Source organism: Ambystoma mexicanum, chromosome 14 (genome assembly GCF_040938575.1).
Source record: "Ambystoma mexicanum isolate Mex_15411 chromosome 14, UKY_AmexF1_1, whole genome shotgun sequence".
Lineage (NCBI taxonomy): Eukaryota > Metazoa > Chordata > Amphibia > Caudata > Ambystomatidae > Ambystoma > Ambystoma mexicanum.
The window spans coordinates 228,425,119-228,497,207 of NC_090940.1; positions in this window are offsets into that span (position 1 = coordinate 228,425,119).

Genomic DNA, 72,089 nt, shown 5'->3' on the forward strand with positions numbered 1-72,089 from the left:
GTAGTAAGGCGGTAGGGGTTTACCGGTACCGGTGCCCTTACTGGTACCGGTAAACCCCTACCGCCTACCGTGTAATGAGGCCCAATATCTTTTGTTGCAATTCAAGTAATGCAAACATAGTTTGAAACATCCTAAGTTTGTACCAAAACATAAATTTGATCTTGAAGTCCTACAGCGAAAAAGAACAATGTGGCACAAATTAAGAAAGCTAGCAGGATCCAACAATGCTATTGTTCATGACCTCAAAAGAGTGATCAAACAAAACTATAAGAACTGGACAAAAGCACATGTGGCCGTCATGTTACAAAACGACTCTGAGCTCATGCTGTCAAAAATGGAAAATAAAACTCCTCTGAGTACTGGAGATTGATAAACAACAAATTGGCATCTCAACACGCCTTACAGACTAAATTGGTCCCAGCAGTAGTGTTGGCTTTGTTCTACAAAAACTTGTTCTGTAAAGATTCAGTGATCGATGAATGGAAACCTCCCATCCTAAATCACTGGGACCTGGTGTTTGAAAGAGACAATATTCTACACGCAATTAACAACGTGCGTGCATTGAGAGCATCTGGTCCAAATCGGCTGACAAATTATACCATCAAACGTAACCGAAGCTGTGGACAGACTTCTGTGTAATTCTCTTTGAAAGAATCATCAAGAGACGGGCCACCCCGAATCCTGGAAGAGTGCTGTTGTTGTCCCAATTTTAAAAAAGGAGACAGAACTAATCTGAAAAATGATAGACCGATAACGCTTCTCGATGTTTTGGGGAAAATCTACGCCACCCTCCTTCAACAGAAACCCCTGAAATGGTCCACAGAAACTAATCACGTGGACCAGAGACAAGCAGGGTTTGTAAAGGGAGTTGGATGTGGCCTAAATCTGCTATTGCTGAATTTGCTAAAGATGGGAGCATAAGAACTAACACCAAGGTCTATTTAGCACTCATAGGGCCTCATTCCGACTTTGGAGGTAACCACGCCGCTATTTGCAGCATGGCTGCCTCCAAAATCGTTCCGACTCTGCCCTGGTGAATGGAGTAATTACCGGTCCATTGCAAGGTTGGAGGGACCGGTAATTCCCCATTCACCAGGGCCCTTCCCCATTCCCATTTGAGCCCCCATAGGGCTCAATGGGAATGGGGAAGGCGCTAATAACGGTACCGTATATTACGGTACGGTTATTAGCACTAAAGTTCCTTTGCGGGTCCCGTCCTTAACGCCTGCTAAAAGCAGGCGTTAAGGAAGGACCCACAAAGGGAACTCGTAGTAGGGCGGTATGGGTTTAACGGCACTGGTCTCGTTACCGGTGACCGTTAACCCTTACCGCCCTACTCGGAATGAGGCCCATAGACTTTTCCCATGCCTTTGACAGTATCAATCGAGATCTGATGTGGAAAAAATTAAGCATGTGGAACTGTCCTCCCAGTCTATTGGACGCGATCAGAGAACTACATACTGACACTTCGATTAAGATAAGATTAGACTCTAAAAGCATGTTATTGGCTCCAATCTGTATATTTAAAGGCGTCAAACAAGGCTGCCCTTTGGTGACCATCATTTTCAATCTGTTTCTATCTGATGTTAATGATGTCTTCAATGGAGCTGATACGTTTCCACCAAAAATCCATGGATCTCCCATTGATTACCTTGGGCCTCATTACACGGTAGGCGGAGGACCAAGGTGCTATTAGCACCTTGGTCCATGCCGGTAAAATACCGGCACCGCCTTGGAGGAAAGGGGAATTACCGCCCTATTCCAAGGTTGGCGGGGCGGTAATTCCCTCTTCCCCCATTGCCCTTCCCCATTCCCATTTTTGCCCCATAGGGCTCTATGGGAATGGGGAAGGCGCTAATTACGGTGCCGCAAATTGCGGTACCGTAATTAGCACCCTGGTCCCTTTGCGGGTTGGTTTTTAACGCCTGCTAAACAGCAGGCGTTAAAGTACCAACCCGCAAAGGGACCTCGTAGTAAGGCGGTAAGGGTTTACCGGTACTGGTGCCCTTACCGGTACCGGTAAACCCTTACCGCACTACGTGTAATGAGGCCCCTTGTCTACGTGGATGATCTCATTCTATTAGATTTGACTCCTATAGGACTTCAGCGTAAACTTGGCATCCTCAAAACCTATGTAACAACAAATGGCCTATGTATCAACAAACAAAAATGTGAAATTCTGGTGTTTGAATAATTGACAGGAAATGGCGGGAGAAGTAAAACATTTAAATGGCACATTGAAAAAGAAATTTGGAAGATCGTAAAAAACACTACCTACTTAGGTATGAGGATCCGTGCTAACAGAAATGATGCTCCATGGGCCGAAGTCGCGAAGAGTAAGTGTCGACAGCTGGCATGCCAAGCTTCCATGATCAACAAGCAATATGGAAAATGTTCATTGAAGCCAACTGTCACCTTTTTGCAACAAAAAGTAGTGCCGGCTCGGATCTATGGTGCAGAAAATGCCTTTGGTTGTTCATACGAACTGTGGAATGCACTTGAAATCATCTTTTGGGTCAGAGTGCTACAATTGCCTCAACGGTATGCATACGTTATGAACTGGGTCTCATCTCAATCCAGGCAAGAGTATGCTGGAACTTGTTAACCTTATTTAGGAAAACGATGTTAATGGTGCCAGTGTCTCAAGTAAAAATAGTGCATAAACCAGATACGGATAAAGGGTATACTATCCTTTCAATGTGGAATGGACAATGTCTTGAAGCGATGAAAAAACACGATATCACCATAAAAGCACTTATTGAAAATCCGGATTTGGCTAAAAAGAAGCTATGGAGATCTGACTGGCGCAATACATGTGATTTAAGGTCTAAATCTAAACTGATGAATGAGGTCCCGGGCGAAGCTAGAGCATATGGCCAGCTGCAACTCTATTTAGCTCGCTTTCCAGATCACAAAGCAATATCCTTGTATATGAAATTTAGACTTAGGGCCTCATTACACGGTAGGCGGTAAGGGTTAACGGTCACCGGTAATGGTACCGGTGACCGTTAACCCTTACCGCCTTACTACGAGGTCCCTTAGCGGGTTGGTACTTTAACGCCTGCTTTTAGCAGGTTTTACAAACCAACCCGCTAAGGGACCTTGTTGCTAATTACGGCACCCCAAATTTGCGGTACCGTAATTAGCACCTTCCCCATTCCCATTATGCCCTATGGGGCAAAAATGGGAATGGGGAAGGGCAATGGTGGAAGGGGGAATTACCGCCCCGCCAACCTTGGAATAGGGCGGTAATTCCCCTTTACACCAAGACAGTGCAGGTATTTTACCGGCATGGACCAAGGTGCTATTAGCACCTTGGTCCACCGCCTACCGTGTAATGAGGCCCTTAATGTGTTGGCAACCAAAGAACTAAGCACCTGGACTCGGTTTGCTGAACAAGATCTTATATGCTGTTTCTGCAGAGCAAACAAGAAGATATTGAAGCATTTAACGTTATGCCCTGCGCTTCGAAACCAAAGAACCAACATTTTGGGCCCTGTGATTAACAAATACCAAACATTGAGTGCTGACGATTGGTGGAAAGAAATGTTCGACGGGTCAAATAGATCAGCCTTGTTTGCTTTAACTACTTTCTTGCAAGTCATAAAAGAATGTCTCGATGTGGAGCGAGTAAATCTTGAGCTTGGTCACCAAGAGAAAGTTCCACGAACTCTGAAATGTCAAATAAACTGCGATAAACTAACAGATGACAGAGATTTGTGTGATGCATAAGAGTGTACTCTTTCTGTAGCTTTTTAAAGGTTTGACTAAACCAAATAAAAATTATTTTTAAAAAAATTTAAAAAAAGATACTCGGTTACTCTTACCAGACACTCATATTTTGTGGCACGTTGCCCTGTTTGGCATTTTCACAGCAATAAACGGCCATGTCCAGGCATGGAAAAGTATCCGGAATAGTGTTAAAGGTGACATATTTTGTGAACTAGAAGGCTCGTAAAGAGAAAGCGGCATCTGCAGTGGACATCCCAGGCCGCCATGTTGGTAAATGTTGAACCTTGTTTAGTTTAAAATGAGTAATTGGTTGTGCACTGAATTTACTCATACAGTGCAGGGGCGGACGGACTAACAAACCAAACGGGTGTTTGTCTGGTGAGCCAATAGTATCAAAGACTTTAGTGCTGATCCTTTGATGGATTAAGGCAAACTCCCTGCATGTGAGCAACACCCTCCCCTCTTCTCTCTTAAGGCAGGGGCTACCTCAACACAGACAAAACCATTCCAACACGCAGTAAAATAACTGAAGGGAGAAGAAGAGGGAAAAAGGGAAGCAGCCCAAGATAAAAGCAGCCTCCCGTGGGCCACTGCCTCTAGTGCCCCCAAAGTCCTGAGAGGTGTCAGATCACCAGGCCACGTATGTCAGGAACAGGCCAGCAAGAAGGGAAGGCTCAGGCTTGGTACCCAGAGCAGCCTGGATGAAGACGAGGCCTGGGAGGGAGCTGGCCCACGCAAAGGCAATTTGTGGCAGGCTCTGTGCCTTGTGCCGGGCAGAAGAAGCGGCTTTAGGGTATGCAGGCCTACTCCTGGGCCAATTGGGGTGGGCCCAGAAGATTCCTGAGCCATGGGCCATGTCAGTCGTGAGGCCCAGGTAAAGGTCTCCATGCATTTCCTGTGATGGAAGAGAATGCGGCTTGCAGAGCTCTGCCCACCCGGGACTCAGGCAGAGCAGCCCAGTGAGATGTCTTGTCTCAGGCCGCGTTGGTGGCACTGCAGCCCAGGTGAAGAAGAAGGCGCCGGGGAAAGAAGGGGGCGCACCAGGACTTGGATGCAACGTGACTCTGGGAGATGGGGGCAGGCCCATTCTCAGTGCTGTATAGGCACATAACACAGTGTGAGTTCTGCCACATGCCCTGGATGTTCTTGCCAGATCATGGCAGAGGGCGGTGCCTACCTTGGTGGCTTTGGGCTTCACTGAAAAAACATTATCCCAGGCCCATCAGGCAACCACAATGGAGAAAACAATGCTAGGCCAATGGCGAGGACAGCATCGCCCCCTTGAGTCATGTGAATGAGAGAACACCTTGGGCAGTGGCTGTGAGTTAGATACAGGTCAGAAGTTTGGGAGGCAGGCGTGTGCTGGCCCGTGGGGCCATTATAGGAATAAGGTGGAAAGTGCACTGCATGGTTAAAGACTGGACAGCTGACCTGGAGGAGTTTGAAGCCTGTAGATAGAGAACTGGCATGCTATCTTCAGCAGCCATGTTTACATAGTTAAATTGAGAGTGTTTTTTTTGTGTTTCAATCTGTTTAAGCCCGGCGACCTGTTTCCTTGTATTCTAGTTGGGTGGTGTCGCATGTGTGAGAAACATGGAGGTCATGCAAACCCTACCTCCAAACAGTACATTGTAGTTGGGTTCTCACCAGAAAAATACGCCGCAAGAGAGTTAAGGTGAAAAAACCTTTTAATGCAATCAAAGCAAAACAAGAAACTCCTAATTTAGGAGCGGCCCTTTAGATGATAGTGTTTCGGCTGGTAGTCCCTTTTTCAAATCTAGGGCATATGTTACATAATAGTATGTCTGATATGAGATTCCACTTTATGTAGATGTGTATAATAGGCACTAATCCCATCGAACATCAGGTCGTATTGTCCCGCGCATCAGGTCGTATTGTCCCGCTTTCCTTGCTTTGATTGCATTAAAAGGTTTTTTCACCTTAACTGCCTCTTCCTGTCCAGCTCGTCTGGGGGGTGGAGTGCAGCTGCAGTGCTCCCTTCCTGGTATGTGGTTCAAATAACACTAGGACTACAGTGAGCATAGCTAGGGTAGGCTAGGCGGGTGGTCAGATGGTAGAATGAGTAGGGATATTTGAGACATGTGGGGGGAGGTGGTGGGATAAATGTACTTCCTAATGGCTAGTTGTAACATTGAAACACAAGTGGATAGTGTAAACAAGATCAAAGGTTACCCGCGGAACGGTCCCCTGACCTGCGCTCCCAATCTTCTGGTCCACCATAACCCAAGCACCCAAAGGATTCCCCTCACCTTCTTGTCAATGTGCTTAATGCTACCTAGATCAGGAGGACACTATGGCAGGTCCCCAACACTGAGGATGTGTGCTGCCCTGGAACTTGAGGATGGGACATAAGTCAGTCAATAACTTTAGGAAATAAGTCAGTCAATAACTTTATTTCGGCCAGCGGCCATAAAAGTACATCAGTGACACATACAAACAATAATAAAATAAGCTTTTCAACCAAAATCACATTTAGAACAGTGACAGCAGCCTCAGTACATGGCAATAAATCGAGCAGCAGTAATGTGCCTATCCTAAAATGAATACAAGTTCATCAGCAGATATCAAACACCGCCAGTGGCGGCTGGTGAATTTCTTACTTGGAGGGGCGTACATTTTTGTCTCATATATGATAGTGCAACCGAGCATAGCGAGGGAGCCCATACCACTAAATGAGGATTCGGGGGCGCTCTCCTCCCGAAAATATTTTTTAAATAATGCATGAAAATTGTGCTTTTTAGACCACACTTTTAAATTTTCTTTCTAAAAAACAGTTTACGATTGGGTTTTGTAGGGTAACTCATAATAAATCCAATAGATACAAGTCACCAACAATGCACAGGAGCATTTCTCCAACACATTTTCATGATGCCGATGTATGAGGAGCAAATAAACCAACAGAGAGCAGCACCAGGGCTTTGCCCAGTGCCCATCAGAAGAGTAATACCTGCTGAAGTGCCAATAACCAGACAACCATGGGCAGCACGGTACCCATTGAGACAACCGTACCAGCAGCTGACACGAAATGAAGACTACTTACAAACTGTCCCCCGAAGAGACCCAAAGGGCCTAATTGAGGCGAATGGTGACGACACAAGGGCCCGGACAGACGTACAGATGAACATAGACGACAATCGAAAGATGACATGCAAAGACGAAATGTAAAGAATAATGATGTAATGGACTTAGAAGAAGAAACGATGTTGACATATAAAGAAACGTAACCATGAAGTAAGATGAAAATATGCAACTAGCTAAAGGCCTGTAAATAGGCTTGGAATGCAAGAAGCTAAGAAAACGGTACGGCTTGCTATGCTAAGTAGAAGAATAGAGCGGCAATCACCAATTATATATCCACCTCAATGAAGCACATTATACAAGTGTGACTCCATTTTATGAAAAGCCGAATTAAGCCCAGGATAGTAGGGGTCAAACAGTTCAAGATTCATATTCCAGCTAAGCTAGAAATAACAGCGGAATCGAAACTTAGCAAAATGCAGCTCATGCCTGGGAATTCGTGGTCAACTCCAGGAAGGGAGGAGAGCGGCATCTTCGAAGAAACGAAACTCAAGAGCATAGCAGCCTGCCCCGTGAAGGTCGAGATAAGGGGCCCAGGCAGGTGGCGAGGCCAAAGAGAGAATCAAATACACAAATAGAGGGAAAATGAAGCAGATTCACGGTGTACTAACATGTGACCAGCCATGCGCAAAGAGGTATCAACGTCTGATGTCACCCAAACCAGAGGATGCCATAACTTTTCCTGATAAGAAGCTACAGTTTCGAGGCCAACCCCAGCCAAATAATTGACACATAGCCCTAAAGTACTGATTGATAGAAGGGAGGCAGGGTAAATAGTGGGGCACACTGCATCTGGGTGAACATTCTGCATGCTGCTAATTAAAGTGAAGATTTATGCCTAGGGGTGTAACCGACCCAATCACAATGGACCAAGTAATCTAGGGTCCTACAGCTAGTAGAACCAATGAGACGTCGTACTTGTAGTGACATCTAGCACAAGTGATGTAGAGGGATGGGTGTAGACACCCACCCGATAAGAGTTATCCAATCCTAACACTCTGTTAACATATACAGATATAGCACCTATACTTAGGTTTTCTTTTTAACCAATAGAATTGTATGACAAACTTTCGAGTGTTACACGTCAATGATGATGAGAATTTACTATAACTATTGCTGTCTGAATGAAGATTTTGGGGAGTTGCAGCGAGACGGACTTCGCACCACTGTTGATTTCCATGTTTCCCCGTTTTTTGTACTTGTCATTAAACAGACTCCCTTTGCCAAACCATTGAGTTGTCCTTTTTGATTGGTGTTGGAGTAAGAGAATCCCGCACCCCATCCACCTCAAGGTGCAGCTATCTCGTCTAAAAGTACTCAAGGGTGAGCTCTGATCCCATGGGCCCGTCACAGGTCGCTCTGCCCTCCTATACACTTGGTAGCGGAGAGGATGGTTGTTGCCATCGATTATTGATTATTGATTATTTTGATAAGACACCTATTGACCGTCAACACGAAGTAACTCTAGGTCTTCGGAAATATCACAAGTTCTTTGCCATTTGGCCGAGTAGACTGTGAAGCTTCCCGTGGACAATGATAGTTTAAATTGATTCAAAACCTGCAGTGGGCCTGAAGGGACCCGTTTTAAAAAACATAACCCCTTCCATTTGTACGGATCAGACAAAAGACTGAAAGAGGCGGTAACGGAGGCGGTGATCCCAAGGATCCAGAGAGGAACGATGCGAGCGGTGAGTGAAACAAAAATGTAATGCTTTGGCAAATGTCATAGGCATTAGAACAAGTAAGGGAAAAGGTAACGGAGGGAGGTAGGAAAAAACAAAATAATCAGAAGTAGAGAAGACTGTATATATATAAGGGGATAATGACTCGAGAATAATTGAGAAAACAGAGGTTACCGGGGTAGACAACCGAAAAAACAGAGGTAACCGGGGTAGACACCTGAGAAAACAGAGATTACCGGGGTAGACACCCAAGAAAACAGAGATTACCAGGGCAGACACCTGAGAAGAGAGATGATACCAGGGCGGACACCTGAGAAGAGAGAGGATACACCTTATTCCTGCTCTTTAATATAGCGGTCAGAAGAAACGTGAACTCACAGCCCACATAATAGGGGACGACTAGGCTTCTACCACGTTTTAAGACGTCGTAAAAGGGGTTTGTTTAAACCCCATGTCGGGGTACAAATTCGAGGCAGAGATATTTGTGTCCAGCTGGTGTCTGTCTAGTCTATCAAGTGTCTATTGTGCGTGTTCTGTTGTATGTCACATGTAAGGAATTTTATCTCCTTGTTGTTTGAAATCAAGTAGAGTTTTTACGTGATTCTATAGTTAAGAGGGAATCGCACATGAATTGATGTTCTTGAAGTAAATTGGTGATACAAAAGTTCTGGTGGGAAAAGATTGGATTGGAGCTTGTGGTATTTGGTGCTCGCTCATATTTTTGGGAGTGTTGAAGTTGCATGAAAGTATTGATAGAAACAGATTTAAGCATGGAAGACATTACTCCATTGGCACACTTATGTAAACAACTGACAAAAATGGTTCCATGTAATAATGTCGCCACAAAAATCTCGCCATGCAAAAATATCACCGAAAAATTGATGTTTTTTGTGGCGACATTATTGCATGGTACATGCGGGGGACACCCCCGCAACCCCCAAACTTTTTTTTCTTTTTTGAATTTTTGTTTTCCTTCCCCCGTTCCTCATATATATGGTCACCCATATAATATCGCCGTGACCTTTTCCCGGCGATATTATTTACAGCAACCATATATATGGGGATAATATTACTTGATACCACGAAAATGCACCCAAGCTTAAGAAATACATAGCACTGAGTGGGTTAAGGGTACCGCCCACAAGATGTTTATGCCGTGGCCACAAAATGGGTCCTTATCTAAAGCCGTCTTACAACATATGATGACTTATTTGCATGCCACATATTCAGGCAAGAAATTAGAGAAACGCCTTGCTGTTCTAGAACTTTGGAAAATGTTCGAAGAGTCGAAAGAGGAAGAGCCACCTGCAGACTGGATATTAAACGTATGCACGGAGGGGGGTGAGACACCTACCGCGTCACCTGCCCCACCTGAAACAGAAACCGAGGGAAGTAAGCCTGAGGGACTTTACCCATTAAGGGAGCTTAAGGCAACCACGGGGTATAGCAACCCCGCATATGAGTCGCCTACGTACAGTAGTGATGAAAATAAGGGGAAGGATCAAGACAAGAATCTCACCTCCGCAATCCCGAGGGACAAGGAGAGACGCGATGATGAGTGGAAGGACCAGCCACAGATTAGTGCATCTCTCGATAAAGAGAGAGAGGAAAAGAAATGGAAAGGAAGTGGAAGCAGAACTGATGAGATAACAGTTGCAAAAGACAAATGGATGGGAGGACAGATATTGTTGAAACTCGATGGAAAAGGAAGTGATGATGTGAGACCGGGAGAGAAGTCAGATGAGGCACAGAGAAGGGAGAAGGAGAAGGAAAAGGAGTTAATTTTTTATTTTCAAATTTGTTTATTGGCATTTTCGTTATAGTTACATATTTCAAGGTGACCGATTGGTCAGCGACATTCAGCCTTTGTGGTCAAACAACAAACTTTACATAACATGAACATAAACAATAGAAACATTAACTATCTCCGATTCAAGGGTGGGTGATGACTGATGAGGTTGTAAGCGGGGAGGAAGCGGCCGGGCAACATGGGCACGGGTATGGGCTTTCCGAGAATGTTAATGCTGGAGGGGCTTGGTTTCGAATGTCTTAGGCAATCATTCAGGTCCTGTGCTAGGGCCGGTAGGTGGTTCAGGGGGGCTTATCATCCGAGGAGTGAAACAGTCTAGACATGGTGTCTTTCCAAGCAGCAAGGGCCATGCTTGACTCGTCCGTAGATCTAGCCACGCTGTCCTCCCAGGGGAAAAGGAGTTAAGGGACAAAAGGATAAGAAGGAAAGATAGGCTGAGGAGAGAACAGCTATATCGCGAGGAGCAAGAAAAGCAGCTTGATCGCAAACACAAAGCAGCCTATGACCAGTACAGACAGAAACAGATAAGGTTGGAAGAAGAGCAAAGGGTACGTGAAAAAAGGATAAGGAGACGAAAAGATGAGGAAGTTCGAAGGGAAGATGAACATTGAAATGAAAGGAGAAGGGAAGAAGATAAGGTCAGAGAAGATGATGATATTGAACGTAAGCGTAGACAGAGGGCACGCAATCCCGAATATCTGGAGCGGGAAGTTAAAAAACCCAATCCTGTTGTAGAATGGGAAGACATCGAAGAATTATTTCCTGCGTACGACTCAGTACCAGGCACGATTGGGGCAATTATTGAAGATGACTTTGACACCAGAAGCATCGGGGAAATGATTGATAAAATATATGATGAAATGGGCTAGAACAAATATCCCAAGGGGAAAAGGAAGACGAGCGCTTGGAAAGCACTCAGCTGTATGACACTGAGGATGTCACCCGAAGTAGTGGGAGCAGGAGACTGTCCCTGGACAGACTAGAAATCGGTAAAAACGATGATGACACAAGGAGTTGCGTGAATTGGGAACAATCAATGTCCGACTCCGGAGAGGAGACGGAGTGCGAGACAAATGAAGAAGGGAGACGGCAGGGAAAAGCAGCTTCCAAGAGACAAAGGGGTACGATGGTCAGACACTAGCAAGTCCGCACCGAGGACATCAGAGTCTGCCACACAGTCTGACCGGCATGAAGGAACACCGCATGGTCCGAGGGGGGTGTCAGCGCTCGCCTATGTAGACAAGTTGAGGACATTGTCAGGCAGATGGTGATGTGGGAATGTTACCCCAACGGTAGACAGGAGAGCTATGGGGGAAGAGAAAGAAGGCTGCGCATTCCAATTTCCGCTATTAGAAAAGGGGGGAGCAAGACTGCAATATATTCCATGGTCACACATGGATCGAGAGAAACTGAAAAACAAGCTTCCAATGCTGACATCGGGAGCCGGGAAGTGGATACATGAGTTAGAAAAAATGACAGGGGGTGTCACGTTAGCTATAGAGGACATTAAAGGTCTCCTTATCGCCATACTTGGTGAGAGAGCAGACGGTGTGTGGACACGGGCAGGGTACCCTGGTGTAACCATAATTAACATTGCACAAGATGGAGCACCATTTAATAATTGCAGAGCAGCAGTATGGAAAGTGCTACGAGTGCTTTACCCAGACAGTTCCGATATGGGAGCTATAATGACTCGAAAGATGAAGGAGTCAGAAGATCCATTGATTTATATCCAGAATTTCCAAGACGCGTGGGTGCTCGAAACGCATGAATCTTGGACGAAATCTATACTGGTGTTTTACCACATAATCTGCCAAGGTTTGCCAGAACCAGTGCAGAAACAGCTTAAGAAATTGGTATGGGTTGAGGCTAAGCCTTGGGCTGAAATGCAATTAACTATTGCAGATTGTTGCAAGAAAAGAATCGAAAAAATGAGGCAACTCGAAAGGGTGAGGAAGCGAAGCTGGTGCAAAAGAAATTATCAAAGTATGCTCTTGATGGAGCCGTGCTAACTAACCCAGCTGAACAGAGCTTACAACAGGTGGCTATCCCACAGCAGAATAACCAAGGTAACGTAGGACAGTACCAAAGAGGAAGAGGATTTCGAGGAAGAGGATGGCAGAGTAATCAAGGAGGGTTCCAAGGCAATCAAGGAGGCTTTCAAAACGTGCAAATGGGCAGCCCAGATATGTCAAACGGACAAATAATCCGACCACCGCCAGTATGTTGGCTGTGTGGAATGACGGGGCACTTAGCGCGCATGTGCAGAAGTCAAGGCGCATGGCAAAATGGCCAAGGAATGGGAGCAGGCATGGCAAATCCACCCGCAGTGTCACAACAGGGCAGTGCACAGAATCACACAGTGCAGCAGGAAGCACCAGGCATGCAGCAGGGTGCACAACAAGGGGTTCGACCGCCGATCATGGGGAAATTGCCACAAGGGCAATTTCAACAGGCACTACCGCAAATGTCTCAGGGCACAAACTGCGTAAGGGGAGGCAACCCAGGGAATAGAAAGAATCCATAAGTATACAGTGGACCGAACTTGTATATGAATTAGGACAGCTCACTGGGAACCCTGATGTGCTCTATCCTATCACTGACACCAGACCCTAATAGGGAAGCAAGGGTGAATATCGTCATAGGGGGTAAAGAAAATTCCTTCTTAGTTGACACGGGTGCAACACGCTCGTGCATACGAGAAGGCAAGTTTTCCTTGTCTGGCGAGGCCATAGATACTCAGATTTCCCTTTACAGACGCACTCCCAGTCTCTGTAGGAGAGTGCAAAATTAATGTACCTTTGTTGTATTCACGTCAGACCCCAGTAAACATCTTGGGTCGAGACTAAATGACAAAATTGAACATGACAATCTCCTTCACGGAGGAGGGCAAAATATGCTCCTCTCCAGGAATGCATTACTCAAACGTGTGCGAAATGATCAGGGCATACTCAGGACACATAGCCATGACAGCTTTAACATTAGAGACAGAATTTTTCGAATAGGGCATGCATGTGCTTATGGCGGGATTGCCAGGCCTTGCAGATAGAACTATGAGAACCCCTGATGAGTTTTTATTCAGACCGAAAATACCTATGCATGAAGAGGAGGGACAAGTATTTCCCTTGATGATATATGCCGCCGCAGTGCGAGGGAAAGTAGCATTGGTCGAAGGATACGATGATGAAGGCAGACAATGGTGCGCGATTATCACCATTGAAGAAGGGTATCGAGGGACTGACGTCACCGATGATGATCTGTTTGAGGAACAACCAAACTCAGAAGAGACAAGGGTGGAAGTGAGTCTCGTATTTTGGGTGAAAATTATCAAAAGGGAAGTGCCTCGAAGAATGATGTTGGCAATGATACGTCCGGAATACTTTGATGAAGACATGGCCCAGGTGCCTGTCTCAGCATGGACTACAGGACCTTATGACATAGGCCTCCTGAACAAGGTGGGAGAAGTGAAAATTAAACTGAAACCAGGAGCAATTTTACAGAGAGCGCGACAATATCCCATGTCCAAAGAGGCGGAAGAAGGGATCGCGAAGACAATTTCCGCCATGATTAGTGAAGTCAGAGTCACCCTGTAATACAGTGATTTATCCTGTCAAGAAATCAAAGGGAGGGTCTTGGCGTTTAATCCAAGATTTAAGAGCATTAAACGATATTGTTGAAGCCGAGTTCCCTCTAGTCCCTAATCCATCTACAATCGTGTGTAAAATACCCATCGAGGCAAAATATTTCACAGTGATTAACTTGAAAAATGCCTTCTTCTCAATTCCGTTGCACATGACTCTCAAGATCTGACGTCATTTACATTCAGACAAATGCGTCTGAAAAGCACGAGGTTGCCACAGGGATACTGTGAGTCCCCGTCCATTTTCAACAGAGTCCTACAGATGGACCTAAGCAATATTGCACTAGAAAGTGTCCTCTTGCAGTATGTCGACGACATCTTAATCTGCAGGACCACAGAAGAACAATGCAGGTGCGATTCTGTTCAGCTGCTGACTATACTGGCTGAGAAAGGATATAAGGTTGACAAGGAAAAGCTACAATACTGTCAACAAGAGGTGCTGTACATAGGCCAGCTAATTTCACATGAAGGTAAAAAGGTGACCCCGAAAGGGCTGAAGCAATCATGAATACGGCTAAGCCACTCACGATAAAGCAAATGCAGAGCTTTTTAGGCCTGTGCAACTAAGTTAGAGCATGGGTCTTTGATTACAGCTCCTATACCAAGCCATTGCTCCAGGCTTTAAAGAAGGCCCAGGTGACAAAGGAAACAATTGAATGGACTGAGGCAATGGAAAAGGGGTTTGCAGAACTCAAGAGAGCGATTTGTACAGCTCCAGTTCTCGGGATTCCTAATTATGCAGAAGAATTCTACCTGTTCTCGCACACAGACGGCAGCGTTATGACGGCAGTGCTCGCTCAAAGAACCTTGTTGGGGTACAAGCCCCTGGCATATTACAGTGGGAACCTGAACCCAGTAATGAGAGGCCACTTCCCATGTGAACAAAGCCTAGCTGCCGCGGCGTTCGCCATGGAGAAAGTGACAACCATTGTAATGGGATGTTCTATGATGTTATACGTCGAGCACTCATTATTCACCATATTAGAGAAACCAAAGGGCACATTGACATCTCAAAGAGCTTCGGCCTATGAAGTGATTATATCTAATCCATTGATCAAAATAGTTCAATGTAAAACAGTGAAACCAGCAACATTTATAGCAGAGCCAGTCACTGAAGGAGAGCCGATACATGACTGTGCAAACTATGAAGAATTCTATGATAAAATGCCCAGGGTGAAGGAAAATGCCCTGGCAGGAGGGGAGATCATTTTTATTGGTGGCTCTTCAAGAATCGACCAAGAAGATGGACAAAGATATACAGGCGTAGCCGTAATGAAACACATATCAAACTGATAATTTTGAGTAATCGTCAGTGCATGAATACCATCTCATTATTCAGCACAGGCTGCAGAATTATTGGCATTGATACTCGTGATTGAGAATCACGCAGATCAGGAAGTTACGGTGTACAGTGACTCCACCTATGTGACATCTACAGTGCACGCAGGCCTAGCACGCTGGAAAAGGAGGGGCTACCTCTGAGCAGACGGCACGCCAGTGCAGCATGCAGCCTTATTGGACAAACTGATTAAGGCACTACAGCTCCCAGTGGGCATAGCGGTCGTGAAATGCGCCGCCCACACCAAAGGGACAGATTTCGTGTCACGCGGAAACCATGCAACAGATACAGAAGCCGAGGGATGGCATCCAAAAGTGAGATGATCATGGAAGTGGAAGTGGCGTGCACCCATGAGAGAATGATGGTGGCACGTACCACACCAGAAGCCTATAGTGATCTGGGGCAGGCACAACTGATGGAGCTTGAAGGGGAGGCACCACAGGACGAGAAGAACCTGTGGAAACATTGAGGGTGTTCCTTAAACCCCTCTGACGGATTGTGGCAGCAAGACAGCACTGGTAAACCAGTAATGCCTGTAGCCCTACTAAAAATAGCATTGGAGCAATTGCATTACCCCATACACATGTCAAAAGAAAATTTAGCAGCAACGCTCGTGGAAGACTGGTTCATACCGAATTTAGCTGAGCATGTTGCACTATTTATGGTGAACTGCATAGTCTGCCAGCAATTCACCGCTGGGCACACATTAAAAGTAGTGAGAGGAGTCATCTCCTGGCCAAATGGGCCTTTTCAGCACTTACTTATCGACTGCATAAACATGATTCACGTGTGTAACGGGTACAGGTACTTAACTGTAGTGGTGTGTCCATTATTTAGGTGGATAGAGACAGGTCCTTTCACACACCCAGACTCAACCTGTGTGGCCAAATTCCTAGTGAGGGAAGTGTTCCCTAGATGGGGTGTGTGCGAAGTGATGAGAGCAGACAATGGGGCTCATTTTGTAAATACAATCTTTGAACAGATTAGCTTGTTGCTTGGTATAAAGCACAAGTTCTCATCGGCGTATCATCCAGAAGGTAATGGTATTTATGAGAAGCTCAACGGCTTGTTAAAGGAAAGGATAGCCAAGTTGAAGCTTACTCTAAAGAGGGGATGGTTGCACTGCCTTCCACTGGCATTGTATGCTCATCGGAACCAACCAGGCTCCAACCATCATCTTATGCCGCACAAGATAGTCACAGGAAGGAGAATGAATACTCCCCTAACCCCTCAAGACAGAGCTAGATGTGATGCCCAGTCAACCCAAGAGGTCCTGGGAACTGAAATGAACAAATATCTGAACTGCATGACATCCAGCCTTACTGTAATTTCAGACCAACTACAGCGACGACGAAAAGGGTGCAGCACAGCACAAAACACAGCAGGAGACAATGAAACAGATACAATTCAAGGTCTACGTGTTCCACTCATTTTCCCGGGAGATGCTGTACTTGTGAAAAACCATATGAGGAAAAAGTGGGACGAACTGAGATTCAATGGTCCTTTCATCGTGGAGGACTGCACTCCTTCAGCTGTGAAACTGCAGGGCAGGAGAGCAAGGATTTTTCTCAATGACATTAAGCCCTATTGTAACGCTCACCTGATTCCCACGGAGGCGCTGATCCCGGCTGGGCTGCTATTGTTTCTTCAATTGAGAAGCGTAGAGCTCGGACGACTCTCAGGACTGGGCTTCCTCTTATCGAATGTCTGACTTGCAGGGTAAGTTTTCTGCAGGTGGAAGAAAAAGGGTTAATCACCGTTTGATGGGATTCCTTCTCCCACCAATCACCAGTTTCTCCCACAGCCTAGCTTTCTACTTGTCTCGGCGAGCTCTCACCTTAGGCGTATAAATGCTGAGCTCTCCATCCTGCGTCTGGTGCAGGGGTGCGTGGATTCCAGTTACGTCACTGGATGAGTTCAGTGTTGAGGCTCAAGTCTTTTGTGGCCTTAGTTGTGGCACTGGTGCTGGGATGCCGAAGAGCGATGCCGCCGTTACTGCACGAGCGGATGCCTGTAAGTATACTGTAGTCTTTAGGCTTTAAAAGATGGGCACCTCAATAATGTCCCTTTTCCTTTGTTTCAGGCCTCGGGATGCTGTGGGCGTAGTTTTCCGTTGCCGCTGCACGTGCCGATGCACGTAAGTATAATGTTCGTTGGCTGCTTTTAATGGCACCTCTAATAATGTCCTTTTTCTAGTTTTCAGGTGCCAGGATGCTGCGGGCTTTATATCCGTTGCCACTGCACGTGCCGATGCACGTAAGTATAATGATCGTTGGCCGCTTTTAATGGCACCTCTAATAATGTCCTTTTTCTAGTTTACAGGTGCCGGGATGCTGCGGTTGATGCGGCCGCTTCTGCGTGTGCAAAAACTGGTAAGTTAAGATGAATGCGACTGCCTTCACCCGAACCCCTTTTTAATTATGTCCTTTGCCTTTCAGGTGCAGAGAAGCTGCCGAAGAGAAGGCTGCGGTTAGCTCCGTTGCAATCACGGTTGGATCAGGTAAGCGGGCGCGGCTGTGAGCGAGTTGCACTTTTCTAACCTTATGTTTATTCTTTGCAGGTTTTGCCGGTGACTGGATTCCGGGATCTGGTAAGTATTGTTCTGTGTCTTTCTTCATCCACAGGTTGCTGCGCGGAAGCTGAAGATGACTCTGGACCTGGAATGCAGGAGCCGACTCGGTGAGCATCCTGCTGCTGCTGCAGAATAACGCGAAGCACGTGTTTTCCATCGGGCGTGGTTTAAATAGCAGAGAAGTGCTTCCAGTGTGTGTTCTTCCACCGGTTCCACCCAGGTAAGAAAAGAGTTCCTGAATGGAGGGAATAGTTCCTCCCAGCCCTGATGGCTGGGGACTTCAACCAGACTGGATTGTTCTGGGTAAATATGCAGCATGGTCTGCCTCAGGTAAGTCCACCCAAGCATTATTACAGTGTTTATCAATATGAGCCCGGCGCCTATGGCGCCGGGACTGAAACCCTTCATGAGCCTGGCGCCAAAGGTGCCAGGACACGGTCCAAAGGGCCCCTGTAGGGGTCTGCTGGGTCCGGAGTAGTGGAAGACGGGTCTGCTTCTGAGGGCGCTGGGCCAGTCCTGGCCCCTCGGGAGTAGCGCCCATGACAGCACCCCCCCCTCAAGGCCCCTCCCAAACTTGTCCTCCCCGGGGGTTTTGGTTTATCGGGAAAGGTTCAGTGAAATTTCTGGAATAGACGAGGAGCATGGACGTGGTCATAGGGTTCCCATGACCTTTCCTGAGGTCCGTAGCCTTTCCAGTCGATTAGGTAGAACAGCTTCGATCTGATGATTTTAGAGTCCAAAATGTCTTTTACTTCAAATTCGGGCTCCCCATTCACTTGAATGGGCTCTGGAGGATTGGTCAATCTGGTTCCAGGTTGCATGGGTTTCAAAAGAGATACGTGAAATACAGGATGTATTCTCATATGGGTTGGCAATTCTAATTTAACGGCCACTGGATTAATTATGGCCGTAATTGGATATGGTCCCAGGTATTTGGGGTTGAAGGTGCGAGGCCCTTTAAGTGATAAATGTTTGGTGGACAGCCAGACTTGATCCCCAACCTGGTATTGAGGGGCATTGCTTCGGTGTTGATCTGCTCCTTTTTTGTACCTCTCTTTAGCTTTTTGTAGATGTGCAGTCGCTTCCTTAAAAGCTTGGGTAATAACGGTGTGCAATTGATCCACGGCGGGTGTTCCAAGATCTTGAGGTGGATCAAGGTTGGAGGTTCGAGGATGAATCCCATACAAGATGTTGAAGGGACTCTTCCCGGTACCAGAATTAACTGAATTGTTGTAAGCATATTCAGCTATCCAAAGGATGTCCTTCCAGTTACTCTCCGACTGTTGTAGCATGCATCGTAAATATTGCTCGAGAGTCTGGTTTGTTCTCTCGGTTTGCCCGTCGGTCTGGGGATGATGGCTGGTCGAAAGTCTTACATCGATTTGAGCTAATCGACAACAGCTACGCCAAAAGTGGGAAATAAACTGGCTCCGCCTATCTGAGATTAGTACTGACGGGAAGCCGTGTAGCCGGACGATGTTTTCAAGAAATAATTTGGCTAGGACTGATGCTGAAGGTAAGCCTTTTAGCGGAATGAAGTGGGCCATTTTAGAAAACAGGTCCACAATAACAAGAATGGTGTCGTACCCGGAACAGGAGGGTAAGTCTGTGATGAAGTACATGGAAAGGGTATGCCAGGGACACAGTGGGATGTCTAATGGTTGCAGAAGACCAGCCGGCCTCTTCTTCTGACCCTTGTTTTGAGCGCACACACCGCAGGACATCACAAATTCCTTTATGTCTTTTCTCCACGAAGGCCACCAGAAGTGTCTCTTCACCTTTTCTGTGGTTTTGGCAATGCCAGGATGACCCTCAATTAATGAATCATGATAGCAGGAGATTACCTGTCTTTGTAAATCGGCGTGTGGTAGGAACAATCGTCCTTGGAAATAAGGCAAGTCATTGCTTACGGTGAAATCTTTTCCTTTTTGTAACCAGTTCAGTAAGTCTGGTGAGGTTACAAGTTGTTTAGTTTTTTCTTCAATATCCTCAATGGATTGTGAAGAAATCAGACCCACGATCCTTTGTTCAGGAATTATTGGTACAGGTTCTGGATTGGCAACGTTATCTCCCATTCCAATTCGGGAAAGAGCATCCGCTTTGCCGTTCTTGTTGCCGGGGCGATAAGTGATCACAAAGTCAAATTCAGCAAAGAATAGAGCCCAGCAAAGCTGTCTGGAGGATTGAGCCTTGGCGGTTTTCAGATACTGCAGATTTCGATGATCGGTGATCACTGTGACGGTGTGTCTGGCCCCGAGGAGATAATGCCGCCATGCCTTAAAGGCTGATTTAATCGCTAGAAGCTCTTTGTCTGTGATGGTGTAGTTGATCTCAGGCGCCGAGAACTTCCGAGACCAGAATGCCACAGGATGCAGTTGGTTAGTCTCTGGATCTCTTTGTGATAGGACTGCTCCCATTGCTAAGCTGGAGGCGTCGGTTTCAACGATGTAAGGGAGGTCCGGGCGTGGGTGTTTCAGTATTGGCGCCGAGGTGAATTTAGCCTTTAGCTCTTGGAAGGCTTGTTCTGCTTCTGCGGACCATTCAAAGCGTTTATTTTTTCTTAAGAGGGCGGTGATGGGTTGTACCACTCGTGAAAACTCTGGAATAAATCTACGGTAAAAATTGGCAAAGCCTAGCATGCTTTGAACGCCTTTCACGGAAGTAGGAGACGGCCATTTGAGGATAGCGTCTACTTTTCTCGAGTCCATGTGGACTCCTTTGGGTGTCAGAATAAATCCCAAAAATTCGACCTCATTGACATGAAAAACACATTTTTCGAGCTTGGCAAAAAGTTTATGTTGGCGAAGTTTTTCAAGGACCGCCCTAACATGATTTCGATGGTCAGCTTCTGAAGATGAGTACACAAGAATGTCATCTATGTAGACGACAACGCAGACATCAATGAGCTCTCTGAGGACATCATTCATAAAATATTGGAAGGCGGCCGGTGCATTGCATAGTCCAAAGGGCATCACTTGGTATTCAAATAGCCCATACTTAGTGCGAAAGGCCGTCTTCCATTCATCTCCTTCCTTGACCCGTACCAAGTGATAAGCTCCCCGGAGATCAAGCTTAGTATAAATACAGGCGTTTTTTACCTGGTCAAGGAGTTCCGGGATCAGAGGTAAGGGGTACCGGTTTTTTACTGTTATCTGGTTCAGAGCACGATAATCTATACAGGTTCTGAGGTCACCTTCTTTTTTTGGTAAGAAGAACAGAGCCGAGGATGCAAGGGACTTCGACGGACGGATAAAGCCATTGGCCAGGTACTGGTCTAAATACTGTTGCAGATGAAGGTTCTCAGGCTCGGTAAGGGCGTAAATCCTACTGCAAGGGGGAGTTGCACCGGGTAGCAAATCTATCTGACAATCGTATGATCTGTGGGGTGGCAAGGTGTTAGCCTGTTCCTTTTGAAAAACATCTTGGAACTCTCGATACTCTAGAGGTAATTGTGGACCGTCAGCCGTTACTGACGCTAGGCCAATGTTGGGTCGTGGATAACAAGTTGGTGTGCACTCTGGGAACTTTATCGTCTTTGCTCGCCAATCAATCTGAGGATTGTGTTTCTCCAACCAAGGAATCCCTAGAATTACTTGGAATTGAGGAGCCTTGATCACGTCGAACACAATTACCTCCTGATGCCCGTCTTGGCCTAGTATCGTCACTTCAGTAGTGGTATGGGTCACTGGTCTGGAGGCGATTTCTGTCCCATCCACCATGGTAATGACGTCTTTAACCACCTTTGGACAAAGAGGTAAGTTCATCCTGGAAGCCAATTCGCGGTCCACATAATTTCCATCTGCTCCGCTATCAATGTATGCCTTAATTGCATGCAAACGATCCGGTTGCTCTGGGTTTACGAGGACCATTGGCATTATGAAGTGCGAGGTCAAAGAACTGGTTTTTACGCTCGGCAAGCGGACCTCTACACTTGTCGGGCGAGGTCGTTTCCCGGCTCAGGCTTTTCAGAACTCTTATCAGAAGCTCCCACTGTCTTCTTAGGTGGTTTCACCGGGCAATCTCGAAGAAAATGTCCTGAATTTCCACAATAGAGACATAGTTGCATTTGTCGTCTCCTGTCGCGTTCTTTCTGGGTTAGGGGACCCTTTACAACCCCAATTTGCATAGGTTTGACGGCTTCAACTCCTTTGGTGTGACTTTGAGGCTTAGGGAACACTCGTGTTTCAAACCTGGATCGATCTGCCTTTCTGTTTTGTAGTCTGTGATCCAATTGGACCACCAAATCAATGTACTCTGAACAATCCTGAGGAGGATTCACTACCTGGGCAAGGACGTCTTTGAGTTCGCCACGCAAACCCCTGTGAAAAAGCGTGATTCTTTTGTCCTCAGGCCATCTGGTTTCCACGATTAGCCTATTGAATGATGCAATGTAGGCCAAAAGATCTTGATTGCCCTGTCGTAGGGAAAGGAGTTCGTTGTCCAGGGCCTGCCCCTGGGAATGCCTTGCAAAAAGTCTTTGCATATTTGCCTGGAAGGTTGGGAAATCACGAAGGATCGGGTCATCCTGTGTAACCAGAGGGATCGACCAATCAGTGGCACTGCCGCTAAAATACGAAAGCACAAAGGCTACCTTAGTCTGGTCAGTCGAAAAGGCTACAGGTCTACAAAGAAAGTGCAATCGGCATTGATTTATAAACACCGCAAACCTTTTAGGGTCACCAGAGAAGCGTTCAGGCGGTGCCAATGGCACATTTCCGGGTAGGTTGATTTGAACAGGATTGGCTGAAGCCGCTGGGATATAGCTCCCTCCTGAATTAGGTAGCGGGGTTTGCCCCGCTTGTGTCTGTAATAACTGTCTGGCGAGATCATCAGTTCGTTCTTTTGATATTATCAATTCCCTCCTAAGGGCATTCGTTTCCTGGCGGGCAGCATGAACTTCAGCTCTTAATTCCCCTAATAACTGGGCCAGTTGGTCTGTGTCGGAAGTTTCCATAGCGCCTGGGTAGGAGGTTATTGGTGGTGCTTCGCGTTCTGTAACGCTCACCTGATTCCCACGGAGGCGCTGATCCCGGCTGGGCTGCTATCATTTCTTCAATTGAGAAGCGTAGAGCTCGGATGACTCTCAGGACTGGGCTTCCTCTTATTGAATGTCTGACTTGCAGGGTAAGTTTTCTGCAGGTGGAAGAAAAAGGGTTAATCACCGTTTGATGGGATTCCTTCTCCCACCAATCGCCAGTTTCTCCCACAGCCTAGCTTTCTACTTGTCTCGGCGAGCTCTCACCTTAGGCATATAAATGCTGAGCTCTCCATCCTGCGTCTGGTGCAGGGGTGCGTGGATTCCAGTTACGTCACTGGATGAGTTCAGTGCTGAGGCTCAAGTCTTTTGCGGCCTTAGTTGTGGCACTGGTGCTGGGATGCCGAAGAGCGATGCCGCCGTTACTGCACGAGTGGATGCCTGTAAGTATACTGTAGTCTTTAGGCTTTAAAAGATGGGCACCTCAATAATGTCCCTTTTCCTTTGTTTCAGGCCTCGGGATGCTGTGGGCGTAGTTTTCCGTTGCCGCTGCACGTGCCGATGCACGTAAGTATAATGTTCGTTGGCTGCTTTTAATGGCACCTCTAATAATGTCCTTTTTCTAGTTTTCAGGTGCCGGGATGCTGCGGGCTTTATATCCGTTGCCACTGCACGTGCCGATGCACGTAAGTATAATGATCGTTGGCCGCTTTTAATGGCACCTCTAATAATGTCCTTTTTCTAGTTTTCAGGTGCCGGGATGCTGCGGTTGATGCGGCCGCTTCTGCGTGTGCAAAAACTGGTAAGTTAAGATGAATGCGACTGCCTTCACCCGAACCCCTTTTTAATTATGTCCTTTGCCTTTCAGGTGCAGAGAAGCTGCCGAAGAGAAGGCTGCGGTTAGCTCCGTTGCAATCACGGATGGATCAGGTAAGCGGGCGCGGCTGCGAGCGAGTTGCACTTTTCTAACCTTATGTTTATTCTTTGCAGGTTTTGCCGGTGACTGGATTCCGGGATCTGGTAAGTATTGTTCTGTGTCTTTCTTCATCCACAGGTTGCTGCGCGGAAGCTGAAGATGACTCTGGACCTGGAATGCAGGAGCCGACTCGGTGAGCGTCCTGCTGCTGCTGCAGAATAACGCGAAGCACGTGTTTTCCATCGGGCGTGGTTTAAATAGCAGAGAAGTGCTTCCAGTGTGTGTTCTTCCACCGGTTCCACCCAGGTAAGAAAAGAGTTCCTGAATGGAGGGAATAGTTCCTCCCAGTCCTGATGGCTGGGGACTTCAACCAGACTGGATTGTTCTGGGTAAATATGCAGCATGGTCTGCCTCAGGTAAGTCCACCCAAGCATTATTACACTGTTTATCAATACGAGCCCGGCGCCTATGGCGCCGGGACTGAAACCCTTCATGAGCCTGGCGCCAAAGGCGCCAGGACACGGTCCAAAGGGCCCCTGTAGGGGTCTGCTGGGTCCGGAGTAGTGGAAGACGGGTCTGCTTCCGAGGGCGCTGGGCCAGTCCTGGCCCCTCGGGAGTAGCGCCCATGACACCTATATCGGAGAAAGCCCTCTGGCTGCACCCCACTGCAAAGAAACCACAGACAACAGGGAAGAACCTCAGCACGTGCAGACGAGATCCATGACGAGGAAGAAGGACGCATGAGCAGCAAAGCCAAGACAAAAAGAACCCTTTTGAAAGTTGTGGCTTAAACTGGACATTTCCTCTAAGCAAAAAGGGGATAAGGACATAAAACGGACACTCTGTGCATCCTAGGTGCAGGGTGAAGAAGAAAATTGCGCATGTAAGCCACAACATGTTTGTTGACACAAACTTGTAAACCAGGCCACACTTAAGCATTGTTGAGAAACAAGACTCTGACAGACAGTGATCAAGGACATTTACTTTAAGAGCAAATTACAGTATCCTGAATCATCCAATACCAAGACTTTGTTTTGCAGCACTTATGGTGCCTCCCAACAGAAATATCACAAGGGATGTGCTAACCTATTTCCAGTTATTGCTGGTTTAATATCCATCGCTGGTAGGGAGGGTCACCAGTGTCACAGACTTTATCCAAGATCCTGCCAACAAGAAAGTAATCTGGCAACTACTTACCGTCATCGCGGAAGCCTTCACAGTACTGCCTGAATACAATGAAAAGGACACAAATGCTTCCACCACAGGCGATTATAGATGAACTCATCAATGCGCTTTTCTTTCGCATCATAGAGAAGTGCCCAGCTATTGTCGGGAGAACCACAGACACTCTCACGTTTATTCCAGATCCAGCAAACTCTGAACATTTAAGCCAGCTGTGGAACAAACTCAGTTACTTAGTGGCACTCGACGCGTCAGGAAAGTGCAAGCATTGCTCACATCAAGGGAAGGGCCTGTGATCCAGAACCCAGCAAGGCAGGACAAATGTCCCTGTCACCTGAGGACAGCCGACTGGCGCATAACGTCCTGTTTCGCCTAGTCACTGACTTTCCAGAGATGGTGGGGAGACCTATCGAGGTTGACGTCATCCCCTTCATCAGAGATCCAGCTAATGTCACACATATGGGAACGCTCCTCCATGGGATCATGCTACAAGTGGAGCTGTCCCACTTTCAGAGAGATTATATGAGGAGATTCCAGTGAAACTTTCCGCCGAGGGACAGATTGCGGAAGCAGAGTCAAGCACTTCATCTTTCCGCCGAGGGATAGATCGAGGAAGCAAAGTCAAGCACTTCATCTTTCCGCCGAGGGACAGATCGAGGGAGCAGAGACAAAAACTCCACCTTTATTTGTTTTGATTGCCATTTTTTCCATTTCTTCACATTGAACAGTGTCTAGCATGTCCTCAGGACTGAAGCAGATTCGGGGGGTGGACTGGGAACTTACGTACTTTGAGCATGCACAGTAAAAGTGACTCACCGAAGTGTTAGTCTAATCTATTTTTCCATAGTATAGCAAGAGAACTGTATCCTGTATCCGGAGACAATCGTCACCCGCAAGAGGAGGACAGTTGCGAAGCACCAGACACTTTATGAGACAAACCGTTTGAGAACAATATCGAATTGGAGGATAACAGTAACAGTGACGTTGATTCAATGATTGAGATGGGGGCCCAGAACAGTAACCTGGTCCTCCCATAGGCAGAGGGGCACCCTCGCTTCTCTGGAAGAAAATGCTGCCGTTTAACCTACTGCACTATCATGTATTTATGCATTGTGTTTATCATTATTTTGCTATCTTTAACGATCAGAACTGCATTTTTCATTGGTGCACGAAGCATTCCAATTTCAGTGCACCCACCTGATGGTGTACACATAAGTCCCACAAAAGCACCCAGACCCTACATAGTTATTCCAGTCCCGAGGAAATCTGATGGTAAGGCAAGTGAACTGAAAATGAATGTAATTAGCAGTGATACATACACACTTGTGGTAATGAATGAAGAGTAAAGCTGGAGACAGGGTCAGCACAGAATGAATGAAAACATAGCGCTGACAACTACACGCACCCACACACTGAATGCACACAAACCAGGGCTAGTGTCAATGGCCACAGAACCTCAAGCCAAGGCAACAGAAATCACAAGACTGTCTACCAAACAACCAGCCCCAGTAAATAATGAAAGAGACCGAAAAGGCCAACTAAAGCAGACATAGCAAATGCCCTCAAGAAGACAGAAGTGGCTACGGGAGAATTCACTGCAAAGACACAAATGTTGATAGATCATTTATTCCTGTTTATAGCTAGAGTGAAGAAACGGCAGGAGGAACTGAAAAATAAAACCGCAGAGACTGTACTGACAAGCACACAAGTTCCAACACAAGGAACAAGTACCAGGCCCACGATGCAGCCATACACTGGGCCGGTGACAGGCTGGTGGTTGATAAAAGCACTTATAGAGGGCAGAAAAAGAATGCAAGAAGAGAAGGAGAGAATTGCAAAACCTCCACCTACTACATTGATGCAGATAAAGAAACCTGCTCCACCGACCAGCATGCCGGAGAGACCCCTAGCAAGGAAAAGGCACACAGACGCGTTTAGAGATGTAGTTATAGCTAACTACAGGAAGACACTAAGAATCAAGAGAAGCCCACATGAAGATAACAATGAACTGAACGACTACCTGGACAGCGCAGCACATCTAGGAAACAACATTTGGTACCAACACATGAAAGAAATTGGGAAGAAGAAAGTCAGAAGGAGAATGCTTCGTTTGTGCACTCCTACCGTACAGCATGAGAAAATCCAAGATCTTTGTGGCTGTAGAGATTGATGTCCCGACAGCACACTGTCTGTCACACGTAGCAATGTGCAACACCAGAGGACAGTTTATGGGGACGGATACATTAAGACAAGAAATAGAGCTCATACTAGGAATCACGTGATCAGGTATGAAAAGCCTGAAGTTAAGGGAACAGAAATAAGATGGGAAATTAACCCGAGACTGAACGTCCAAGGAGAAACTCCAGAAGAAGTACAAATTTGGAAGAATGGAGGCCAAATGCAGATTTGGGCAACTGTGGTTTCACCCAACGGATGGGAAGAAGGAGTAGTGATCTGCCGAGCATGGATGGTCCTTGGAGCCTGCAAGGAAGCAATAGAAAACTCACAGAAACTGTGCAAACCTTTATGGCCTAAACTCACAAAATTACTGACATGGGTCGAAGACAGGGGAGGACCCTTGCAGATAGTGCCGCTGGAAAGGCCAAAATTGTGTTTCAGGAACAATGGCACGAGGAAGATGGGAGAGAATCAGAACTGCGGACGAATTTTTGAAGCTCCAGGAATGACTCACGGAACCGCAGTAATTATGGATCATTACTGGGCGTGTGGATCCAAAGCATACATAAGACTGCTGAAAAACTGGGGAGGCATATGCGCAATAGTGAACGTCCATGTTCCTGCACTAGTGATCATGAAAAGTGACCTGAATATTGACAGTTTCCCGAAAGCAGATGCCCACCTGAAGAAAAGGAGATCTGTAGAGCTGGTATCCCAAATGAAGAGAGAGAATTACTTCTCTGCCAAATCAGAAGAAGCATTCCATGCAATCCCGTATGAGCACAGACTTTTCAGCCTCACCTCATCAGTGTTCACAACAATCTTCATGCCAAGAATCCAAGTTGGAGTAAATACCAAATGGTTGCAGATAACCAGATGGGAATTATTACAGACCATCAACACCACCATAAAAGGATTCAATGCAATTAAGGAAGAATTAAGAGCAATCCGATTGATGACTCTCCAGAACAGATATGTACTTGACATGATCACAGCGATGGATGGAGGTGTTTGCGAAAAAATCGGAGAATCATGTTGCACATTTACACCGTCACATGACAAATAAAATGGAACCTAAACAGAAGCCATAAGTATGCTGATAAACCTACTGAACCAGATGATCGATGAAACTGATGAAGTTGATGATGACAGCTGGTTTGGAACACTATTCTCATTGGTCCCACAATGGATGGCAGACATATTCAAGTTCCTGGGAGCCCTGCTACTGATGATATTATTAGGATGCTGTGTTATCAAGATAATCATCTCACAATGCCAGAAACTGTGAAGAAAGCCATAGAGATGAAGATCATGATCAATGTCAAACCAGGATGGAAGCCCAGAGACCTGACTGATGAAAAAATAAGAGACTTTGTGAAGACCAGTGAATATGCGCCAGAAGGAACAAAGTTTGTGTATACCAGAAAACTAAGAAAGTAGGAAGGAAAATGGATCTATTGCAGCCCGAATGGACAGTGCCAGCTAATGACCTGGAACAAAGACGAACATGTAAAAACAGCAGGAAGTTTGAAAGTAGAGATAAAAATATGGACTCCAAAGAAACACTCTTTGGCACCAACATGTACAAACCCAGAAGACGATGAACAAGATACAGAAGAACCAAGTAAGGAAGAAGCAGAAGGGAGGAAGGTCCCAAATATGGCCTACACTCCAGCCACACATTTTGAAATACCAGGAACACATTCATTGTGATATGTGACGTATGAGGAGCAAATAAACCAACAGAGATCAGCACTAGGGCTCTGCCCAGTGCCCATCAGAAAGCAATACCTGCTGAAGTGCCAATAGCCAGACAACCATGGGCAGCACGGTACCCATTGAGAAAACCGTACCAGCAGCTGACACAAAATGAAGACTACTTACAAACTGTCCCCGAAGAGACCCAAAGGGCCTTAATTGAAGGCGAATGGTAATGACACAAGGGCCCGGACAGACGTACAGATGAACAGATGAACTTAGATGAGAATCGAAAGATGACACGCAAAGAAGAAATGTAAAGAATAATGATGTAATGCACTTAGAAGAAGAAACAATGTTGACATATAAAGAAACGTAAGCAGGAAGTAAGATGAACATATGCAACTGTAAATAGGCTTGGAATGCAAGAAGCTAAGAAAACAGTACGGCTTGCTATGCTTAGTAGAAGAATAGAACGGCAAGCGCCAACTATATATCTACCTCAATGAAGCACATTATACAAGTGAGACTCCATTTTACGAAAAGCAGAATTAAGCCCAGGATAGTAGGGGTCCAACAGGCCAAGATTCATATTCCAGCTAAGCTAAAAGAAACAGCGGAATCGAAACTTAGCAAAATTCAGCTCATGCCTGGGAATTCGAGGTCAACTCCAGGAAGGGAGGAGAGCGGCATCTTCGAAGAAATGAAACTCAAGAGCATAGCAGCCTGCCCCGTGAAGGTCGAGATAAGGGGCACAGGCAGGTGGCGAGGCCAAAGAGAGAATCAAATACACAAATAGAGGGAAAATGAAGCAGATTAATGGTGTACTAACACGTGACCAGCCAAGCGCGAAGAGGTACCAACGTCTGATGTCACCCAAACCAGAGGATGCCATAGCTTTTCCTGATAAGAAGCTACAGTTTAGAGGCCAACCCCAGCCAACTAATTGACACATAGCCCTAAAGTACTGATTGATGGAAGGGAGGCATGGTGAATCGTGGGGCACACTGCATCTGGGTGAACATTCTGCATGCTGCTAATTAAAGTGGAGATTTATGCCTGGGGGTGTAACCGACCCAATCACAATGGACCAAGTAATCTAGGGTCCTATAGCTAGTAGAACCAATGAGACGTTGTACTTGTAGTGACGTCTAGCACAAGTGATGTAGAGGGATGGGCATAGACGCCCACCCGATAAGAGTTATCCAATCCTCACACTCTGTTACCATATACAGATATAGCACCTATACTTAAGTTTTCTTTTTAACCAATAGAATTGCATGACAAACTTTCGAGTGTTACACGTCAATGATGACGAGAATTTACTATAACTATTGCTGTCTGAATGAAGATTTTGGGGAGTTGCAGAGAGACGGACTTCGCACCACTGTCGATTTCCATGTTTCCCCGTTTTTTGTACTTGTCATTAAACGGACTCTCCTTTGCCAAACCATTGAGTTGTCCTTTTTGATTGGTGTTGGAGTAAGAGAATCCCGCACCCCATCCACCTCAAGGTGCAGCTATCTCGTCTTAAAGTACTTGAGGGTGAGCTCTGATCCCATGGGCCAGTCAGAGGTCACTCCGTCCTCCTGTACAACCTAACAATACACTGAGAGTTCATTGGCCCAAAAGCATTAGTGTTCCATTAAAAACATCATTGTTTTCAAAAAGGGGCAAAGCATATCAAGCTTGCGACAAAAAACATTGGTGATTACTAATGCATGATTGATTGCCCAGTCTACTCTTCCCCAGTGGAACCACATTAGCTTCAGATAACATGGGATGCTGGAGTCTGACCTCAGAAAAGTAGTCAGCGCTATGTGGGGCGTGGGCTCTAACGTCTAGTTTACTATTGGACGGAGGGTAGGATCTTAAATCACTGCCCAGTAGGCCAAGGACCACTCTCAGCTCCTTGAATTCAATCCGAAGGAAATCAAATACATTTCTCTCTCCAAGTGCAACCTGGTGGTAATTAAAATGTCATCATGGATGATAGGCATGTAATCACGGACAGCGTGAACCCAATGGATACATTTGTCTATGAGTCCTTCCCTGGTTTCTTTTTGATTCGTTGACATTTTAGGGACCTTATGCAAAAATAAGACCCCACCTGTGCAACCCCTTATCCCCCGCCCAAGCCTAATACCATACCCATCAAGGGACCTTTGCCCATACTGTAATCTAGGAGCACCAAGAGGAGCACTTTTAGAAGTGGTATCGTGCATGAGTCTCACAGTCCCATGGTTTAAATAGCCAACCAAAGTGTTAGCACTTGGTGTAATGTCCACCTGCCGAGTCGGGATCGACATGAGCGGTGGAACTGAGTCCTGCAGAGAGCTTGCGCTATAGGGGAAAAGAGCTAAGCGGTTAGGGGCCTGGGTCCCTTTGTAAAACAAGGGTCAAGGGTTATCAGTATCAATTCCTGTATTGTCTACGCTACCACAATAGGATCCCAGAATTGGACATGTCACTACTAGCATCAGAGGTTTTGATGACTACTACCTCCATAGGTTGAGCAACCCCCATGTCACCCACAGCACTAGGTGATGACTCCACCATTATAGCACTCCTCCGTGAACATCAATAACTTCTTCAGAACTTCCAGCTCAGCCAAGACAATGTGGCATTTGCACCCATTTGCCACATTCATCCCCATGTTAGCTATATCAGGAGTATCTGCAGCATATGTATTCGGGGGGTTAGATATACTGGGCGGTCAGTGCATGGCATAGAGTCAGACCTTTCCCATGCAGATTGCACTTTCTTGTTGCAGACCATAGGCGCAGTGGTAAGGTTGGCACCAGCACAATCAATGCAATTTCCACCTGCTCTTCCATAAATGACATACATCTGTTAGAGGTCGAGACTGCATACTCAGGTGGCTTGCTCTGGACCGCAATCGGTACCTCATCTGCACAATCATCCAAAGAGCCCCAGCTAATGGGCAACACACCACCCTGCACACCACCCCACAACACGCCATCCAAAGAAGACTGCCCAGTGCTGCCCTCAGTGTGCACTGCTCCCCCCTCGCCAGTCCTTAAGGTGTCTATAATGGCAGGTATATTGAAACACTTCCCTCCTACATGAGTAACCAGTTTAGCTACTTCAAAAGTGGCCAGTGGGTCCTTGATTGTGTTCACAGGGTTATTCCACTTATTAGTCATGCTATTCCTCTTGACACCCACCGTGGTAGCACTAGGATTGACTCTGCCTTGGGTAGGGATCAGGCCACTGGAAGTTGGAAGCATGGGTGAGTCATCATGGATAATGCACAGGTCTGCAATGAGGCTGCAATTGTTAACACTACTACAGCTGCACGGCTCCCTGTTAGCATCATTTGTACTTCGAACATCGGAGCTGACAGGGTCGTTAATCAGCACCAAAAACTGTTTGATTTCGTTAATAAGAGTATTTGTCTCCCCCGTAGGTTTAGTGGAGCTGTGAGTAGACTTTTTGGCTTTGTTAGGTGGTGAAAAGTTTGCCAAACCTTTCCATTTTGACATAATACATTTGATTAGTTTATTACGTGATTGAAGGCTTCCCTCTGGGGATATAACTGGCAATATCCATACCAGTCCCAAGATATCACAGTACCTACACGTAAATTACTTTCACAGTTTAACTCAGCACTTGTTTGGGGTTTGAACTCTTGTTTTAATATTACAAAACTCCAACGTGATGTACCGTGGTGCCCTAGCATCCAGGCTCAGACTGCAACTGGGAGAACTAATGAGGAAATGGATGACAGCAACCAGAGGCGTTGCTAGGGGGTGGCTAAGGGGGCTATAGCCCCGGGTCTTTTGGCTGTAGCCCCGGATAGAAGCTCAGGGGATACAACCAAAAGACTAGCTAGCCCCGAGTCCCGACAGTCCCAACATTAGCCTAGCCCCCAATCCTTTCCAGAGCTAGCAACACCTCTGACAGCAACCCATGTTATGTCACAGGTGTGACTGTGCAGCCCTCCCGCATCATTATGGGGGATGGCCCTCATTCGGGCCGAGAGCAGGGGAAGTGACGTTGGGGTTAGGGATGCAGGCGGAGACAGGGGCAGTTCGTGTTACAAGTTTAATAAAGAAAGTCGCACATTAGCCCCTCCATGTTCGAGCCTTCATTCTCACCAGCGATGAGACTGGGTTGCGCGCAGGACACTTGGAGGCCCCAGCATCCAAGACCTTACATTGGCGACGAGGGGGCAAGTGAACCCTGGATGCACGTGCCCCCTCGCACCCCGTGGATCAAGAATGGCTCCTGTGGCTGACAAACACACGCAGTGACAGGCAGCCACGCCAGTGCACAGCGCAGCCAGTGGAGGGCCTGGAGGATGCTGTCAGCATTATTAACGTGCCTCCTCCCGTTAGACCCGCCCCCCCAATCATGCAGCGGTCCTCAGTCTCTGCCGTACATGACCATAATTAGGTAGGAAAAGCCTCTCCCTCCTCATTAAGGACATAACCAGACCAGCGGCAGCCCCTGCCAGCACACATGGACTGCTGGGACATAACAGCAGTGTACACCAGCACTGCTGACGGCTCCCTATAAGGAGATACCTGCCCCACCCCGGAATACAGTGAAATGGGGGGAAAGGAAGAAGGCCAAAGTGGACAAGGCCAAGAGGTGAAGAGTCTATGATGACAGAGAGTCCTGGGCAGCCACCAAACACGCTGAATACAAGGAAGGGAGATGTCAAATCAGCACACATCACAGACCCAATCGCGGTCCTAGTAGGCATCCACCACGTCGGATCAGGATGTCTCCTCCACATCAGCAGAGGGCACGTCAGGAGGCGCAGCAGGACCTGCCAACCCATCCAGGGGCACCTCGCAAGTACTACACCTGCCCCATGCCTTTGACCTATGAGATACCAGCAATCTAGGGCTCCAATGGGCAATCTGGCTAAGGGATTTAAAGTTGTATGTTTAGAGCCATAGGGCTCATGGACAACGCACGTCTAAACACCCTGTCTATGATGGTCGGCCGGCCGTAAGAGACGTTGCAGGTGAACTCCTTAATCTGGACACAGCTTCATAGTGAAAGCTGTCAGAGTACTTTGCACCCCACACCAACAGTGATTATGAGAGACACATCTTTCATACGACACGCCAGGGCAAAGGGGAGTCCCTCGACAATTTTGTCATAATTTTTGATATTTTGAGGCTCTGCATAAAACTCAAATTCTGGAATTCCACTGGTATTCAAACAAAGAGGCCTTACAATCTTAGGTCATAGCCGGCTGTGAGTCACAAACTTTTTGAAAGAAACTCCTACAAAAACATCAGTTGCTGGAAGAGATGTTGGCTTTAGATCGAATGGAAGCGGCGGTAGAATCACAGCTCGACAATTTGGGCAAGATCTCCATACAGCACAAGCTCCCAGAAACAGATGCCATCAACAAACTATTTACCACGCTTAATCAACCAGGCAGACGATCAGAAGCCACTTGTTTCTGATGTGGATACGAATATCCCCATACGGGTGAATGTCCAGCTTGGGGCAACACTGTGCCGCATGCAGCGGTGGCGAACACTTCCGCACTGTGTGTAAAAGTGCACCAGTCACAACACCTAGCAGCCAAGTCCTCAAAGACCAACGGAGAAACACACAGAGAAGCCCTCCAGGAAATAACAAAACAGCGAACCCAGAAGTCAAAGGCGAGAAGAATGGGAATACAACAACTCCTATGCTCGAAATGACCGTCGGCCTCTCGATGGCTCCAGGTGCAGCGGCAGGAGAAGATTTGCCTGGCACATTGTTTGTTTGTTTGTTTGTAAGGTCTCCATCGAGCAGCGACTCCCCCTAGTCAGGAGAAGATCAATGGAAGAAAGGCTCCGTATGGGCTCTAAACAACAGCACAGCCACCCAGCACAGCCCAGTCCTCACGCTACACATCAACGACATCTCACTAGACTTCCTCATCGACACAGGGGTGACAGTCAATATAATCAGTGAAGAGGTCTACAATGCACTTGCCCTTCCCACAAAGCTTAACAAGCCAACAGTCGACATCTACCCGTACGGGTCTACCCCGCCCCTTCAATGCAAGGGCATTATATCTGCATGGTGCACTCACAAGGCCCACACTGCGAAGATCCCATTGCACATCCTAATAACAGAAGTTAATAGTGGCTGCATACTCAGCTTCAGGACGGCGGTCGACATGGGACTAGTACACATATTGTACCAGTTAATGGCCTACAAGTACTTCGCCGATCCGGATGACATCGAGGCGGCATTCCCGAATCTGTTCATGGGACTCTGAAAATTAAAACACCGGAAGACACAACTGTACATTAACCCCGAGGTTCGACCAGTGGTCCAGCACTACCAGGGCATACCCGTCAAGATACAGCGGCAAGTGGAGGAGGAGATAGACATCCTCCTACAACAGCAAGTGATCAAACCAGTCACAGGCCCTACCCCGTGGGTCTCACCTGCTGCTTGGAGCAAAGGTATTCTCCAAATTGGAACTCAAAAAAGTCTATCACCAAATCGAGATTGCAACGAGTCTCGATACTCACCACGTTCCTGACACAACTCAGGCTGTCTCAATACAAAAGACTTCGCTTTGGCATCTTGTCGGCTGCTGAGATATTCCAGGAGGAAATTCATAAGGTCATTTGGCACGTACCCAAATGCCTCAATTATTCGGATGACATCCTTGTGATCGGAAAATCCAAAGAAAAGCATGACGTGGAGTGCACAGTGTATGCTCAGCGCTCGAAGCTGCGGACTTAACCCTAAAAAAAAAAATGCGAGTTTGGCAAAGGCTCTCTTTGATTCTTCGTCCACATCTTTTCTGAGAGAGGAATGCGGCCCGAACCAGACAAGGTGGTGGCACTCAACAAGGCACAACTTCCTCAAACTACCTTCCTTCTTGGGTCTCGCAAGTTATTGCTCAAGATACCTTACGGATTATGCTACAGTTAGCAACCCCCTTCGACTACTCACCCTCAAAGAACATCCTTTAGAATGGTCAAGCGACTGCCAGAGAACATTTGAAATGATTTGCAACAACATTGCCAGCGCAGAGGACATGGCATACTTTGATGTGGAAAGAAAGACTGAGGTGATAGTTGATGCCAGCCCTGTCGGGCTCAGTGCCATCCTGACAAAGCGAGACCCCGCTGACCCATCCAATGTACTCATAGTGTCCTATGCCAGCAGAAGCCTCACTACCACAGAACAGGCATACTCTCAGGCCGAGAAAAAGAGTTTAGCGGTTGTTTGGGCTTGTGAGTACTTCCATCTGTTCTAATATGGAAAGGCATTTGTGGTCATCTGCTCCTCGTGGGATCAACTTCACTGAGGAATCACCGTTCGTCGCGTGAGCAGATGCTTGAATTCACTTCTTCCAGCAAATAAGCATGGCTGCCCGAGCACTGCCCCCTGCACACCGTGCTGATACCAGGCAGGCTGTTTCTACCTGCTTTCCTGATGTCTCGGAGGCCATTCACAATGCGTTCCAACATGGCCGATCCACTTTCCATGGATCTCTAGGAGGACGTCGCACCTCCTACCAGTGTGCCCCTGATTGGCTGAGGTGTTCCTTTTGAACACACACCTACAACCAGAGGCAGAAGCCAGCCACAGCTCCGAAGGACTGCTCCAATAGGGCCTGGCTGTGCCTGTCCGGGCCATTGTCCGGACGCCGGCCAGACACACTGCCCTCCTCTAAATGATTCCACCTTACTCGCCCTATGGTCCACATTTACCTGCTCAAAACGCCATCCCACTTCACTCGTGAGGTTGCCCATGAATACACTCTGCGCCTGTTCTCGCACGCACTTTAACTGTTCACTACAGCACTGAAAACTCTGTCAGCACCCCGTAGTCCAGCATTCCGGTATGGTCACAGACACAGCAGATCTCCTACTTCAGAGGTACCTCGTTAAGGAGTTGACACTCGGCTGTGCTATGACCCTTACTACGGCACGTTCAAGCCTACTCAAGTGCTGCCAAAATATATAAGCATTTCTCTTAAAAAGCTTCCATATGTACTGTACACTTGAATGCGTACCTGTTGCCGATCTTACCTACTGTTCCCACTCTAGCACATACACAATATGTGTATACAATAATGCCCACAAATAATGTCTCATGCTATGCACTGTCTTCTGTTTGATGACTCCCGCATTGATATTGCTAGCCTCTTGCTATAATGATTCATCCATTTTCATCTACCTTACGCTAAATTCATTCTTTGCCCTGTTTGCATTGCTACTTGCCTAGACTAGACCTCCAATACGCAGAACATCCAAAACGATATTGTTTTTGTGTTACATCTGCACTGACAGGCAAGCATATAGTCACAGGCCTTGCTCGTGACATCAGCACTCTACCCACCATCCCCAAACACCCTTACTAGCGCTGTTTGGCTGCCTATCCCATAGAAGATGCCTTATTACCCAAAGCTGAGCAATTTTGATCCTCAGTATGGAACCCAAACTGCCTTGTTCTAATATGGTTCCACCGACTTACTGCCTCCCTCCCCTTCACAATGTCAAACCAGCACCACTGGGCTGGACACTCACTGCAACTCCAAACACACTGCTCCTCTCAACTCCATTTCTGCATAAACCTCAAGAAGCTCCAGTACCCATGCATTTCTCGTCCTTCCCTATGCCCCTCTCCCTGAGAAACCAATGGATTGGAGACTGTTCGGTACACCCCTCCTCCACACGCAAACGTTGTTTAGGAAGGCAACCTCACCATTTGCCCCCACCTCTAACCACCCCTTGTGCCGCCACTCTTCATAGTATCCACAGAGATACTATCTCCCAAAAGGCCACCAAAAGCAGTAACACAAGCACACCTATGATCAGCCAACTCCAATGTGCTCTTATCAACACACACTCCATTCCAGCTCATCCCATTGACATTCATGACAAGATTACAGACTTGGATCTAGATGTCCTTGCCATTATAGAAACCTGGTCACACAAAGCATCTGGACCAGCCATCTGCCAAGCCCACCAGGTTATACCATATTCCGTCAAGACAGAACCTCCACTAAGGCATGAGGTGTTGCCCTCACAGTCAATTAATCACTTGATTCAAGACCAATACAATCTGCCACTGCTGAAACATTGACGCCCTATCATTCAAAATTTCCCTCTCACCTAACAATACAGTAACTCTCCACATCATCTACCGACCCCCGGTCCCGTCCAGAACTTTCAAGGCAATCTCCTACACCTTCTTGGAGACAACCTAAAAAACAACACTAAAGCAATACTCCTAGGAGATTTCAATCTGGGTTTCAATGACTCTAAGGACAAGAAAGGCAAATCCATTGCCAAAGCTCTGTTAGGCATGAGGCTATAGATGCCATCGCCCCTTTACATAAAAAAAACTGCTAAAACCATCATACACTCCAACTCATGGTTTACCCAAGAGCTCCTTGACCTGAGGGCCCTCAAGCGCTTTGCGCTTACTAAATGGCAAACCTGCGCTACCGACCCCACACATGAGGCCTATATAACTACTGCCAAACTATACAAAAAGACAATCACGGCTGTTAAAACATCATCATACAATCTCAGAATTGCTAACGCCAAATCCCAATCTAAAGAGTTGTTCACAATTTTCAAAGAACTGGTAACACCCCCAGTCAACAGACATAATCACCAACACTCATCTCTACACTGATTCAAAACACCAAGCCCTGCCAGGACCATTAGCCTACACCTCCCAGCCTAGCTGCACTCTTGATAGAAACAACAAACTACGTGCTAGACTTAACAAACTTCATGAGATACCTAGACGACTCCTCCCTCCTATAAAACGTGAGATGAATTGCTACCATGGTAAGGAAGGCAATGCTTCCACTATCACCCTAGCTTTAACAAATATTCAAACATCTGAATTCAAGACAAAATCTAGTACGAAAAGTACTCCAAATCTTACCCAACTTAAAGAGGAAACTAAGGATCACTCCTACAAAGGAGCGCTTCTTAATGCCAGGTCATTAGTTGCCCATGCCCTTGATATAGCTGATCTGATCACTGAGGAGAATCTGGACTTTATTGCAATAACTGAAACATGGTTACACAAGGCAGCAGGCCCTTCACTTATGTTAGCCATCCCTGACGGCTACACCATATGTAGGCAAGACCGAGAGGACACCCGCGGAGGCGGAATTGCCATCATTTCCAAATCAAGTCTATCGCTAAGGCTTGCCCCCACCCAAACCCTACAATCTTGCGAAGCCCTCACTGCCAAATTCCTCATAAACAACACGCAATCCTTAACCATTCACCTAATTTATAGACCTCCAGGTCCGCTCGGGACCTTTGAAGAGGATCTGCACAAGTTACTAACCAACAATGTTAAAACCACCTCACAACTGTTGGTACTAGGGGATTTTAACTTAGGATTTAATGACCAAGCGGACGTGCACGCCTTGACTATTGCCCACGCTATTAATTCCCTAGGATTCTCCCAAAAAGTCAACAAACCCACCCATACAAAAGGCAGAATATTAGACTGGGTCGCTGACTCAAACTGCACAGTAGTTATCTCATCTTTTTCGTCACTACCTTGGACTGACAACTCACTAGTGTCCTTCAACCTCCTAACCTCCCGACCAGCCCTTACAGTCGTCCCCACGGCACCTTCATGCCCAACAAGAAACAAGATGAACATGACAATAGACAATGTCATACCCGCTATTCTTCCAACATTAAATGCACTGCCCGACAACCTAGATCCCAGCACATTAGTTCATGAGTACAACAAAATCATGACTGATACTATGGACAACATTTCCCCACTTAAAATGCGTACAAGTAAACCCAAAGCCCATTTAAATAAATGGTTTACTCCTGAACTTAAGGCCCTACGCCTCACAAAGAGAAAATGTGAATCTAACTGGAAACTATGCCCAACCGCTGAGAATAAGGCGAACCTTACATCTATCTCCAGCCAATACAAAAATGCAGTTTGCCTGGCTAAGAGGAATTCATACAATGATCGCATTGCCAATTCTAATTCTAGCATGGAGGAACTCTTTTCCATACTGAAGGAACTTGAATCACCCATTGCCATACCAGACACCTGTACTAAAGATCAGACCTGGTGCACAGATATCCAACATGCTCTAACCAATAAAATAAACACCCTTCAAAATAAAATTCAACTGAAAAAAGTTTCTCTCAACCTTCCCATTCTGCCACCACCCAATCCCACTCACACTCCCCAGTCCAGCAAATTCTCCTTCACTAAAACCACTACACTAGAGATAGAGAAAATCATCCTCACCCTCAAACCTTCCAATTGCAAAGATGACATCTGCCCAGCACAGCTAATAAAAGACGCGGCCAGAGATCTATCACCTTTTATCTCCAAACTTGTCAACACATCCTTCTCCACAGCATCATCCCAGCCAACTTAAAACAATCTTGGGTGCTCCCGTTGCTTAAAAAGCAAACTCTAGACCCCCTTATTCCCACTAACTACCGTCCAATCACTACAGTTCCATTTCTTCTGAAAATCTTGGACAAAGTGGCCTATGTACAGATTCAAAAACACCTTGAACGGCATAAGCTACTAGGATCTAGACAATCCAGCTTCCGCCCACTACATGGAACGGAAACAGCCCTTATCGATTTAAAGACCCAAATAGACGAACTGAGAGATCAAGGTAAGACAGCTCTTCTCCTCTTACTAGATCTCTCAGCTGCGTTTGACCTTGTGGACCACAAGGTCCTCTGCAGACACTTGGACTCTGCCGCTCACTTCTCCACCCAAGCCATCAGTTGGATAGAGTCCTTTCTGAGTGAGAGAACTATGAGAGTTTTTTCCCCATCGGCAGCCACAGACCCTATACCCATCACATGTGGAGTCCCTCAGGGATCCTGCGTTTCCCCGACTCTATACAACATTTTCACCAAAACCCTGTTTGATGATCTGGACAATCTTGGTATCACCTACACTAACTATGCAGATGATACACAGATTCTGCTCCCTCTTTCTGGGGATCATAGTAGGGATAGGGAGTTGGTGAATAGAGTGTATCTCATCATTCAGGCATGAATGGCTACTCATGGTCTCTGCCTGAATGATGATAAGACAGAGTTAATCATTCTGGGTACACAAGCCAATATTAACAAATTGGGCCCGGACTACTCGGCATTCAGCATAGATGAAAATGTTATCAAAGTCTCGAGGGAAGTAAAAACACTTGTTTCTACCTTGATTCTACCTTGTCTTTCACCAAACAGGTCAACTCCCTAGCCTCCACCACTGCTTACACCTGTAAATTGATAAGAGCAGGCAAGCCCTTCCTATCCAATACTAGTTGTTTGATCTTGGCCAGAGCCTTAATACTTTTCCGACTCGACTATTGCAATGCCCTCTATAGTGGTGCCAACAAAGCCACCACCCAAAGACTCCAAACTCTACAAAACAATGCTCTTAGAGCCGCACTAGGCATAAAGAAGAGGGAACATATCTCCATTATTAGGCGGCAACACAAATGGATCTCCACTGATAACAAAATCCACCTAAAAATGATTTCCTTGACCAATAAGGCTCTAAATAATGCTGCTCCTAGTTACTTGACGGACAAAAAAAAAAGAAAAACATCTAGTAGACCTGTAAGGATATTTGGCGTGTTACAGCACAGAGTACAGCACTACTGCACAGGTAGCATTTTTTTTTGATGCAGCACCACCACATGGGTGTGGTGCATTGCTATATGTGTTGCCAGAGTAACATGGACATATAAGTAAAGACAGGCTATTCAGTCAAAAACGATTTTTACATATAAGATGCAAATCTATTTTTACAGTTAAAAGCACACATGTGCACATTCAAAATGTACACTATTTTTCACCTGAAATGCCTATGTTGCAAGAGACATATTTGAAAATTAATAACTAACCTTATTAATAACTAACCTGACTGATAAAACTTCATTTAACATAACCCACTAATAAAAATGTGTCTCCACTGCAGAATTAGGCCTACTCTGAAAGTGAACTTTTAAACGCACATTCATTTTTTTTCTCTGCTGCTCTGTCCATATAACTACAGGAAGCAAAGAGCTCGAAGGAACAGGAAATCTGTTTGTTACAATTGCCACTGTAGAAGTGAGCCATTGTGTAGTGAGGGAGGAGATGACATGATTGATTCTGATTGGAGCAGCGTCATAGCAAGTATCATGCTAGAGGCTGTGATTAGAACTTTGCTGGAGAAGCTTGAGGGGAGGGGGAGAACAATCGAGATCTTGCAGAGCTGGGAGAAGGATCTGTTTCCTGGCTGGGGATTTCTGCTGCAAAAGCTGAGAGTTCCAGGCAATACCCCGGTTTGAGAACGGCAGACGCTTGTTCTCACTGGGGTTGATTTTCAAGGGAGCCAAATTCAGAAAGAGAATAGCCGAAGAAAACTCATGCTGAACAGATAAGGTAATTATAGAAGCGAGTGGGAGCTGTGCGAAAGTGTGCGAAACTGTTCAGTCAGTGTATTAAAGGGAGTTTCAGTCTCTTATCAGCATATTTAATGTTACCAATTGGATATGTTCTCGCAGCTCTATGTTCATTTTATCACAAATAGTGTTGTACCATTTCATTTATTTCTGTAAAAAAAGTTAAACTGTTTTTAAAAGAAATTTCTATAATACAAAAATATTTGAAAACAGATAGCTAGTGTGTATTATTTCTCTCTTTCATTTTGCATGGGGAAAGGTTTAAACGTGGGTAGATTTTTAAACAGTGCAATTGTCATTTTAAAACAGATGTATGCATGATTCTATTCAGTATGGACAGTTGTGAGTGACTGTTTGTAGCATAGCCTGTTGGAGGTACATGAGTCAACGGGAAGAGAGACTCTCTGGACATAGTTCCCTACCGTATATAAGGTAGTGGAAATTACCACAAAAATACCACAATAGCCCGTGGTGGCACACAACACTAACACTGAAAATGTGGTATCCCTAAAATGTAGGCCTGAGGTCTCTCTAGTGATCAAGAACAATCTAGATAAAAAACAAGGGATGTTGGATATTGGGGCCACAAATAAACCAACCACTATACCAACCAACCACGCAAACTACCGCACATACCATCTAAATAGGTCTGAATTCTGAAATAATGCAATGTATTATTGTCATGTGTGACCCAATATGAATACAGAGAGTGATTATTGCTAAAGGTATTTTGGCGGTAAGAAAATACTGCAAAGCCCCAAATATCGACAAAATGCCCAACATATTTATGGTGCGTTGCAGGCCAGGAAAGTGATCATAGAGTACCTACTGGGCGTGGCAAGCGTGTCTCACACTGCCATTTGCACATTAAAGGGAACCCATTTTAAAATAGCAGTGTGCCACTAAAAACGAATTTCAGAATGTCACAAAGGGAAACCATATTTTCAGACCTAGTGCAATATTTAGAGGCAAAGTTGTTTGCACATGGGACGTGGTCAACGAACAGCACCTTAGAATGGCGTGACCGCATTCAGGGTGAGGTGCAGAAAGAAAAACTAGACAATATTTTTGCAGAAGGCAGCATAATTCAGGTCTGCCTTACAAGATTATTGAATGCAGCCGATAAAAGTGCAGAGAAAGACTGTTTAATACGGCTATGCGGCAAAATATGGTTTATTTTGAATAAGTCCCTGCGAATACAGGAAAATGATACCCAGCTAATTAACAGGTTAAAAACTGAATTAGATGGGGCAAGTAAAAATCAGGAAATGTTAAGAGCAGAATTGGATGTATGCCAAAAAGACATGCAATTAAAATGCAGAGACTTTGATGCTCAGTTATCCAAAAGCAAGAAACAATTTGAGGATAGTGAGCAAGAATTGGTACACTTAAAAGCCTTAGTGGACCATATTAGACAGGATAAAGATGAGGTTGTTTTAGAAATGCAGATTTTAGAAAAAGAACATTGTGAAAAAGAATGTGATCTCCAGAGTGCAGAACAAGAAATGATTAAAATGACTCAAGAAAGAGACAAGAGAAATAAAGAGTTCAATGAATGCCAAATGCAAATGTGCGACATGCATGAGGTGATTAATAAGATGAGTGATGAAAACAACTATTTGCAAAATGAAGCAAACAGACTCCTTAAAAAGTGTAAGGACTTAGAACAGCAAATGTGCATTCCCAGGTCCCAGGAGAGGCGGCAGGGTACCACATTCAATGGAGTGGAGGTGAATTCTAGTTCTGCCCAAAGAGCTAGTGCTCCAGCGACTGGGCCGGTGACTGAACTTGGTTGCAGCGCCCTTGGGGGATTTGATACTCCCATTGGGGGCAGCCACCAATCTCATACACCTGAAAACAGGATTGAATCACAAAATAGTGCAATTCCATGCATTGCAACAAGTAGCCCCATAAAAATAATGAAATCCATTAAAGCCCTGATCAAACCATTTAAAAAGGGAGGTGAATGCTGCATTGAGGATCACTTAGAAGCGGTGCATGACATTTTTAAAGCACTCCAGATACCAAAGGAACAGTACAGACAATATTTTCATTTAACTTTAGTTGCCCCGACGGCCAGCATCATAAGGGGATTAAATGAACAGCAGAATATGACCTGGGTGGAGTTTGAAAAAGAAATTAGGCGTCATTTTTCTCCTTTTCATTCATTGCAGGAGGCAAAGAAAGTCGCTTACACAATCACTGCTGGACCTAATACATCCCCTCGCCATTTTTTACAAGACTTAAAAAGAGCATTTTCTCGCTTTGATGTATCTTTTGACCCAAATTCCAATGAGTTTAAAACTGCATACTTCTATGGGCTACAGTAAGACATCATATCCCAATTGGTCCGTGAATTTGACCATGACAAGTCCCTTGAATGGATTGTACATCAAAGGACAAAACTATATGAGGTACTCTATTGTCAGGGTAGAGAAAGTGATAAAATGAAAGATACTAGACCTAAATCTAAAGAACCCTCAGCCGCAGTAATGGAAATCAGGTCAGCCAAAATGTCCCTTGAGTCTGCTCAAAGCCAAGGTAAAAATAATGTGACACCTGAACAAAGGGGTAATCAACAAAGATCGCCATTTCCTGTACCAATGTTCCAATCACATGATCCTAGTAATAGGGAGAGCTACATCAGCCCTAGGTATTTAGGGGACAGACCCCGGGTAGGATATCGGCCTGATATGGCAGGTATGAACAATAACCAGAGACAAAATCAAGATCAAAGAAATTATGGTCCCTACCAGTCATTGGGGACACAGAGCAGATTTGATCCCAACACCATGATATATGGTAATCAGGATAGACCCCGATATGTGGATCGATTTACTGATAATGGAAATCAACATAGGGGCCAGTACCCACAATCTGAGAGACAGGACATGAGGCAAAACATGAACTACAATCCACGTCAGTACAATGATTCCCCACCAGGGGACTATAATCAAAGGATGGGTGCACCCCGCTCCCCTCCACAAATGAATCAAGAGTTCAGAAACCATCCCAACCGACATCAATCACCTGAGAGGTATCAGAATAGATCCAATCAGGGGGAAAACAACCAATATCGACCTAGGCCACAGAAAGAGGATTCTAGAGAGATCGAAAGGTTCCAGTGCCTTGAGGCCCAAGTGAAAATGTTAGCTGAGCAAATAGGAAAGCTCTATACAGCGCAAAAACAACCTTCCAAAGAGGGGGCTGATGGCCATAGCAATGACCGGGGGGCTTCCGAAAAGTGACTAAGTACTCATGATAACTGCAGTGCCAAAATGACAGATTGCTCTAATATATTATTGCATAACGACTCTGAGATGCCTGATGAATTAAAAATGAAAGTGCCAGTAAATGAACATGTGACAGAAAGTGCAAATACTTCTAAAAAAGAGGTATGGTTTAACCTAGAGCTAAATAAAACATTAAAGATTTGCACAAATGAAAAAGAAACATTAGGAATTCCAAAAGAACAAAGGGACAGATTTAAGAAAAATGACTCATGCATGGGGAATACCAGTGAACAGGGAGTAAGTGGGGATGCTATAGCTCCTTCCCTGGGCAAGCAAAACAATGACCAAACACAGGCAGAAAAATGGAATACTCAAAAGGAGGGTACAAGTCAATCACCTGAAGAATTCTTTGAGCCACATATTTTTGAAGAGGCTGAAAGGTCTGGTATCACACTAAATGATCACAAATGCACAGAATTAAAAAATGATAAATTGCTGAATGATGTTGTTACACATGTTCAGTTGGAAGGTTGTAGTGTGGTCTCTGATGTTACCCAGATGGATGGGGGAACAGTGGCCACACTCCAAAAAACCTCTGATCATGGAGAAATGAATAAAGTATCTTGCGCAGAAATGGGTAAAAAGGAGGGAAAAATGTCTTTCCATTTACCAATGTGCTTAGCCAAAATTGAAAAAGGCCTGAGAAAGGTGAGCCCTGAAATCAGTAAGAATTCACACTTCTTATGTATATTAGAGGAAGTTGAGGACAGATATTATGCACCCATCACTGTAGAAGAAAAATGCCACACCTTTGCTATGATTGACACTGGTGCACAGGCCACAATTATGTCCAAGGAGCTGGTAAAGAGTATCAATGAAGGGAGATCCCTAACGAGTCAGATCACAGTGAAGGAAAATCAAGGTCCAGTGCATAACTTTAATGGGGAGGAGGTGCCCATCATAGGTGTAACTGAGGTTGACATAAAAATAGGAAAGCACAGAATGAAACAAGAGGTATTGATCACATCTATTTGTGAAATTCCATTTCTGATGGGGACAGATTGCCTGAAAAGATTGTCTCCTCTCATAGATGGGGTGAATGGAGTGCTGTGGTCCTTAACCAAAAAACCATTGAGGCCTAAGAAACTAAAATCACAAAACAGCAACATAAATGAATGTCACACCGTTGCCAAAACAAATGATGCTGTGGAGGTATATCTCCAGAATAGTTGCATACCTAGTGTCACTGTTATATTAATGTGTCAAGACAAAATGCAGAGCGACAATGAAAAACTACCTGTACAAATATACTTGGACCCAAGGAAAAATTGGCAGACTGCCATAGATGAACACACATTACGTTTTTATTTAAAAGAGAAAACATGCAAACAGAATATTGCTCCTAAAACAGATTCAGAAAAACACATTACCACTCTGGCAGAAATACACATGGAAGATGAGCAACCATGGGTTCATGTTGGTATAAATGACTATTTTAAAACAATAAAAGCCACTTTAGCTCTTGGACATGAAAGGAGTTTCATTAATGAGAAATTGTTGCAAAAAATAATGGAGAGGGAAGAAATCCCGAAATTTAGTATTAAAAACCAATATGTTTCTGGGTTGGACAGTCCAGACTTTGAAAACCGAATTGCAGGCAGATGCATGCTTAAAATTAGCATTGGGCAGAAAACAATTTACCATAATGTATGGATAGTGAGTGGAGCACAAAATGAATTTTACATGGGCAATGACATCATGCACAGAATGTGTATGGTGTTAGATTTCCTTAATCAAAAAATATGGTCACGCCTAGGTGGTCCGGCACCTGAATTTGAAGACAAAAGAAGGGCTTATCATTGTGCACAACTGGTTCCTTATGCAATCGAATTACAAATGAGGAAAGATACTATTATTCATGCATTTACAAAACAGTTTGCAATAACACTGAAATGCAAAAATGGACAGCAGATGAAAGACTCTGATGCATTTGTATGCCTGAATGAATCCATAAAACAGCAAGGCCTGTATTATGAATACATTCCATTGGTAGATATTGGTGAAGGATCTGTAAAAATTCTGGTAAATAATAAGGGTTGTCAGGATATTCATTTAGAGGAAAACTCCCCATTAGGAATGGCCATACAAAAATCACATTATACGGCAGATTTAAATAACATGGTGATTGGAAATATCCCTGAAAAGTATGTAGATGCCAAGGGTGAGTTGCCAGAACACCTGGACTCTCAGCCCAAAGGAATATTTAAAATTCATTCTGTGTATCCTTATGATTCAAATGAGACAGTGTGCTGCCATCAAGAGGATTGCATAATATTTAATTTAAATGAAAATGAAACAGAAAATCAGCCCATTGAAGTGGAAGCTGATATGCCAAAATGTTAAGTCCAGTGTTTGTACGCCAGTATAGACTACCGCTGGCATGTTTAGAATCATTGGCAGAGATTATTAAAAATTTGGAATCGCGTGGAATCATCAGGCCCATTCATAGCACATCCAATACACCTATTTTAGGTGTGTTAAAGCCAAATGGTCAATGGCGGCTATGTGCAGACTTGAGAGAGTTAAATAAAAGAGTACCAGTATCTAGATGGCCACTGCCATTCATTGATCAGGGCCTAGCTCAGGTACATGGTTCAAAAGTATTTACCACATTAGATCTCACCCCTGGATATTGGTGCGTGCCATTGGCAGAGGAGATACAACATTTATTTTCCTTTACATTTGACAGGACTCAATATGCCTGGCTTAGAGCTCTGTTCGGGTACATCAATAGTGGGAGTGAATTTGGCATATTTTTGAGAAAGGCCATGCCGGATGCAGCGGAAAGAGGAACAATAGTTTACGTGGACAATGTCCTGATAAAAAGTGAGGGCCTGAAAAGCCATTTTGATGAAATAAGACATGTGCTAGGCCAATTGCAGAAAGCAGGCGCCAAAGTATCTTTACAAAAAGCACAATGGTGCAAGAAAAAAGTGAACTTTCTAGGGCATGAAGTGACTGAACATGGGCTAAATCCACAAAAGAAGAAAATAGAGGCCATGCAAAGATTAAAAGATCCTAAAAATGTGAAAGGAGTATAAAAAGTTTATTAGGGATGACAGGCTATAACAGAAAGTTCATTGAAAATTATGCAGAAATCACTCAACCATTGACTAAACTGCTTAAACTGAATACTCCCTGGAAATGGGAAAAAGAGCAGTCTGATGCAGTGGCTAAATTAAAGGAATGTCTTGTAAAGGCACCATGTTTAGCATATCCCATAAAGGACAGGGATTTCTTTATAGAAATAGGTTTTTCTGAACATTGTATGTCAGCAGTGTTATCACAAAAACACGATTTGAATCACAAAACCATTGCCTATGCAAGTAAGGCATTTTCCCAAGTTGAAATGAAATTTAATGAATGTGAAAAGGCCCTATTAACCACTGTGTGGGCGCTACAAAATTTCCGCCCCATTGTTTAGGGAGAAAAGGTGATTATTGAAACAAATCATCAACCTTTGCAATTTTTAGAGAGTAAAAGAATTAGATCAGGTAATCTAGCGCAGTCCAGAATCACTTCATGGACGCTGGCATTACAAGGTTTTCCTGTAGAAGTGAGATATGGACAAAATAAAAAGAACCCAATTGCTCAAGGGTTAGCTGACTTACATGACTGCGCAGCTGAACAAATACCAAATGAAATGGAAGTGGAAGCTAGTTTGCAGGAATTTGAACAATCACCACACAAAGCTTTTGATGAAAAAACATGCAAGGATTTTCCAACTGTATATGTGGATGGTTGTGCTTTTCACATTGAAAATGACAGTAATAAACAATTAGTGACAGGAATAGGAAATGTCTGGTTGAAATGTGAAGGCGTCCCCAGTATAGGGATGAGGATTGGAGATAGGAGCAGTCAGGTGGCGGAATTGGCAGCCATTTATAAAGCAATTGCTACTGCAGTTGATAAAAAGTTCAGTGAAATTGTCCTGGTGACTGATTCTGACTATGCACGGAATAGCTTTGTGGAGTATTTGCCTGGTTGGAAAGCAAGAGGCATGGTTACATACAACAAAAAGCCACTTAAACATCGAAAAATGATACAAGCCATAGACAAATTGGTGTCAGAGAATAATTTAACAATATACTGGAGAAAAATTTGTGGGCATTTAAAAACACCAGGAGAGGATAAGGAGGGAAATGATAAGGCAGACCACCTGGCTAAGATTGGGGCTGTGATGGGAGAATTGCTACCTATTGATTATTTAATGGGTGAAATACAATTGATGCAGTAACACGTTCTAAAGCACCAAAGGAGGTAGATCAACCAGTGGTACAGTGGAGTCATGACACGCCAGACCAAGATTTGATTGAGGCACAAAAGAATGATCAAATTTTGGGAATCTATAATAATCATTTGATAGATCCTGAACAAAATCCTTTAACAGAAAATGATTGTATGGGAAAAGAAGAGTTGAGGGTGCTATTAAAGAACAAAACACGAATTAGATTACATGATGGACTCATGATTAGAGAGTCCATAACAGGACAAATACAGTGGGTGGTACCCCTTTCATTCAGAGGGCTAATGCTACACCATGCACATGATGCCATAACTGCAGGCCATAGAGGTTCACAAAAAACATTAGAAATACTAAAAGATTATGCTTACTGGCCACATATGTCCCAAGATGTTGAATTATATACTAGAGGATGTCTAGTATGCGCCCAATTTAAACCTGCTTCACCAATACATAGAGCCCCATTAATGAAAAGAGGCCTAACTCTTCCATGGTCAGATTTGCAAATAGACTATGTAGGGCCTTTAAAAAGGTCGAGCAGAGGAAACCGTTATATTTTAAGTGTGGTATGTTTGATGTCAAAGTGGATTGAATGCATTTCAGTCATGGGAACCTGAAGTTTATTTAATACCAAACCTGGAAACATGTGTCAAATTTAAAGAACAAAATGATATGTGTCCAGGTAAACCGTTTGTTCCTGATGCCACAGATGCTATTTGTGGTTTGAAATCTGACCCAAGTATATCAGAAGGATGTGAAGTGATTATAAGCAATATGGGGAGTGAAGAACTGGCACAGGCTAAGATGGTCAGAGGTAAATGGTTGGTCAACACCTGTTTAAAGAACATGACCGTAGTACATTTAAACCATGGAACATACGTGGTTAAACAGGTGAAATATAATGTTTTTTATTTACAGGTTCCAAAGGATACAATTGTGTCAATTGGGGGGTTAACATTGTTTCATGTAACAAATGATGTTTGGGAAAGCCAAGTGGAAAATATAGATTTTTTTCAAAGGGATACTTTTCCAATAGATCCGGATGTGGAATATTTATTGAATCACAAAGAAAGACATGTTATAAAAATGAATTTGAGAAAAAACAATATTACAATTAGTAATCTGGGGATAATAGAAGTGGAAAGATTTAATTGGGGAACCTGGGGGGAACGCTCAATAGTGGGTTTGGCTGTCCTGGTGCTAATCATGGGTGGATGGTTGATTGTGCTATCAGTTAAAATGAAAATGTTACTGATTTTAGTAGCTACGTCAGGAAGAGAAAGATATCCCAATGCACATGCATTTTAAAAGAAAAAAAAGAACAAGTTGTTTTTAGGAATTGGCTTGGATCGTAGGCAAGTTCTAAAAACAAAAGGAGGGTATGTAAGGATATTTGGCGTGTTACAGCACAGAGTACAGCACTACTTCACAGGTAGCATTTTTTTAACATGGACAAGTAAAGACAGGCTATTCAGTCAAAAACGATTTTTACATATAAGATGCAAATCTATTTTTACAGTTAAAAGCACACATGTGCACATTCAAAATGCAAACTATTTTTCACCTGAAATGCCTATGTTGCAAGAGACACATTTGAAAATTAATAAAAAACCTTATTAATAACTAACCTGACTAATAAAACTTCATTTAACATAACCCACTAATAAAAATGTGTCTCCACTGCAGAATTAGGCCTACTCTGAAAGTAAACTTTTAAATGCACATTCATTTTTTTTCTCTGCTGCTCTGTCTACATAACTACAGGAGGCAAAGAGCTCGAAGGAACAGGAAATCTGTTTGTTACAATTGTCACTGTAGAAGTGAGCCATTGTGTAGTGAGGGAGGAGATGACATGATTGATTCTGATTGGAGCAGCGTCATAGCAAGTATCATGCTAGAGGCTGTGATTAGAACTTTGCTGGAGAAGCTTGAGGGGTGGGGGAGAACAATCGAGATCTTGCAGAGCTGGGAGAAGGATCTGTTTCCTGGCTGGGAATTTCTGCTGCAAAAGCTGAGAGTTCCAGGCAATAACCCCGGTTTGAGAACGGCAGACGCTTGTTCTCACTGGGGTTGATTTTCAAGGGAGCCAAATTCAGAAAGGGAATAGCCGAAGAAAACTCATGCTGAACAGATAAGGTAATTATAGAAGCGAGTGGGAGCTGTGCGAAAGTGTGCGAAACTGTTCAGTCAGTGTATTAAAGGGATTCTCAGTCTCTTATCAGCATATTTAATGTTACCAATTGAATATATTCTCGCAGCTCTATGTTCATTTTATCACAAATAATGTTGTACCATTTCATTTATTTCTGTAAAAAAAGTTAAACTGTGTTTAAAAGAAATTTCTATAATACAAAAATATTTGAAAACAGATAGCTAATGTGTATTATTTCTCTCTTTCATTTTGCATGGGGAAAGGTTTAAACATGGGTAGATTTTTAAACAGTGCAATTGTCATTTTAAAACAGATGTATGCATGATTCTATTCAGTATGGACAGTTGTGAGTGACTGTTTGTAGCATAGCCTGTTGGAGGTACATGAGTCAACGGGAAGAGAGACTCTCTGGACATAGTTCCCTACCGTATATAAGGTAGTGGAAATTACCACAAAAATACCACAATAGCCCATGGTGGCACACAACACTAACACTGAAAATGTGGTATCCCTAAAATGTAGGCCTGAGGTCTCTCTAGTGATCAAGAACAATCTAGATAAAAAACAAGGGATGTTGGATATTGGGGCCACAAATAAACCAACCACTATACCAACCAACCACGCAAACTACCGCGCATACCATCTAAATAGGTCTGAATTCTGAAATAATGCAATGTATTATTGTCATGTGTGACCCAATATGAATACAGAGAGTGATTATTGCTAAAGGTATTTTGGCGGTAAGAAAATACCGCAAAGCCCCAAATATCCACAAAATACCCAACAGACCTATGAGACTCGCCAACTCTAACTGCCTGATAGTACCCAGATTTAGACTTGCTAAAATCGGTGGTGCCAGCTTCCCTGTGAGAGCTGTCAACTTGTGGAACGCTTTGCCACCAAACCTAAGAGTAGACCAACCTTTACCACACTTCAGAAGGAACTTCATTAAACACATTAACGCTAACAACGACTAGACACCTGGCATGAACCATTCACGCGTGCAGCCCCACCCACTGTACTAGATGTTTTAGTGACCCTATGTATATAACTGTTAACTCTCTATATTGCCAATAGTACATTCTTGCAATTTTGTAACTGCTATTTGTACATTCATGTAATATTGTCATACTGTAAACTTATTCATGTAACATTGTAAGTCTCGTATATGCTTGCTGCTGCGCCCGGTAACCTGTGGGTCTGGAGCGCATTATAAATAAATAAACAAACAAACAAACAACAAACGTTGAAAGACAAGACGTGGTGCAATAATATTCAACATGCTATGTTGGACAAAATAAACACCCTCCATAATAAAATTAACACTCACTTCAACACCTTGCCCAAAACTACTGTGACTGACGCCCTCCCCAAAGCCACAGGGACTCTGCCCATGGACTCCCTGTTGGACAAAGATCCAAAGCCTTTTGCTTTTAAAGAAATAACAGTAGCAGAAGTCCTTCTGATCGTGAAACATATTAAGCCATCCCTCTGCAAAGGTGACCTCATCCCAGCCAGCCGCATCAAAGACTGTGCAGAGGCACTAGCTCCATTTCTCATAGCGTTCATCAACGCCTCATTTGCCACTGGCGCCATCCCTCCTTCCCCAAAGGAATCCTGGGTTCGACAATTGCTAAAAAAAACAACCCTTGATCCAGACTCTCCCAACAACTACAGGCCAATTACCACTGAGCCTTTCCTGTTAAAAATTCTAGATAAAGCTGCATATCTGCAGATCCAGTCCTATCTAGAATATAACAACAGCCTAGGGAAAAGGCAATCTGGATTCCGTCCACGTCATGACACGGAGTCAGCTTCACTTGATCTCAAGAATCAGTTACTGGAAACAATGGACAATGATAAGCCTGCACCACTCCTTCTCCTGGATCTGTCGGCCGCCTTCGATCTAGTCGACCACAAGATCCTCTGTAGACACCTCAGAAAGGCTGCCCACTACTCCCACGAAGCAACAGCTTAGATCATGTCCTTCTTGGATGGCAGAGTGAGAGTCTTCTCTGATCGGGCCTTGGCCACCCCATCTCCCATCTCTTGCTGAGTCCCACAAGACTCTTGCAACTCCCACACCCTCTACAATATATTCACCTTACCCCTCTTTGATGACCTAGACAAGCACTGCATAGCATTCACAAACTAAGCTGACGATACACACATTTTCCTCTCTCTCTTCGGCTCCTAAGAACAAGACGTAAACATCCTCACAGAGACCTATGCCCTCATCCAGGCCTGGGTGGCGGCCCACAGTCTGTGCCGCAATGGGGACAATGAAAATATCTATATGCGCACACCAGTATAATATGGGATAACTAATATCTTCATTCAAGAATAGTAACAAAATGTGGGTGCAGGGGAGGAATACAGACTCTGACATGGGGTCTGACAAATATACAGTAAATAGAAAGTGTCTAACTCTAGAGACACTCCCATCCCCTGCACACCCATAAACTGAAAGTACAGTCAAAACTGGCCTCCACTCCACCTATTGTGAGAGTAGTCACCTGGATGAATAATAAGACAGAGAATGCTGCTTCATTATGGTCAATTATTTCAACAACAGCTGGTCACAGAGTTAAGGGCGAACTTTAGAATTATTTGGCTACTGAATGATTGGAGAGTTTGTAGCTATTTGCCCTAACAAAATGAATACAGTAGTCATGTATTTAGATGTCATACGCACATATTAAACACATAGCTATGTCCAATGTCTGAATATTTCTTAACCAGCATAGCTACCAACCAAGGAGTGGAGGCCAGTTTATCTCAACTATATTGTATATATATCATTGTAACCTGTTGTTAAACTGTGTGAACCCTAAAGTGAACAGGAGGTTGATTGTTTTTTTAATGTATATCTTTACAGAATAACTTGCTACTGAAGAAGGGGTCAACACCCTGAAATGCGTTGAGCTTCAAATAACCACATAATCAAATCACACCCCGAAAGTTGTAGGTGTCATTGTATTTTGTTTTCCTCATTGTAATGAAATTGCAATGTGCAGCCAGCATTTGTTTATATACATTTGTGAAATATACAAGTAAAAGAATTCAAACCTTGCTACTAATTATTTGACTGTTCTTTCAGTTTATGGGTGTGCAGGGGACGGAAGCGTCTCTAGAGTTAGATACGTTCTCGTTCTCTTTCCTCAATGGGGACAAAACAGAAATCGTACTGGTAGGTCCCAAGGAAATTCTGAGCAAACTAGACAATCAATACAAAACCTTCAGCATTGAAAACACCGTAATTACGGTCTCTGCTGCAGTCAAAACATTGGGTGTATACCTTGACTCCACCCTATCAATGAAGCGTCAAGTCAATGCCATTTCATCGTCAGCGGCTCTTACAACTAAAATCATCAATGCAGTAAAACTATTCCTCTCAGCCTCAATATAGCAAGGGCCACCATTGGGGCCAAGCTGGACTATTGCAATGTCCTGCTCCTAGGCACTTCATAAAAAAATCTCAACAAACTGCAAATCACACAAAATAATGTTCTAAGAGCTGCTCTAAGCATCCCTAAGAGAGATCATATCTCCCAGGCCAGACGAGATGCCCACTGGCTCCCTGTCAAAGAGCGTATACTGTTCAAGACCCTTGCCATCACCCACAGATGCCTCCCCACTCAGCACCTCCATACCTGTCAGAAAGAATCCACCAGGCGCCCGCAAACAGACCTAAATGGTCCCAATACTCCCACCAGCTTACTATCCCAGCGTTCAAAAGAGTCAAAACTGGGGGGTCAAGCTTCTCGGTGCTAGCACCAAAAAACTGGAAGCACTACCACTCAAGCTCAGAAATTAAACTTCCTTCACTGTGTTCAGAAAAACCCTGAAAACATAGTTCTTTAATTAAACTGTTTGATAGGGAGTTCCCCTGTAACCATGGAACCTACCTACTGTATCTTTGTAAATCAACCATGTAAACGTAATGTTTATATTCTAGCATATGAAACTGTTTCAAGAAAACATTCTATAACGGCGCCACAATGCCTCAGGGCTGCTGCGCACTTTATAAATTCAAATAAATAAATAAATAAATAACAGATCATCAAGCTCTCCTGACGATTTATGGAGACCGAAAGGTCAGGATGCCCCCCAGAATAGCCAGATGGGGCTTGTGACTACAAAATTATAAGTTCGACATCAAGCATCGCCCCGGCAAGGAAGAAAACCCAGAAAACTATTTGTCCCGTCACCCTACATGCCCAGCTCATGGGGGGGACATCCTTCACAGACGTGTGCATCAACTACATTTTCCACCCTCTACAGCCACTCCCAGCGGACTGGGCCGACCTCAGAGCCGCATCCTAACAGGACAAAGCCCTCACCATTGTTACCCACTGCATCAAGTTAAAAAAAACTCCCATCTGAAACACCAAGCCAGAAACGAGAGCGAGTTGGTATGGGACGGCATTAGATGCATGTACCTGGTAAAGGATGAACTGTCTGTCGTGGATGACTGCATTGTCCTGCAGGGCTGAAAGGTGGTCATACCAGAGTCCCTAAGAGAAAATATGGTCAGGCTGGCACATGAAAGTCACCGGGGGGAGGTATGCACAAAGCACCTCCTTCGACAAAAGGTGTGTTTCCCCAAACTGGATGTCATGGTAGAGGAAATCGTTGTTGGGTGCCCAACATGTGCCCAGGTGGCTCTGCCTCCCCACCCCAACCCTCTACAAATATCCCTGTTCCCCGAAAATGTCTGGGAAGAACTAGCAGTGGATTTCTTTGGTCCTGTTCGCAACAGCATGTACGTACTCGTGCTGATTGATGAGCGCTCACGTTTTCCAGACTCCCAGCTGGTCCGGAGCACATCTTCCACCTGTGTAATCCCTGTGTTGGACCGCATGCTGTCGACATATGGGATCTCAAAAATCATAAAGTTAGACAATAGTCCACCATTCGCCAGTCAGGACTTTCAAAATTTTGCAAGATACATGGGGTTCCCACACAAAAAGATAACACCAGACTGGCCTCAAGCTAACGGCATAGTCTAGAGATTTATAGCTAGCATTAAGAGGACACTGCAAATAGCCACCATCCTCAATAAACCCTTCGAACAAGCACTATACCAGCTGCTACATGAATACCGACACACGCCTCATAGCACAACAGGATTTTGCCCCTCGGATCTAGTGTTTCACAGTCACGTCAAGATGAGGCTACCTGAAGGACCCACACAGCCCTCGCCAACACCACTTGAACAGCAAGTGAGAGATAAAGATGAGGAAGAGAAGAGCAAGATGAAGGACTGAACTGATAACCGACTACGTGCCATGGAATGCATCATTGAACCGCAAGTCTTGGTGTTGGTACGCCAACCAAAGGGTCAGAAAGAAGACTCCACATTTGCACCTGGACACTAAATCATGACCAACAAGAAGGGTACAATGATCCCAGCCAGTGGGGACAGGCAACAGTCCATAACGAGGAACTCATCACATTTCAAGAAGGTCACAGTGACAACAACACTTGGGTGGGAGCAGACACATGAAAGTCAAGAAGAGAGGCACTCAGATGAGTTCTATCACAGAGACAGTGAGCAGTCTGAAGAAGACATCAGCATTGAGTGAGAGCTCTCGTCCCAGCAGATGACCTGTCTCTCCATGAGGCCTCAGAGATGTCGCATGAAGCCCCAGGGACTGATCGAGGAAATGGGCTGACAAACTGTGAGTGATCTGTTACTTTAAAAAGGCGGGAGATGTCATGTCACAGGTGCGACTGTGCAGCCCTCCTGCATCGTTATGGGGGACGGCCCTCATTCGGGCCACGAGCAGGGGAAGTGACGCTGGGGTTAGGGAGGCAGGCAGAGACAAGGGCAGTTTGTGTTACAAGTTTAATAAAGAAAGTCGCACATTACCCCGCTCCATGTTTGAGCCTTTATTCTCACCGGAGGTGAGACTGGGTTGCGCGCAGGACGCTTGGAGGTCCCAAGTGTCCAGGATCTTACAGCCCCCTCCCTGGCGAGACCTCAGGACCTCCAATGGCAAAAAGACACCCAATAGCAATGCTCTTCTTTCTGTGCCAAACACCCAGCAGGCGCCAAACACCCACGCTCTTGCCCACAGGCTTCACCATGTGGGCTCGCTCAGGAGTTGAAGAAGCCGGGGGAGCGTGGCCTCAGTTTGAACCAGGCAGCATGGTTCGCAGAAGCAAATGGCAGGAAAAATAGCAGGGAAACAGCCGGCAGGCGCTCAACACGCATACCCTCTCCTGTGGGCTTCACACTGTGGGGGCTCGCTCAGGAGTTTAACAAGCCTGGGGGGAATGGCCTCAATCAGAACCAGGCAGCGTGGTTCACAGAAGCAAATGGCACTGCAAATGGCAGTGAAACACCCTGCAGGCTTTCAACACCGATGCACTTTCCCGCGGGCTTCACTCTTCAGGCTTGCTCAGGAGTTTAAGAAGCCCTGGGGGCGTGGCCACAGTCTGATCCAGGCAGAGCGGTTCACAAAAGCAAATGGCAGTGAAACACCATGCAGGCCCTCAACAGCCACACCCTTTCCCGCAGGCTTCACCCTGCGTGCTCGTTCAGGAGTTTAAGAAGCCTGGGGGACGTGGCCTCAGTCTGATCCAGGCAGCGTGGTTCACAGGAGGAAAAGGCTGGGGAAATGGCACGAAAACACCCTGCAGGAGCTCAGCACCCGCGCCTTTCTACTGCAGGAATTAAGAGTCAGGAAATCATATCAGGGGCAAGTGCAGTCCTGAGCTAGTGTTCATGAATGTGAGGGGACGATTGGCAGGGAAGGTTTTAAGGTGGCATGGAAGGTGGCTATCATGGTGGTGATAATGTCTTGGCACAGAGCAGCTAGTTGTTGTTCCTTGTACACCTAGGTCTCTGACAACAGAGGGACACACCAAACACTGTGACCGTGAGTGGCAATCAGCATCGGACCTGTTCTTGGGTTCCCAGATGAGCATAATGGTGCGCCTATGTTTGTAAACGCCTCAGACCTTGCACCCAGTGATAAAAAGGGTGCATTTTCTCCAGGGTAACAGGCCTCTATAATTTGTATGTTTCTTAATACCTGTGTAACTTTATGCCGTTATTGAATTTCTTAATAGGTTCATATCTGTACTCTGTTCCTGAATTATGATCACCCTTTAATCTGGCCAAGCCTAAATAGAACAGCTCTGAGAAAGACCTTTCCACTCTCTCTAGGAAATACTTTGGTTATAGACTTTCTTCTCACTGGATTTGTAGTCTGTGAAAAAACCCTTCTGCCAATATCATCACTACAGTATAATGCTCCATGCAAACAGTCAGCAAACCATTATGGACACCATTAGGACACCCTATGCTAATATGCTCTCCGTACCTAGGGTCAAAAGAGCTAGAGCAGGTGGCACCAGCTTCCCCTACCTTGCCTCTCTACACTGGAACACCCTTCCCACCTCCCTGCGAGCTTAACCTGCACTAACTCCCTTCCGCAAAGCCATGAAAACTACCCTGTTCGCCTGACTAACCCCATCTGCTGAAACTCCCAAGGTTACCATGGAGGCCCACTACAGTAACCAATACTGTATATCAAGGTCCCTCTATGCCAGCGGTATTCAAACTGTGGGTCGTGACCTCCCAGGGGTCCGCTGGTGTATCCCTGGGGGGCCCTGAGAGCTCAACATGAAATATAAAAAAAATATATATATCTTTTTTTTTAGATTGGAAGAAATGGATGTGGTGGCTCACATGGTCGGGCTGAAGCATGAAACTGTCTCAGGCAACAATGAAAAAGTGTCCCGCAGATGTAAATGGATATTCATTCCTTTAGTCACAGACTGAGCCTCATTACAACTATGGCGGTACGGTACCAACAGCGACGGTAAGCTACCGGCACCGTTGCTACCGTACCGCCATAGTATGAGTTGTGCTCGTGGGTGCCAGACAGCCCGCCAGGTCTGACCTGGCAGGCCGTGCGGCACCCGCGAGCATAGCTCGTTGGATGCACTGGCACCGTTATTAACTGTGCCGGTGCATCCGAGCTCCCCATTCCCATTGAGCTCTAGGGGGCTCAAGTGGGAATGGGGATCTACCGGTACCTGCACCCACGAAAGGGCAATTATCAGGTCCGCCTAACTTGGCATGACCCGGTAATTGCCCATTCGCGGGTGCCGGACTCGTATGCAACTCCGGCGGCAGCCGTGCCGGTTTTACCAGCACAGCTACCGCCAGGGTTGTAATAAGGCCCACTGTTTCAATAGTACCCAAGTGGGTGCTTTGTGTTAAAATGGAAGTAAATTGTGATATATTCAGCAACAATGGTCAAAATTACTAACTGCATAGTTAAGTAACTCATCAAACTGGTCCAAATTTGCCAAAATGGTGGCCCATTTTGACTGGCCCACATTAGCATTTTCCATTTTTGGTACAGGCGTTGCCCTATAGGCCAGTCTGAGCCTGGTGGCTCATCCATAATGGCGAGGGGGAGCCCACCCTCCATTGTGGAGGAACTAAGGAGCCAGCCCAGTGAAACAGTGGACACTCCCTCAGCTGCTTTTTCCAGCTGATGGAGTGCTCCTGGGCTGGCTGAACTGTCGTCAAAGGGAAACAATGTTTCCCTTTGACAGTTCAGTTTAGTTCCCCAGCCGCACATGCTCACTGAGCCATGCAAGTGCTGGGGCGTTTTGCTTCGCCAGCATTGCATAGCTCATTGGAAATGCAGGCTGGGGCACTGTATGTCTGAGGGGGAGCCCCTGCGCCTCCTCGTACATACAGAGCAGCTTGGAGCAGGGCGTTCCAGCACCCACACGCAGGCCAATGCAGAAGGTACGTTTATGTTAATTGTTTTTATTTAAACATGTGTATGGATGCGTGTATGCTTATGTTATGAGTGAGTGTATGGTGATGGATGCTCGTGTGAATGATTGCTGTATGAATGTGCAGCGCCTTGCATACACACATAATCATGTTGATTGTGTTAGGCCCAGTGGGACCTAGGGGACAGGGATGGTGTCTTTTTACTGGACATCTATCATAGATGTCCAGTAAAAAATGTCATGCCTGCTCCCTGGGCCCCCCAGTACCAATTGCAAACTGTTTGGCTATTTACCCATTTTTTTGTTAAAAGTATGCTCTACAATGCAACATTCTAACCCATTATTTCAAAAAATTCACAGGGGGAACCCCCCCCCCGAACCCCTCTTTAATGGTTCGGGCTCCCTCTCTATGCTCGGTCGCTATGGCATTTTTGGGGGAAATAGTTATGCCCCTTCACTTAAAAAAATCACCAGCCACCACAGGCCCTCAGACTGTGTTGGGAACGGGTTGGGGGGAACCCAGGGACTATGGTGGGAGCACAAAGGACGGGAATCATGGGATAGTGGTGGGAGCAGAGTGGGGAGAGCCCAGGGTGTGTGATGGGGTGGGGAGAGACCAGGGACTGGATAGGAGTGGGATGAGGGAGCCCAGCGACTTTGATGGGAGCAGGTGACGGCGCGCAATACATACTGTCCATTTGGCATTTCTGGGGTGTCCCGACCTGCCCAAATTTTGCTCAGGGGGGCCCCGGCCAAAAATGTTTGAAGACCACTGCTCTATGCGTATGTTGCATGATACTGCCTAATGCCTGACCCTGTACCCTATCATACTGTAACCCAAGACTTAACCTGTACTCAATGTAACTAAGTTTTCCTACAAGTAACAGTGCCACAATGTCATTGGGATGCCGGCGCGCTATACAAATGTAATAAATAAATAAATAATATGGTTTGTGCAACATAGGTCCCGCATTTGTATGAAGCCTACTTACTGTATGAAGAGCTGTTTACAGAAGATAGCGATCTGCTCCCTATCTAATCATGCCAGTGCTAAAAGTAGACTGCCCACTGCCGGTAATTGGTCTTAATTACTGTAACGCATCCTAAGCGGAAGATACTTAATTTTAGTTGTGGACAAACCTGCTTCAGGCACTTTGCTTAATTGCTGCCTCTATAATTGTAGCATTCTGGCTGCGGTCCGTAATTGTAGGTACAGTTCCCAGCCAATTTTTGCGTACAACTAGGAAACTGTTAACTGATTGGTCTTGTTTCCTTCGTTACTTTGTTTCTGAAACATTGTGGCCTGAAATGACTTTAGGAAATGTCAAAGCAGGTAATTTGCGATAGCTGAAAGAGGTAGTTTAGTCAATTTAAATTGTCAATGAGCTGTATTTCTCATTGTGAAGTGTGATCATAGAAACAATGCCATCCTAGGTCATGGCGATACAATACTACCTGTAAACACTATCGCTACCTCTATCGCATTCTTGAAAAAATTCTGTTTGTCATATTCCATGAAACAATACATGTTTAGGTAACCACACACTTGAAGGTGACTTGAACAGTCCTTCTCTGCATGACCCTCTTCACGAATGCACGTGTTACTTTGGCTTCATGCTTTAAATGTATGGTTCTACCTTGAAATACCGATTTTAAAATAAGGAGGTTGAAAATGCCTTTTCTTTCTATGCACTTTTTAAAAAGAAAAATGCGCGGGTAGACCTCCCACAACCCCCACACATGTCCCACCTTATTTTATTCCTTTACCCCAACCCATCTATTTTTTTGCTTAAAAAAGTGAAAATAAATCGAAAAATTAGATAAAAAAAACTTGTCGTTTTCCGGCCTTATAAGTTTGTCATTCGTTTTTATGAGGGATTATTACCAGATGTTTCTCCCATCCCATCACAGCAAGATGACTCTGGCTCATGGAACATGGAAACCGCTGAATGGCAATAACCTTAATATGTGCGCCTTTGGAATGTATGAAGCACCACCATGTGATCCGGTGTGTCCAGTGCAAAGGAGCGGTAGGGGAACCCGATACATCTGGGCTCTAGAGTCCTCTCTGGTAGAGGAGCATCATTTTGACTTTTCTAGATACACGGATCAGGCACATTGCAAATCTTGTGAGTTCCAACGAGGCCAGTCAGTGGTTTGTGATCATTCATTAAGTCCCTGTACATTTCCAGAGCTTTTCCTGGAAAAGGGAACCTACGGTGTATCTTAAGATCGTCATGCCCAGACTATGGATCATGTTCCACCTGTAGATTCTGCATCCCGATGATTGCGCTCATTCTCTCCTCTTATGACTTCTATGCCCAGTTAGCGTAAACATCAATTAATTAACTCTTTCAGGATCAGTTTTCCCTCAGTGGCCTCCCACCTTTGCTCTGCTACCCAATCAGACATTGACTTCCTCTGTGCACATTGTCAAGCAGTAAAGCAGGCTCTTTCTGTTACAAATGGAGCTGGGCTGAGCCACAGACGCGTTTCTAGACCCGGAGGGACTAGGCCACAGCTCTGCATTCCTTACATGAGGAGGACTCCTCCACTCTTTCTGTACTGCACAGAACTTGCCATAATGATGCAGGCTCCATGGCACAAACAAACCAGCTACTCCCAAGTCTTTGTTAAGGAGAAGGGAATCCCCTGTAGCTAAGTGTGGTCCAGAACTCACATCTTTAGGACACATCTCTTGATTTCCTTTAGTGACCCAAATCTGCTACAAAGAAACCAAAAAAATTATTGCATTTCTGTTGTTTCTACTTTTCAACTCTGCAGCTGTGTGTGTTTCAATGGAACGTTAAAAGTGGACATGCAGCACACATGCATGTTTTGCTAAGTAGGTTCCTTTTCCAGGGTTTTAGAAAGCCTCTTCTCTATCAGTTCAGGCGGCACCTATTACTTTGCAGGAATGCTCTTTCACTGACAAACTGATGCACATCCGAAGGCCTAACACATGCACAAAATGTTCCTCTATGATCTAGCTATTGTGGTAAGGTCTTCCAAATGACACCATGTCATCAGAGACACCATGCTCCCGGCATGGGCTCTCCTTTCTCCATTAAATGCATTCTGTTAGTGGTGTTCTTGGATCACTTCAATTGAATAACATGGACTTAAGTAAAGCTAAAGTATAAGCAGAGAATTAGACTCGTACATTTTGTCCTCAGTGACAGCGAGTCATTTGGGACCAGTACCCCAAGGTGATTAAAAACCTAGATTCACTAGAAGCTGCAATGGAGTCACTCTGAGTGATTCCTAATTCGCATGCAATGCTTCAATCAAGAAAAACCGAAGGTGGATGATTGGACGTTTTTGAATGAATCATAACCAGTGGCATTGTTCTGGCTGGAACTCCAGACCATCGTTGTTGAGCCTATTATGCGATTCCAGAAGGGAAACGAGGGAAAAGACGATGTGCAAATGGGACTTGGTCGCATCCCAAAGTGAGCAGTCCGGCCCCGAACTGCCAGCTCACATACCTTCTGCAGGAGACCACAAGCATCCCAGACATGTGTTAGCCTTTTTGAGTATCATCAGTGAGGGGTAGTTTGAGTCTGTAGGTATAGCAGGCTTGGGACTCGTATCTAAGTATACCAATCCCACTTGGGATGACATGAGCAAAATTGGAGGTCGGTGGCTGGAAAGCATTAGATCAATCATAACCATCGTGGGTCTAAGCTGCGCTCCAGACCCCCATCCTTCCCCTTTTGTGATGGTATGGCAGGCAGAAGGAAATGGTCTGGAGGGTTGCCTAGAAATTTTCCAGTGGTTTTTAAAACATTCAATACAATCCAGCCATCGATCCTCAGTGTTGCATTATGTCTGAGACATCCAGAATCACAGTATTGCATCACTAGTGACCTGCATTCCCCCCAAATCATTTCCATGTACCCCCAGCCTCTCAATATAAAACAGAAGGTGTTTCTTTATACTTGTTTTGACTTTAAAGATGTTTTACATATTAGACAATTCGTTTTAATTCATCTTTTGCTTAGAGTAAATGCACAAACAATGACAATTTCACATAAACACTATTGATTCTATATTTGAGAGCACTTTAAGAGCAGTATTTATGTTAGGTTTGGCATGTTTACATTTTTCCCCCTACCTGGTCATAAACTTCCATGGGCTCTTTGAAGAGACGAAAGAGATGATTAAACATTACTTTCAACTCTATACCTTTGTGCTTTGCACAAGAGAGAGGTTTAAAACCAGCAGTGTTTCTTTGGTATTACCCAAATTGACCTTTTACAATTGACCTTTTGCACAATTGACCTAATTATAGTGGTCCTAAATGACCTTCTGCATAATTGACCTTTATATTATTTTAGTTATTTTATATATGTATTGGGTTGGTTTTGGTTTATAAGTAATATAAGGGGATTGGGTGGAGGGTTGCAGGTTTTTTTGGATTGGGTGGGGAGGTGCGGGGGGTTTCCCCCACATATATGTCCTAATTGACCGTCTAGATTAGGTCAATTCTCCTAGGTCAATTCTCCCGAGGTCAATTGTGAAAAGGTCAAATAGCATACAACCGTTGCCTAATTGGACATTCTCTTCCATAGCCTTGGTGTGTAAATAAATGCATGGCCTTCATTGGCTACCCTTACTTTAAAACAATCCCAGTTGTTCCTGCCTGCCATGTTATCTGATGGTAATTATCAGTTTGTGTTAAATGTATTGATGTTTATATTCTGATATGTTATGTTATGTGACGTTACAAAGCTTTTATATTGCAACAATCACTGTGATATGAATGTGTTATTTACAGAATTGGTTTATATATTGACCTGCAGTTGCACTGTGCTCTGCATGGCAATTCCTACTTCAGTCCTAGCTAGAAGTTTATTTAATGAAGTAAACCAATGCTTCTTTGTAGACAATATTGCTAGTCTTTCCTGTAAGAGCCCTTTTTGGTACACATTCCCAAGGTCAAAGAAACAGCATTGAAACACAGGAAAATCAGGAACTCACTGTGGACATTTGATGATATGTTCTTCTCAAACACAACTATGTGTTTGACCATGGTTTAAACAATGCCTCTATGGACTACTATTGAAGTAGGGTCACTCTGTCTTTGAATAGACAGTATCCAATGATCTCTTGGTGTAAAATTCTGATTTCTGTACACCCTTGAATGGCAGGATTCATGACACGGTCCGTTTGAACATCAAGAAAGCTCATTGTTATCTACACATTTTTGATTCTTCTTACTTTTACATTGTGGATTTGAATTGAAAATTCTTTACTTTTTTGTACACTCTTATCTGATCTTGGCACCCTCTTATGACCAGATTTGGTGTGGCAAACATTTTCCATCACGGGTCTCTTGCACCCATCATACCTAGTCTATCCTTCCCTTTTCCTTCACCCTCCTTTTTTAGGGTGACTACAGTATGTCTGAACACTGTAGCCGTGCCTTTACAGCATTTAGCACAATATACTCAGCATTGAAGTGAAGTACAAACTCGAATCCAATTAACAAAAACGAGTTTAATAGATGGTAAAAGTAGTAGGCAAAAAACACACAGCAAACAGAACAGAACGCCAGGGCAGTGTCCTTAACAAATATATATATATATATATATATATATATATATATATATATATATATATATATATATATATATATATATATATATATATATATATATATATATGGGACATTTGTGGATATGTGTATGTGTGTGTGTGTGTGTGTGTGTGTGTGTGTGTGTGCGTGTGTGTTTGTGTGTGTGCGTGTGCATGTGTGTTCGAAATGTTCAGCAGTTCAGCATACTTCCCAACATGCTACAAACCACAAATTTGGCATATGGATAGGTTCCATGATGTACAGAATGTAAAAAGTATAAAATATACATTTTTCTATTTCTTTAAGCTTTTTTTAAAAAGTGGTCTGCAATTCTTGGATATCTGTGTGTGTGTCTCTTTGAAATTTTCAGCATACTTCCCAACATGCTACAAACCTGAAATGTGGCATGTGGGTAGGTTCCATTTTGTAGACAATGTAAAAAGTATAGAATAAATATTTTTCAAATGTTTGCAGTCTGCAATGTTCGGATATGTGTGCGTGTGTCTTTTGGAAATGTTCAGCATACTTCCCAACATGCTTCAAACCCGAAATTTGGCATGTGGGTAGGTTCCATTGTGTAGATAGTATAACAAGTATAAAATATACATTTTTCTATTTTTCTTTTTTTAAGCGGTCTGCAATGCCTGGATATGTGTGTGTGTGTCTGTTCAGAATGTTCTGAATACTTCCCAACATGCTACAAACCTGAAATTTGACACAGGGTAGGTTCCATAGTGTAGACAATGTAAAAAGTATAAAATATACATTTTTCACTTTTTTTAATGCGCTCTGCAATGCTCACTCCTGCCATATGGCTCTTTGTACCGTAGTTCTACCTTCATTGTTCCTAAAGTTCCACAGTTTTTGAAAACGTTAGCAGTTGATTGTTCCTAACCTTTCCATAATATCAGCATTCTAGCTGGCATTAGCAGCTCTCACTTTTGAAGCCATGTGGTTGACACAATACAATGCTTTTGTAGTAATGCAGATGACAGGAAATGGTGCATTTCTCTTTAATAGTGTCCACAATTACGTTGTCCATCACATTGTGGACATTTCTCATGGTAATTACAGCAACTTCATTTCCCACGGAAGTTGATGAATGTATGCCATCTCAACAATACAAAGCTTACATGTACAGATACGGCACTTCAAGCATTCACACTTCAGCCCTACACGTTCAGCACTTATGTTGATGTCGCTGCTGCCTTGCGTGTAGATCGGCACAGCAATAATCTTGCTGTGCAATCTCAAAGCTCCAACTCAAAGTGGCTGAAACCGATTTACGGGATTCATGCTTTTCTCAAGGTCAGCTTTATGTGACTTTCTCCAGAGTTGGAAACAAAGACAATTTGTACACAATAGCTCTTCCTGGAAAGACTTGAACAGAAGAAAGAAACTGCAGCCACAATTTGATACCAGAATGGTTAGCGATTCAAAACCTAACTTTATCAACTAGTAATTTAAACAGTGATTTAATCAATCCAAAGTGTTTGGATGCCAGAAAAAACAAACACAGACTAATAGCCGATTTTCAAAAACAAGCGGATGTTGTTTTACTGATAATTAATGCATTAGGTCAAAATGTTGCATCACATTTAAAAAAAAATATATATATATATATACATGAAACCCAAATTACTGTTTTCATTGGGACCTGCAGACCTCATGCTTGGAGTGCGTTTTTTTCCTTCCTCCATGCCTTAACGATATATATATATATATATATATAGAGAGAGAGAGATAGATAGCTTTAAAAGATTATCACTTTCTAACATGGCCAACACATTTTAAATAGTATTTGCAGTTTATAAACTTAGTGATAAAATGAAGCCTTCCCATTTTAAACTTTGCCTCTTCCTTGAACTCGTATATGCTTGAAGAAAATGTGGGACATTCATGATATTTTCACATATTAGTGTATATTCTATGATATGTTTCAGACGTGTTGGTTTGGCCTTCAAAGGGGAGTCTGATATTAAATGATTTAATGTTGTTTTACCAAATTCACTGTTTAGACCGGATATATGTGAAAATACAGAATCCTTCACTAATCCTGAAAATTGTACTTTGAATTTTTTTTTAAAGCTTTTTGGCACAAATGAATGTGGGGGAGACCCCTGTACCCTCCACCCCCCCATTCCCAAGTAATACCCACTTAGCATCTATATTTGTGAGAAAAAGTGCAAATATTCGATAAAAAACCCCACAATGTTCGGGTTCGTAGTAAAGAGGTTCGATATCTTCATCCTATTCCTTTAGACCAGGGTCTGGAACATTTATGTTTGCAAGAGCTACTTGTAGTTAATGACCAAAATGTGGGAACTACTGGTGAGATCTACTGGTGTGGCGATGTCCATGAATATGAGAATGTGTATCAAGATTAGTTGTTGGCTTGTTTATTTGCTCTTTATAGAAAAAAGGATTGTCATATGCATTTACCAAGATATTAATAACTTCAAAAGCATCTTTATTTCACTATTGGTAGCTGTCTCTTAAAACATGTTAAGAATATTAGAATGTAGGAAACCAATCAAAACATTTAATGTGAAGGCTGCATGCTGTCCACCAGTGTTCAGTAATCTGGTGTGTAGATTGCAACAGCAACAGGTCTCAGATTCTGTCAGATGGGGTCAATGTTTTGATTTCTAGAAGTTCATGTCTGAAAAAGACAGATTCTGAGAGACAGGTAATCACGTTGACTGACAGTGCAGATACCCTCTTTGCCATTGTGTGTGCACCTAACTGCACAACTGACATGGGAGACACAAATAAAGGACAGTTTTTAAACTCTCTTACCACAGACTTAGTGATAGGATTCCCTAAACCCTTTGCAATTGCACCATCAGCAAAAAGTACATTTGTTTTTCATCAAATAATTTCGCAACTTTTAAGGATGCCTCTGTAACAGCATTTGTATCGCAGTGTTTAGCCTATCTACTTTTTAGTATCGCAGAGAGCTTCCTTTGGGAATATTATTTTCATAATCTGTTTGTATTATTACAAAATGCCTCTCAAAAGTTACTCTTTGATTCCCACGGAAGCTTGGGCACCATAGATTAAAGATGCACATTTTCTTTTTACACAGGAAGAAAAAGAATCGGTTTTCCACTTGAATGGAAAAGGTACCTCTTGTGCCTTATGTTGGATGGTGTGTCTGCATCCAGGATTTGAACAAGGGTAGTTTATATGTTTCATTTGGGGCTTCATGTGCAAAAACAATCTGAGGAGTATTTCAATCAATATGTTTTATGTTTTTTTTTAAATTCAGCATACACCACATTCCACTTTGTCAAAAAATAGACTCCACTGCCATTTTAGTATGTGCAAAATTCATGCAGATTACTCACATACTAGGTCACAGATTTCAGCCAAGGAAAAGTAAGCTAAAGCCTACTATAATGACTACACTTAAAGGTTTTTGTGCCAAAATACTTAGAAAGAATGAAAGAATCAATATGTGCAAACCATGTGATCAAGTGTAAATCACAGGGCTAAAATAACATTCACTTTAATGTGCACAAATCATATAACAACCCAATCAGACAATATATGAATTGTAACATTCACATTTGGAGCTTCGAGAGTAAGGTTGTATTGGAGGGTCACTTATTCATAGTGGGTGGTGACATGACAGCCGTCTGTCCTTTATAATGGAGGCAGTATCACAGAAAACCACTCACAGGATTGCTGCCTCTCCCTGCAGTAATTATGCAGGTATTTCTAATGCATTACCCATAGGCCATGCCTGGCATGCACATACAACTCTCTCAGACATATCGAGGGCTCCAGCATCACAAACATGGCGTAAAATGGCAATTATGACATATTGGCCCTCATTACGACCCTGGCGGATTTTTTCCGCCATCGACGGACTTTCCGGCCATGGCGCAAAGTCCCTTTACGCCATGGCGGATGGCGGACTTACCGCCCCATTCCGAGGTCGGCGGGGCGGTAAGTCCCCATTGACCCATTTACCCTTCCCCATTCCCATTTCGGCCCCATAGGGCTCAATGGGAGTGGGGAAGGAGTTAATTACGCCACCGTAAAATACGGTGGCGTATTTAACACCAAGGTCCCAGAGCGCCATGGATTTTTCCGCCCGCAAAAAGCGGGCGGAAAAATGACCATGGCGCTCCAGGAACTCGTAGTTGGCGGTAAGGGGTCCGCGCAGCTAACGCTGGCGCAGACCCCTTAGCGCCAGGGTCGTAATGAGGCCCATTGTCTGCAATGGCATCAACATGTGTTTCACAGTGGCAGTGGCAGCACAGTGCCGGCATATCCCCAATGCTGTTGGTGATCAGGCATCTAGTGGAAATGTTCCATATGTTAGAGAATTATTTGGAAATTGTATGGTGTTTTGCCAAATTTTTGGCAAAAGCAGTGCTCATAAATGGCATCATTTTAACCCAGTATCGAAATGCTGAAAATTCCCTGCCAGAATTTGAACGCATGCAAACATGTTCCCGACAGATACCTGTAGATCCCCCGGGTTGTGTACATAATGAAAGGAGATCAACCATATTAATTGTTCTCCCAACCCATGGCTCTCTTCAATGGGCTCTCCCTTTATTCACCACACTGTTCTGTACAGCGCTCTGTTAATTAGTTACGTGGTTTAAGCTATATTAATCCTATATATATATATCAAAATATATACATACAAACCGCTGCTCACTTTCCTCAGCGAATTACTTCATTCATACTCTTGTATCGTAAAACATAGGCTGAAACAAAGCTCTCACATCATATTATTTAAGTCCTGGCATTGATAGCACATGTCATTTTACATTCCTATTTATTTTGTACGTAGACAGGCATTAGAATGCAGTGCAGTTAGTAGTTTTCCACATTTGCTTAAATGTAAAATTCCTGTATTGAGTCCCGCATAGAGATCAGCCGTGCGTAGAGATCGGCTCCTCCATATCAAGGCAAATTCCATCTTAACCTTTAATACAATTGGGGTACTCAGTATCTTCAAATAAAAACAATAATTTACAGTTTTAACATAAGCAAAATGAAAAGGTGATGGCTGGAAGGTTTTGCATGAATCATAACCATGGGCAAAGCTCTGGGAAACTCTCCAGACCATCGTTTTTCAGTCTGCCAAGCCATTACAGAAGGGGAAAAACCATATGCAAATTAGGCATGGTCCTACCCCAAAAGGGGCAGTCCAGCCCAAACTGCTAGGGCACATCCCTTCTGCACGAGACCACAAGCATCCCCAGACATGTTTCTGCCTTGTTGGGTGTCATCAGTGAGGAGTAGCTTGGGTCTCTGGGCCCGGCAGACTCGGGACCCACGTCTTGGCATACCCGTCCCACTCGGGGTGACTTTAGCAAAATGAAAAGGTGATGGCTAGAAGGTTTTGAATAAATCATAACCACGGGCAAAGCTCTGGGCAACCCTCCAGACCATCGTTTTTCAGTCTGCCAAGCCATTACAGAAGGTGAAAAACCATATGCAAATCAGGCATGGTCCTACCCCAAAGGGGGCAGTCCAGCCCGAACTGCTAGGTCACATCCCTTCTGCACGAGACCACAAGCATCCCCAAACATGTTTCAGACTTGTTGGGCGTCATCAGTGAGGAGTAGCTTGGGTCTCTAGGCCCGGCAGACTCGGGACCCACGTCTGGGCATACCCGTCCCACTCGGGGTGACTTTAGCAAAATGAAAAGGTGATGGCTGGAAGGTTTTGAATAAATCATAACCACGGGCAAAGCTCTGGGCAACCCTCCAGACCATCGTTTTTCAGTCTGCCAAGCCATTACAGAAGGGGAAAAACCATATGCAAATCAGGCAT